The sequence below is a fragment of the Panthera uncia genome, chromosome A2 (assembly GCF_023721935.1).
Source record: "Panthera uncia isolate 11264 chromosome A2, Puncia_PCG_1.0, whole genome shotgun sequence".
In the NCBI taxonomy this organism is placed as follows: Eukaryota; Metazoa; Chordata; class Mammalia; order Carnivora; family Felidae; genus Panthera; species Panthera uncia.
In genome coordinates this window covers 56,855,790-56,907,085 of record NC_064816.1, presented here as the reverse complement: position 1 = coordinate 56,907,085, position 51,296 = coordinate 56,855,790, and the positions used below count along the sequence as shown (strand labels likewise).

The following is a 51,296-nucleotide window of genomic DNA, read 5'->3' as shown; positions in this document are numbered from 1 at the left end:
TATTTTTTTTAATTTACATCCAAATTAGTTAGCATCTAGTGCAACAGTGATTTCAGGAGTAGATTCCTTAGTGCCCCTTACCCATTTAGCCCATCCCTCCTCCCACATCCCCTCCAGTAACCCTCTGTTTGTTCTCCATATTTATGAGTCTCTTATGCTTTGTCCTCCTCCCTGTTTTTATATTATTTTTGTTTCCCTTCCCTTATGTTCATCTGTTTTGTCTCTTAAAGTTCTCATATGAGTGAAATCATATGATATTTGTCTTTCTTTAATTTCACTTAGCATAATACCCTCCAGTTCCATCCACATAGTTGCACACGGCAGGATTTCATTCTTTTTGATTGCCGACTGATACTCCATTGTGTATATATACCACATCTTCTTTATCCATTCAGCCGTCGATGGACATTTGGGCTCTTTCCATACTTTGGCTGTTGTTGATCGTGCTGCTATAAACATGGGGATGCATGTGTCCCTTCGAAACAGCACACCTGTATCCCTTGGATAAATGCCTAGTAGTGCCATTGCTGGGTCATAGCATAGTTCTATTTTTAGTTTTTTGAGGAACCTCCATACTGTTTTCCAGAGTGGCTGCACCAGCTTGCATTCCCAGCCTGCTTGGGATTCTTTCTCTCCTCTCTCTCTGCCCCTCCCCTGCTTGTGTGCACTCTCTGTCGCCCTCAAAATAAATAAATAAACATTTTTTTTTAAATTAAGGGGGAAGATTGAGAGGTATGGTGACGTATCGAATTCTCCCCTTTTGTGGTAACCATGCCTTGGTTGTATGTAGCCCTTTGGCCAGTTAGGGATGAAGGATATTTAGAGGCGGGTCGCCTGATGGGCTTTTTCTACCTTCCATTGTTCAAAGTGGCCTCTGCACACTCCATGGTTACCAAGGCTGTGGTCGGCTGCCCCAGCTCCGTGCGGAGCCCCGTGATGGCCCCACTCTGAATGTTAGTCATGCCTTCTTCCTGCTGGTGGAGGGCTGACGTACCGCCCCCCCGGGAAGTAGCCTGCTTCCTGGCCTGGCTTGGAATGGAGCCAAGAGGCTCGTGGCTAGAAGCCCCCTGAGCCGTGGCCCAAAGCTGGCCATTGAGCCCTGCCTGCCTCTCCTTAATAAGGGAAGGTGCTGGGGGTCCCTGGCTGGCTCAACCAGTAAAGCGCACAACTCCTGATCTCGGGGTTATGAGTTCAGGTCCCGCACTGAGGATGTAGCCTACTTTAAAAATAAAATAAGGGAAGACACGGGATGGGAAAAGGTCTTGGTCTTAACATGGAACACGGCCTTTGTTTCTCCCTAGGAACAGGGAAGGGGCACGCCGATACATGCACCAGAGCGCTCTCCATGGAGACTTGTTGACAGACCCTATGAGGATTTAGAAGTGAGCTTGCTGCATAGAACAGAAGCCCTCCTGGGATGGCTTTAACAGGTGAGGACTGTGGAGTCTGGATGAGGGCCAGTGGGGCTGGGACAGCAGCTCTACTGCCACCAGGAGCCCAGGGAACCTCTGCCTTTCCATGAACGTCCTCCATGCAGGGTTGCTGTGCCTCCAGGCGTCACAGTGGAGGTTCTCATGGGGGAGGAGGGGAGAGGGCCAAAAGCAATCCAGCCTCATCTGACCACTTTTATTCCGACTTTCTCAGGAGTCCTACCCTGTAGACTTCCACATCATCTCAGGGCCAATAGTCCCTCCTGATTGCAAAGCAGTCTTGAAAATCAACTATTTTTTCATATATATACTGTTGCCCAGACCAAATTGGGGTTTTGTTAGTAAGGGGAAAGGAGAACATGGCCCCTAGGGAGGAGACAAACAGTGCCGAGTGGCTGAAGACTCAGACCCCAGCTAGACTGGCCTCCTTGTTGCAAGCATAGAGGGGGAGGGGTGTCAGGTTTTCTTTGGCTCCTTAGACACCTGTCCCCCAATGTCCTTCTCAATTGTCTGTTTAGGGTGGGTGTTTGTCATGAGCTCCAGGGGCTGAGCTAAGGTTAGGAACTAATGAGAATGAAGTGCATAGCCAAAGCTGCCTTGCTTTGCACAGTGAGGTCATGGCCAGGGAGAGGTCTCCTGGCCTGGACAGCCAGCCAACGTGGTGGGGCTGCCCTCTGCCTGACTTCCTGTGTGGCCCTGGATGTTCCCAGGGAAGGGGGGAGGTCCCAATATCAGTCAATGGGGTGGGAAGTGTGGAAGAAGACAGGCAGGAAATTCACCCCTCCTCTTGCCTCTTTTTTATAACCCGGGGGAGAATAGAGCAGAACCATGGTCACCCCTTGACCGTGATGCAGGTGTTACCACTCTGTGTTAGCTTAGAAAACTGGGCTCTGAGAGCCCAAGGCCCCTGAGGTCCTGACAGGCAGGGTTAGGAGAAAGCTAAGGACTGCCTGCCACCCCCTCCCCATCCACCTCTTAATTTAGGAGAAATTTTTATTTTATAAAAGAAATGCACCCACAGGTTGGGGCTCCAGAAAGCAAGTTTGGCCTTCTCCGTTAAATAAGCATAAATTACATACATCAAAGTTTTATCAGACTCTTGGCATTTCATTTCTAAAGCCTAGTTAATTACAAAGGAAATGGGGAGTCTTGTCAAATCACTGTGTGCTACACCTGAAACTAATGTAAGATTGTGTGTCAACTAAGGGACGCCTGGCTGGCTCAGTCGGTTAAGCGCCCGACTTCGGCTCAGGTCACGATCTCACAGTCTGTGAGTTTGAGCCCCGCGTCGGGCTCTGTGCTGACCACTAAGAGCCTGGAGCCTGCTTCGGATTCTGTGTCTCCCTCTCTCTCTGACCCTCTCCTGCTCGTGCTCTCTCTCCCAAAAATAACACACACACACACACACACACACACACACAGATTGTGTGTCAACTCTCCTTCGATTAAACAAAAAGGGAAGGGGACATCTACAACCTACTGGTTGTAAGGCAGGGAAGCAGTACCCCCCCCCCCACCCCAACCCCATCTCCCAGACCCGGTCCCACAAGAGGTTGATGCCATGGTCTGCCCTGCATTGGAGGGAGGAGCCAGAGTCCTCTCCCCAGAGGGGCTTGTTCTGAGTAAGGCAAAGGGTTTGGCCTGGGTCCCATTGTGTGAACCAAATAAGAAAGTATCCTCCCCCCAGCATGCTCTCAGTGGCATCAGAGGGCAGTGCTCTCTTTGGGGGTCTTTCTCCTCCCTCTCTCCTACCCCCAACCCAGTACTACCTTGTGTCTTCCTCTTGGTCTCAGCTCAAGGGGCTAAGGGATCATGGGGAAAGCCACTCACACCCACAGCCTGCGGCACCCCAGAGGATGCGGACATCAGACAACTGGAGTCAAGGAGGCAAGGGGAGGGGGTCCTAAAAGTAGGGGAAACCTTAAAAAGAGCAGAGCCTACTTCAAAAGGAAGGCCTGGAAAAGCATGGCCACATAATCCCCTTTGCCTGGGCACTCTGCCTCTGAGCCTGGGTTATGGACCCAGCCATTACTGAGATCAGAGATCTGAGCGGGGGGTGGGGGGTGTGTAAGAACACAGCTTCAGGCCCAACAGGGCTCCTGCAGGACACATGGCCCCAAACGTGGCTCTCTGGAGCCACCAACTCCCCTCAGGAGTGACTGTGCTGCATTTTCCTGTGCCCCACGCTGTGTGAGACATCAGAAACACCCTCCTCTCTCCTTTTTTCCCCCCACAAAGTACCACTTACCTTTTAGGGCCAAGTCTTGCCTGCCCCTATCCCACTAGCCCGTGTCCTCCTTGCCCATGACACCTTACACGGCTTCTAGTTAATCCTTTATTTCCCTGTTTTCCTTCCCGGACCCTCCAAGCCCCAGGCCTGGCCGTGCTCCTTGGGTCCCACAGCTGGGGGCACTGAGGTGAAGAATGTACATCACAGACACCCAGACGGGCCAGCAGATGGAAGGACAGCTGTGTGGATGGATGGACAGGAGGCAGCATGATTCGTAAAACAGGACAAAGGAAATGCTGCCCCCTTGTCAGGAGAAGGACCGGCAGGGGCTTTGAAGGGACTTGTTGGTGCCCAGTATCCATGGCATGCACGCCCTCCAAAAGCTCCTGGAGTCCAGGCTCCTCTGTGGCAGGCTAGGGGATTTAGCCCTGGACAAGGGTGGTTGCCCCCTGCTCAGGGTTCCCAGCAGTCAGGGACAAATGGCCCCATCTCTCCTGGCTTGGCTGGCTCATCCGTAAAATGGGGGTGGTAGTGGCACATCCCCAGATGAGGGCTTGTGTGTGAAATTCCTACCCCAGGAGACAAAGGGGTGTGCTGAAAGGTGCAGTGTGGCTGTGAGGGTGAGGACAGGGACTAAGTGGGCGAGGGGACCGCAGCCGGCTCCTGGGCTCCCCTCACAGCCGCAGGGCCTGCTGGAGCATGTGCTCATCTGCCACCTCCTGTGGGAGTGTCACCATCAAGCCCTTGTTGTCCTGCATCGTCTGGCAGATGATCTCGTAGGCCTTTCGGTTCCCAGACCAGCAGCGCCGAGCCACCTGCAGCGTGGGGACAGATGGGGCGGCTGCTGGTGCCAGCACCGGGTCCCCGGCAAGGCATTCCGGACACACCGAGGGCGGGCTGCAGATCCTGACCGTCTCCCATTTGAGGGACCCTCTGTGCTATGTGTGATGCACCTGCCCTATCTGTACCTCTGGCTCAGCCACCTTCTCTCTTGGCTGGATGACTCACTTAGCTGCCTCTCCGATCTGAAACTGGCCATCCTTCGACCCAGCCTACTCCATGTCCAAAAAAGAGCTCGCCTTCACGCAGGGGCAGCAGGCCAGGTATCGGGGAATCACCCTCCACACCCTCCTCCCTCCACCCCATCTTCAGAGAATCTGCATGCATCTCAGCTCTGCCTTAAAGTCTCTCTCCAGTCTTCTTCCTTCTCTTCCCCCTCAGTCCTCAGGGCTCCCCCCGCCTCCCTGCTGTCATATTTGCCACCCCCCATCTTCATGCCCCCCTCACCTCCTCCATCCCTCCCCTCACTGCCTCACGGCCCTCAGGAGAAGTCCGCCGCCTCCTCTGGGAGCTCCCTGGGAGTCAGCCCCTCCAGGGATCCCCCCCCCCACTCTTACGCTCACTCTCTCACCCGACATCCACCCACTCACTCAGCACCCCTCCCCATCATCGCCTGACCTCCCATTTGGGCCCATCACCCCTTCTCGCCACGTGTGATGTGGTCACAGAGAGGGAGGGAGTCCCCGCAGGATCACACACACATGCACACACAGAGAAGACTGCATCTCTGCACACAGGTGATAGCAGGTGATCTCTGCCTTCAGAGATGTGGAAAGAAAATGCTTTAAAAGGAGGCCCTCAGCCCCAGAAGTTGGGGGTGCTCTCACTGGGAGGGAAGGACCGGGACTCCTTGTGCACACAGATGCTGAAGCTGGACTGGAGGAGTAAGGCCAGAGGCAGGGAGACACAAAGGGGACTCGGAAACAGCCCAGAAGGATACACAGAGGGACCCCGGTCGCTGGAGAGGAGAGACACTAATGTGCAGGTGTGGTGTGACTGTTTTCTGGGGAGGAAGGGAGCAGAACTCTCTCTCAGGTCTGCAGTCTGGGGAGGCAGAGCCCCCCATTGGAGACAAGGCCAGCGGAAAGGCCTGGGGTGTGACTTACCCCATTGGACACGTCCCAGCTGAGCATCATCCTGGCCTTCTGCTCAGCCTCCTGGGTCCCATCCAGCACGAGGCCAAATCCTCCATTGATCACTTCACCCCTGCAAGAGGCAAAGGGGTTTCCAGGTCACTCTCCAGGCCTGCCCCTGCTTGGAGCCAACAGAAGAACACGCACATTTGGGGACACTTTGGAAGCCTCGGCTCACAGAGGTAGTGTGTCAAGCACCTGCAGCCTGGAGCCCACGCCCTGTCCACAGCCTAGGGGACGCTGGGGTCGCTGGGCTCTGTGCTGCCCACCTGCACCTCTGGGCTTTACCCATCCCCCACACCCCCCTTCAGGATCCTCTCCTGTGTCACCTCCTGGAGGTGACCTCTTCCTCTGTGGTTCTAAGTGTATCTTATAAAGACACGCTTCCTTGAGGGTCTCTTGTGTTGCTCAATTCAACTGTCATTCTTCCCGATTTCCCTTTATGCTCTTTATTTTTCTTGCCTCTTCTTTCTGCTTGCTTACAGTGTATTTTGGGGTCCTGATAACTTGATCTGAAGGCTGAGTTCCTTTATTTCCCATATATCTTGTTTTCCAACGAACAGATTTCTCTGAGCACTGTTTGGACCCCCTCCTGTCACAGATCTGATACGTTCATGTGCTCATTATCGTGTCTTCCCAGTGACACGTGCCTCTTATTGAAGTACGTTAATGCTATCCGACTTTCCGCATGCTTGCCCTGAGGTTTTGTGCCATCGGCTGTGAGCACCCTCTCCTTCCTGTCACCCTGGATCTTCATCTTCACCCTCGGTGTCATTATCAAGGGCTGTGGCCTGTGCCGGACCTGACTGCCACTCCCGCTCAGTGAACATCACTACACCCCGCATTCCCCCATCAGTTACACACACAGGAAACGCCCTCCATCTCGTCAGCACTTGCCAGGACTTTACTGCCAAACACGAACCCCTGGGACCACGGCATCCAGCCTTTCAGTCTCCACTTCCAGCCAATTCGCTCTTGCTCCTTCCTGCACCCAAAAGGTGCATCTAGCTTCTCTAGTCTCAGATCCTTCAGGCCTTACCTGCTTCTCTGCCCAGTTTGGGCTCTCTGGACAATCGCTGCCAGTTCCCACCAAGAAGGCGAGATGCCCTCTACCCCAGGAGCCAGCCGTGCTCCCCTCCCCAGGAGTGGGAGCCAAGCACCCCCACCAGCGGGCAGCCGCCCCTGCCCTGCCCTCAGCCTGTGTCCCTGCAGCTGGACAGCCCCGTGCCTGCTGGCGGACTCCCTGCACATCTCCCACCAGCTCCTGCGCAGATTCAAGGTCATCGTCATTCACCTGCTGATGTTGGGTAACAGGGGAAAGCCGGTGCCAGCCAGAGTCACCAAGCGAGGACCTCAGTGTGTCCTTCGACCAGAGAAGTCTTTGGACAATCAGAAGTACATATGTCCAGTGCACGTTTAAGTATGAGATGTGCTCTAAGACATTGTTTAGTGAGGAAAAGTGTTGGTATTAGGATAAAGATAGTGGGTCAAAGGTATGCGTTTATTCCTCAAAGACGTGGACCCTCAGGGCTGAATCTTGCTGTGAGATCACAAGGTACATCTGAGGGTGACATGAAAACACGGATTGAGAAGTCTCAACACCCAACCGCGAAGCCCTGTCCCTTCAGCTCAGCTCCCAGAACTGGCTGCACCCTCCCTACAAGGACAGGTGACAAGAGCTGTGTTTACTGAGCAGACCAACCAGTCTAAAACCAGAGACTGAGCACTGACCTCTTCTGCTCTGCAGCCCATGGTCCAAAGGTCCATGAGCACACCCGGCCACGGGTGCCATCTCTGAACACAAGCAGACAGCAAGGACCACTGCACAGACAGCACAAGGACAGACTCCAAACAAGCAACCAGAAAGAGGGGCTCTGAGGAGACAGAGGGAGAGAAAGATGACACACAGCTGATGTGGATGAGGCTTGTCTTGGAAACGTAAGAGATCCAAAGCAGGGAGCAAATAGACAACATAAAAACTGAAAGCAAATAAAGAAATGGGGGGGGGGGGGGGGGGGGGGCTTATCACTTAAAAATGGATTTGTGTAGAAAAAGAAAAAATTAGCTGACAAGTTGGAAGTGATTTCCTCCTGGACCAGGAAAGGTTGAGGTTCAAATTTTTTTCCCTGCTGATTTTTGTAGTAAGCCTTGAAGGAGTATCCGACAGATTAAATTATGTGCGTGTGTGAGTATGATGAGAGTCCAAAGTGAATCTGAGGCACCTTCCCAAAAGAGCCCTCGAGGACTGCCAGGATGGGCGGGGGTGGGGGGGGGGTGGGTGTTGATGCCGGCCTCTGGCTAGCCTGCAGCCCTCTCTGCACAGCCTGGGGGCATAGCCAGAGAGGGTGGGAGCAACTTGGGAATTGGCAGGGAGCCTTTCCTCTCTTGGGAGCTCCCCACGCAGGGGGTCCTGCCTGGAGGCCCTCAAGTCATGGATGCTTTCTCCGGCCAGCTCTGCTCCGCCCCTTCTTGCCCTCTGTGGTTCAGTTGGCAAACAGCAGGTGGATTCTGGGAGGTGAAAGATCTGGGTTCGATCCTGGCTCCACCCCCAGCTCTGTGGCCTTGGGCACATTACTCAACTTCATTCTCTTCACCTCCAGCACCGAGTCAGCAAACCCAGTGCCAAGATGCCAGGCACCCCACAACCAGGCACTCTTCGTCCTGATTTTCTCTAGCTTGTGTATCGGAAAGAACAAGTACTCCGGTCACATTTTCCATTAATTAGAGCCACCTGACGGCTCCAGCTCGGAATTCTGGCCTCAAAGCCAGCCCACCGGAATGCTCTGGGAAGCTCCAGTGCTGAAGGACTTGGCTCGGGAGGGCAAGGCCAAGCTTAATCCGGCCAGCACGGGCTCAGAGATCAGTTCAGAGATTGCCCTCCCGGGAGCCGTCCTCTCCGAAGCAGCAGCGCCCCCTGCTGCCCGGGGGAGCCAGGAATCCAACTTGGCCTGATATCCCAGACCCAGCCAGGTGAGGCCAGATGAGCTGGGACAGGTCCAGCTCATTAACCTCCTGGTGCCTCAGTTTCCTCATCTGTAAAATGTATTTTCCTTCTAAGATTAGGTAAGAGACTAGATTCAAAGAGTTTATTTAGCAAATGCTTGCCACATCATCCATGTGTAATAAATTTTAGTTATTCATTATTCTTTGTGAATGACTATTCCTTGTGATATTGTGATTCATAATAAGAAATATACATTTATTTGGTCTTCGCTCCATTTCTGGCACAAAGTTCCTAAAAACACTTGGAATTTTGTAAGAAACAGAGCAGTAAACGTGTCTTTTGCTATGTTAATGAGGTGACTTTTGGACCACCTCTAAGGATGGGGGGGGGGAAGTGCTAGTTTCCAGGGGGATCCAACCATATCTTTAGGGGAATCAGAACTTTCAGTCCCATATCCCCAGACCTCCAGTGAAGGGAGAGGGGCTGGAATTTGAATGCTCATCAGGGATCAATGATCTTGTCAATCATGCCTAAATAATGAAGCCTCCATTAATACCTGAAAGGATGGGTTTGGAGAGGTTCTAGGTTGGGGAACCGGACTTCCACGTGCCACCATATCAGGCCCCAAATTCCGCAAGAACAGACACTCCTTTATTCGGGACCTCTCCCTATGGCTCTTGATTTGCACCCTTTGATATCCTTTGTAATACATAGATAATCTAGTGAGTATACCGGTTTCCTGAGTTCTGTGAGCTGCTCTAGCAAATTAGTGGAATCCAGGGAGGCTATTGTGGGAACCTTGGCTTGGTGGCCAGTCGGTCAGAAACACAGGCAACAACCTAGACCTGCACTTGGCAGTCTTGTGGGACTGAGCCCTAACCTGTGGGGTCTGCTGCTATCTCTGAGTAGATAATGTCAGAACTGAGTTGAATTGTGGGTGTTGGAGAATTGCCTGGTAGTGTGGGAAAAACCCCACATGTTGGAGTTGGGGGTGCAGAATTAGAGCATACCTACTCATGACGGAGCTACAACTGTCAGCCATTATAGGACCCTCCCATGGACCCCAGTCAGACTGCAAACAGGCCTGGCAGGGCAGAGCCATGAGCTGGGGACCCAGGAGAGCTCAGAACCCAGGTCTTCAGCCTCCCAGCCCAGCTGCCCTGAGAATGTCAGTGGAGGAGGCCCGGGACCAGATAGCGCTGAACATTCCTGAGAAAAACTGTGAAAGCGAAGGGAAAACTGACATGAAAGGGGCAGGTGTGGTTCCTACGGCCTTTGTGTCCCATGTGATAGGTGAGACCCCAAAAGGTAGAGTGGCTGGGGCACGCCCTCTGATTTCCAGCTCACGTGAAGAACACCTCACAGCCAAACCGTTAGCAGAGAGAGCTCAGGGGAGGCAGGGCCCAGGACCCTCGAGGGAATTCCCAAGACCTCTACACCAGCCGGCACCCACAGCACCCAGTTCTCCAAGAACCTTACCAGCCGACACCCCCGCCATTATGAAGAGCGACCCAGGTGGCACCTCGAAAGGCATCTCCCACGAAGTTCTGCACAGCCATGTCTGTGGAAACAGAGGCCGCCACCCATCATTCCCTGAATGAGGTGGGCCGGGGGAAGGCCAGGCCAGGCCAGGCTCCGCCCAGGGAGACAATGGGCTGAGTAGGGCCTGAAGGACAGACAGGGAAAGGGAACTAGAGACAGACTGTAGAAACAGCAATAATTTATGTTTGCAGAGCCGAGCAAAGCTGGAGTATTAACAAGTGCCCAAGTACCCACAGTTAGCCTTCTGGATAGTTATGCATTCTAGCACTGAATGCCACATAAAGTGCCCCAGAAGCAGAAAGAACACAAGGATTAAAGGCGTGGTGGTACTGATTTTAGCTCAGGCACACAGAGAGCCAAAGAGAGTCACTTCCGTCCTTAAAACAACAACAGAAAAATAAGGGTAGGGGAGAAACTACAAATTAATGACTGTCTTTGACCGCATCAGAGAACTGAGGTCCCAGGGCAGCTAGCTCATTACAATCTGAGACAGGCCCTTGCACAGAGAAACAGCACCCAGACTGGTCACTTTACATGTGTGTCTAACAAACTGCTAAATGACAAGCATGAGCTTGCCCCAAACCTTGAGGCCCCTGGGACACAGACATAAGGGGGTGTGTGTGTCCTAGCAGGCCCTTCCTCCAAAAATGCTGACTGGGTGCTCACAGAGAAGATAAGGGAGGACCCCGAGAATGCTCTTCTCCTTGTGCCAGGCTGTGAGATGTGAGAAATGCAGCTCTAGAAACTGGTAACGGCCCGGGAAACATTCTCCCCCAGGGCCTCCTGGGATGTCATGACCCTGCCACGTCTTGGCTCTAGCCCACTGAATCTGATTTCAGACTTCCGACCTTCAGCACCGTGAGAGAACACATCTGTGTTGCTTTAAGCCATTAAAGTTTGTGGTACTTTGTTACCGTGGCCATAAGATACTAACATCAACGATATTAATATCAGAGAATTTCAGAGCAAAGACTATTATTAGAGACACAGAGGAACATTACATGATGATAAAGAGTCTGTTCTCCAGGAAGACATCATAAGCTGAAATGAGTGTGCACCTAACAACATAGGTTTACAATACTTGAAGCAAAAATGGGTAAGACCTGAAAGGAGAAGTAGATAAATCCACAAACTCACTGCTCCCTTCTCAGTGATTTACAGAAAAATTAGGAAGAATATCAGTAAGGATCCAGATGACCAGAACGGCATTAGCAACCAACTGAACCTAGCTGGCATCTGTAGAACCCACCAAATAACAGCAGAACACATGTTCTTCTCAAGTGCACCAAAATAGACCATGTTCCGGGCCACAAAACAACACTTAACACATTTAAAAGAACAGAATGAATACAAACTAAGTTCTCAGACCATAATGGAATTAAACTAGTAACAGGGGCACCTGGGTGGCTCAGTGGGTTAAGCGTCTGACTCTTGACTTCAGCTCGGGTCGTGATCTCATAGTGGTTCGTAAGATTGAGCCCTGCATTGGGCTCCATGCTGAGAGCACGGAGCCTGCTTGGGATTCTCTCTCTCCCTCTCTCTCTCTCTACCCCTATTCTGTATGTGCACGTTCTCTCTCAAAAATAAATAAAATAAACTTAAAAAAAAAAAGACGTCAGTAACAGAAAGGTATCTGAAAAATCTCCTAAAACTTGGGAACTTAAAAGCATACTTCTAGTTTGGATCCAAGAGGAAGTCTTATAGGAAATTAACAAATATTATGAACTCAGTGAAAGTGAAAATATTTAAAAATTTGTAGGATGCAGTGAAAGCACTGTTTAGAGGGCCATTTATAGCATTAAATACTAGAATTCAAAAAGAAAAAAGGTTTCAAATCAGTAACCTCCTCATCTGCCTTATGAAGCTAGGGAACGAAGAGTGAGTTAAATCCAAAGCAAGCAGAAAGAAGGACACGCTAAAGATTGGAGCAGAAATCAGGAGTGCCTGGGTGGTTCAGTTAGTTGAGCATTGAACTCCTGATTTTGGCTCAGGTCATGATCACACTGTTGGGAGATCAGGTCATGAGATAGAGCCCTGCATCGGGCTCCACACTGAGTGTGGAGTCTGCTTGGGTTTCTCTCTCTCCCTCTTCCCCCGCTTGCACTCTCTCTCAAAATAAATAATAAATAAACATTAGCACAGAAATTAATGAATTGGGGATTAATTAATGAATTTGGAAGCAGAAAAACAATAGAAATGGGTGCCTGGGTAGCTCAATCGGTTGAGCATCCAACTTCGGCTCAGGTCATGATCCTGCAGTCTGTGAGTTTGAGCTCCATGTCAGGCTCTGTGCTGATAGCTCAGAGCCTGGAGCCTGCTTCAGATTCTGTCAGAGCCTGGAGCCTGCTTCAGATTCTGTGTCTCCCTCTCTCTCTGCCCCTTCCCTGCTTGTGCTCTGTTCCTCTGTCTCTCAAAAATAAACATGAAAGAAAAAAAGAAAGAAGAAAGAAAGAAAGAAAGAAAGAAAGAAAGAAAGAAAGAAAAGCAATAGAAAAAAATGAACGAAACTTAAAGCTTTTTATTGAGAAGATCAATAAAGTTGATAAATACCTTAACAGACTGATCAAGAAGAAAGAAAACACAGATCACCAACATCAGGAATGACAGAGGAGACATCACAACTGACCCCACAGACATTAAAAAGATAAGTAAAGGGATACAATTCTATACCTACAAATTTGATAACTTATATGAAACGTATCAATTCCTTGAAAAAAGTGTTACAGATTGGGTTCCTGAATGTCCACCTCCTTTCCTTGGGATCCCATCCATAATGGAGGGAGCACTCCAGTGCTGGGAATGAGCAAGCTATACCAGGCCTAGAACCCACCAGCCTCTGTGATGATTATAATTGTAGTGGGTACAGAAGCAGAATGGTAACAGCAGCTGCAGCAGATAACCAGTGAACACTGGCTGTGGGACACCTACTTAATGCTGCACAAGTATTAATTCATTTCCTTCTTCACAACAACCCTCTGAAGTAGGCACAATTGTTATTTCCATTTTACAGATGAGAATATTGAGGTTCAGAGACTTTAAGTCTTACTGAAGTTTGCCCAGCAAGTGACAGGGTCAGGTGCACACCCAAGTCTAGGGCATCCAACTGTCCCGTTTTGCCTGGCACTTACTCAATTTAAAAATGAAAAGTCCCAGGTCCCAGAAACCTCGCTGTGCTGGGCTGGGTGACCCTATGCCAATTCTCTCAGATGCCAGAACATTTTTTGCAACATTATAACTCGCTGAATGAATCAGTTGATTTCTAAACAAAGTCAAATCCAACATTAAAAAATTAAAAAAAATTTTTTTTGTCTTCCTCACCTGCACAGAAGGCAGAACCATCGTAAATATTGGAGGTCTCCCTAAAGGGACTGTCTGTGCCACTCACGTCATGGTGGTCTCGGCTCAGGACCACCGGTGCCTGCAGCAGGGAAAGATATGAGGTATCAGCTGACAGTGTTTACCACAGCTGCCTGGCAGAGGGCAGAAGTCAAAGGTCAGGCCACACCAGACACCCTTCAGATCCCTCCCCCTGGAAATAGACCTTCTTCAAGAAGAGGAAGCATAGGAGGCATTGTCTGTCTCCTACCTAACGTTCAGATTTCCTGGTCACTTCTTTGAGACATCCAGATGGCTAACAGACACATGAAAAGATGCTCAACATCACTCATCATCAGGGAAATACAAATAAAATCCATGATGAGATACCACCTCACACCTGTCAGAATGGCTAAAATTAACAACTCAGGAAACAACAGATGTTGGCAAGGATGTGAAGAAAGGGGAGCCGTCTTGCACTGTTGGTGGGAACGCAAACTAGTGCAGCCACTCTGGTGACACTATGGAGGTTCTTCAAAAAATCAAAAATAGAACTACCCTACAACCCAGCAATTGCACTAGTAGGCATTCACCCAAAAGATACAAAAATACAGATTCAAAGAGGTCCATAGACCCTGATGTTCATAGCAGCATTATCAACAATAGCCAAACTACAGAGAGCCTAAAGTCCATCAACTGATGAATGATGTGGTACATACATATAAAGGAATATTGCTTAGCCATCAAAAAGAATGAAATCTTGCCATTTGCAATGAGGAGGATGGAGCTGGAATGTATTATGCTAAGAGAAATAAGTCAGTCAGGGGCTCCTGGGTGGCTCAGTTGATTGGGCAACCAACTTTGGCTCAGGTCATGATCTCACAGCTCGTGAATTCCAGCCCTGCATCAGGCTCTGTGCTGACAGCTCAGAGCCTGGAGCCTGCTTCAGATTCTGTGTCTCCCTCTCTCTGTCCCTCCCCTGCTCACATACTGTCTATCTCTGTCTCTCTCAAAAATAAACATTAAAAAAATTTTTTAAAAAAGTCATTCCGCGAGAGACAAATATCATATGATTTCATTCATAGGTGGAATTTAAGAAACAAAGATGAATATATGGGAAAGCGGGGGGGGGGGAAGAAGAGAGGGAAACAAACCATAAGAGACTCTTAATGACATACAACAAACTGAGGGTTGATGGAGGGAGGTGGGTGGGGGATGGGCTAGATGGTTGATGGGTACTAAGGAGGGCATTTGTGTTGAGCACTGCATGTTGTATATAAGTGATGAACTACTGAATTCTACTCCTGCAATCAATATTGCACTGTATGTTAACTAAAATTTAAATTTAAAATAAGTTAAAAAAAAGAAGAAGAGGAAAAGCATAGATGTTTCAGATGTACCTTGCTAAAAGGGGAGCTCCCATTTCTCTGAATTAAGAGGCCCTCTTTTTCCCTTGAACCAGCCAGGCTTGCTGTCGCCTCTTTGTATGTGCCCTGAACTGCCAACCCCCCGGTATTCTAGCACCTCCCAGATATTCAGGTTTCAGTTCTACATCAGCAACTCAGAAGGCCTGTTCTGACCACCCATCAGACAGACCACTGCCCCCGACCCCCTCACCCCTACCTCATGTAGAGTCACCATTCTCCCTACTCCGTAACCCCTACCCCATCTAGAGGCATCACACACACACACCCCGTCACCCCCACCCCATCTAGAGTCACCGCTCCCCCCCCCACCCCATCACTCATAACCCATCACCCCCACCCCGTCACCCCCATTCATTTTCTTCTCATGTTCATCACCATCTGAAGTTCCCTCTGAATTTATGCTTTTATCCTGCGTTGTCAGTTTCCCTTCCCCAGTGAGTGGAGGAGGCCGGGACCCTGTCTACTTTGTTCTCTGCCACGTGGTCCCCAGTGCTTTAGAATAAGCCTGGGGTAGAGGAGGCCCTCAATCGAGCATGTGGAATGAATGAACGATTAAGACCTGGCTCTCTAGGCCGACCAGCCGACTGCAGCCTGGATGTGAGTGTTCCTGTGGAGCCCTCCTGGGGCAGCTGCCACAGCTGTCCTCATCTCCGTAAGCATGCTGAGCGGTGGCGCTGTGGCAGTGTTCCCGAGATGGTCTGGGAGCTGTCCTTGCTGCCACCGGAGCCACCCACCGGGACAGCCTTCACATTCATCCAACTTGATTTCCCTTTCACATCTGATCATTAGCACTGGCACTCCCAAACACAGGGATGCCAGCAAGAACCCTGCGGCACGCGCTTAGAAAATGAGCCCCCCAGAGGAGTGTGCCCAGAGCTCCATGTCCCCCAGGGTAGGCTGGCTGACGGGGAGGAAAATGAGGGAACACCAGGGAAATTTGTCATGGTTTATAAAAGGAGAATTCAAGGAAGATGTGGGAAGTGCTTGCATGGAAAGTGACTCTCTTAATCTTCCCACCCAGGCCTTGAGATTGACATAATTCTCCCCTCACAGAAGATGGCACCTGTGGCTCAGAGAGGGCATCTGACCGGCCAAGGTCACACAGCAGGGAACATGTCAGAGGCTGGGTTGCAGGACAGGCCTCATCACTTCAGGTCCCCAGTTATCTGCCTCCCACCTGACATAAACACAGAGCCGAGGGCCTCAGGGCAGTGCCAGCACCCAAGGGCAGGAGCCCAAGGGAAGCTTCCTGCCTGCAGCACAGAATGTGTCACCTTGATCTTCCCACGGGCGATGGCTTGGTTGAAGGCCACAGCGATGGCCACACGGCCTTTCTGGTCTGAGTACAGGATCCTCGCCTGGGAGCCCACCACCTGCAGAGAAAAGGGAGGGAAGAGGCACCTCAGGGACCTAGGGATACGCAGGGGATGGATGTGGGTGACAGGTCCCACCAGCAGCCAGATGGTCCCCTCTAGGGAGGTCACGGAGGACCCCGAGGTGTGTGGTACAAGGTAGACCCTCATGTCCAGCCCACCGGGCAGTCACACCAAACCCCTGCCTGTCCACGTGCAGTCTGGGACCCCAGCTGTCCCTCCGTGATCCACTGCCTCGAGGATCAACCCCAGGAGTGGGCTCTGAGACCCTGACCTGCCCATCTCAGGGATGCTACCTCTTATGAACATACCCTTGCTTGAGTCCTTCCAATGACAATAATACCACCACCCAATGCAATTGTGGCCTGTGCCCGGCACAACTACAAGCACTTTGCACACAGTCACTCATTGGTGAGTTAATGAGGAAGTTGCTATTGTTCTCACCCTAGGCTCCATGTTTCAGATGAGAAAACTGGGGCACAAGGGCCAAGAACCCTCTCACAACCGCCCCGGGCAGTCGGTGACATGGCTGAGAGCCCGCGGACTCATCCATCAGGATGCCGCACCTCTGGAGGGTAAGACAGGTTACTCCCATGAAACGGAAACTTCAGCAAGTAAAAAGGAGTCACTGGCACAGTGGTCCTCAACCAGGATGACATTAGGGAATGACTGGAGACACGGTTGAGTGCTGTCGGCACGGGCAGGGGTCCTGCTAAGCATCCTGAGACGGCCCCCCCATGACAAAGAGTTATCCAAGTCCCCAGGCACACAAGCAGATATTTGCACCCCCAAGTTCACAGCACTCACAATAGCTACAATGTGGAAGCAATCCAGGTGCCCACTGACGGACGAAGGGACAAGCAAGGTATATACATTCTATGCAGACGATGGAATATCATCCAGCCTTGAAAAGGAAGGAAACTCTGACACAGGCTACAACATGGATGAACCCTGAGGACATCACGTTCAGCGAAAGAGGCCGGTCACGAAAGGACAAATACTGTAGGATCCCACTTATACGAGGCCCATAGAGTGGCCAAACACACAGAGACAGAAGTAGGTGGGGGTCAGGGGCTGGGGGAGGGTGTTGGGGGAGCCGTTTTATTTGATGGGGACAGAGTTTCAGTTTGGGGAGTTGGAAAAGGTCTGGAGAGAGATGGTGGTGATGGGTACACTCAATGGAAGTGTACTTGAAGCCACCGAGTTGTACCTTCGAAATGGTTAATACAGTAACCACATGGAACTAGCCACACAAAAGTCTGAGGGAACAGTATTCTAGGCAGAGGGAACAGCAAGTGCAAAGGCCCAGAGGTAGAAAGAAGCTGGGCCTATCCCAGTAAAACAGGCCAGTCAGCTAAAGCGTAGGGGGCATTTTATGTCAAGGTGTAGTTTGCCACAATTGAAAAAAATGATTTGGCCCCAAACATCAGTAGTTCTGAGGCTGAGAAGCCCTGGATTCTCCAGGTGTTTCCCTTCCAGCCTGGCCACGCGTCCTGGAATGGGCTGGAAGGTTCTGGAGCCAGTGATGGAGCTATGCCACCCCTGACCGCGAGCCTGAAGCCAACGCTTCCGTCTGGACGGCCCCGCCAGCAAACGTGGCCCTTCCTTCCTCGTGACTTGCTAACCAAGGCCATACTGCCCTCACGCCGGCTGCCTCAAAGCCTTGTGGGAAAGACTATAGTATAAACCAGCACTGGAGAGATTTTCGGATGGCTTGGATCCAGAAAAAGCAAATTGGAGACAAACTGACATAGGACTGCCAACTCCGTCAAGAGTGAACCTTACGCGAAACTCAATTAAAATGTTTAAGAAGGATGGCCTTCTGCAATCGTCATCGTTCATGAGACAAAGAGCAACGTGAACTAAGTAGGGAGAACACAACCTCTGAAAACTCCAATTCAAACACAGAAGAGACAGTCCCGCTTATTCACGGCCCTTGTAGCGGCCTCCAGAGGGCCACTCCCCATGCCCCTGACCTCCCAACCTCCCGCCAGCCCCTTCCCACTCTGTCGGTGCCCCTCCCTCAAGGCTGGGGTCCTCCTCTTCTCCAGGCCCGCCTCTGGACTGGCCCTGCACAATACCACTCCCGCCCCATCCTCCCCGAGGCCCCAACCCTCCAGTTCAACAGCCGTCCGGTGGGTGTCTCAGACTCTGCGTGGTCACAGAGACCGCTGTTGGCACGGGGGTCTCTGTGGCTGAAACACGTGTGCAAGCCACTGGGCAAGGAGGAGGTGGCGCTTTGGGTGGGGGGTGTTGGGCCACAGAAGCCCAGGACATGGGGGCGGTGCTCAAGGGAGTCCCCCTTCTGGCCCTGGGACACCCAGGCCAAGGACACGCCAGTGCAGACGCGGCAGCTGCGTCTGACTATCGGGGTCTGTGGACAAAGCCACGTGAGTCAAAGGCTCGTTTCTTGCTCGTCTTCTGTACACCAAGGCCACTGCTGCCTCAGGGCCTGTGCATTGGCTGGTCCTCTGCCTCCCCCCACTGTCATATGGCTGCTCCCCCACCCCCTAGTCCCCCAGCATTTAGAGCTGAACTCACAACTCAGCTCCTCAGAGACACGTCTCTGACCCATCAGTATAAAGCAGTCCCCACTGGGCATCACCTTGAGTCACGTTCGCATGCCCGGGAGCACGCGCATACACCCTCTGCCCAGCCCGGGCCGGGAGTGCCTCCTGCAGACTGCCACCAGAGGACGTGTGCCAAGCACGTGCACCACCACAGCCCCCGTGTGCAGACCGTCAGCAGTGGCTCCACTGCCCAGACCAGCCGGGACAGTAGGCTCAGAGAGGCTGAGCCACTCGTCCCAGGTCACACAGCTGAGAAGCCAGGAGGCCCGACCTGAGAGAGCGGTTTGCAAATCAGCTGGGTGAGCAACGACCCGACCGGCCCTGGTCACTGCCCCCGGGCCCCAGGCCACCCTTTTAAGGTCCCACAGCCCGCCGGGTGAGGTGGCTGCTGCTGCCTCCTCTGAGGCCAAGGAGGCTGCCACCTAGGGAGTCCCACGGGGTGTGTTTGGCACCGTCCCAGGGCTCATGTCTGCCAGCCCGGGCATGGCCAGCAGTACCCCGCCTCGGGCAGGGCAGTCCAGTGGCCCACCCCTGCCTCCCGCCAGGCGGAGCCCTCACCAGCCGGTGCCTGGCGGCCTCCCGGATCCAGCGGATATTGTCCACATACTGCAGCTTCACAGCCGGGTTCACTGCAGGGAGAAAGAGTGGTGTCGCAGGCACCAGGAGCCCCCGTCCCGTGGGGCTCGGGCACAGGCCCTCCCTCTGGCAGCCGCTCATCACCATCCATCCATTCCCTCAACAAACATCTATTGAGTCCTCACTGTATGCGAGGCACTGGGCCAGGCACTGGGAACAGAGGAGGCTGTGGGCCATGGAGGAAAGAAATATGGTGAAGTGGTCACTAGGGTGACGGGTCAGGAGGGCCCCAGACCTCTCTGTGGAGGTAGCTGTCAAGCTGCAATCGAAATGCTAAGAAGGAACCCACCACACAAAAGGCTGAGGGAACAGTATTTGAGGCAGAGGGAACAGCAAAGGCAAAGGCGTAGAGGTAGGAAGAAGTTGAGTTCCTATCCCAGGAAAGCAGGCCGGTCAGCTAAAGTGTGGGGGGCATGCAGAGTCGGGTGGTAGCTGTGTTGCTCAGGAGCCTGCTTCCACTAGCTCATGAGAGCAGACGGTTAAATCCTCAGGGATGGTGTGACCCAGTGGTTGACACAGATACCATTAAAATTTCAATTAAATAAACTTACACTTTTTCAGAGAGAGTGCGTGCACATGCACACATAAGCAGGGGAGGGGCAGAGGGAAGGAAAGAGACTCTTTTTTGTTTATTTACTTATTGTGAAAGAGAGAGAATGCACGCGTGAGTGGGGAAGGGGCAGAGAGAGAGGGAGAGGATCCCACGTGGGCTCCGAGCTGTCAGCGTGGGGCCCAATACGGGGCTTGAACTCACAAACCGTGAGATCGTGACCTGAGCCGAAATCAAGAGGTGGTCGCTTAACCAACTGAGCCACTCTGGCGTCCCAGGAGAGAGAGAGAGAGAGAGAGAGAGAGAGAGAGAGAGAGAGAGAGAGAGAGAACCTTAAGCAGGCTTCACGCTCAGCCCAGGGCCTAACGCGGGGCCGGACCCCATGACCCTGGGATCATGACATGAGCAGAAACCAAGAATTAGACGCTTGGGGCACCTGGGTGGCTCAGTCGGTTGGGTGACTGACTTCAGCTCAGGTCATGATCTCACGGTTCGTGAGTAAGAGCCCCACGTCAGGCTCTGTGCTGACAGCTCAGAGCCTGGAGCCTGCTTCGGATCTGTCTGTCTCTCTCTTGGTCTCTACCCCTTCCCTGTTCACGTTCTTGCCTGCCTGCTGCAAACGCTGCCACTGCTGTGCATGGAGCTTCAATGGGAATCAGCCACTCTGAGAGTATTTACGCAGGGGCCATCTGCAGATGCCGCAGCTCAGGGCTTCTTCCCGGAGGACAGGTTTCTAAGAGAGGATCCCTTCCTTCCAAGGAGGCCTCCGCCTGCCCAGTTCCTCCCACCCTCCCCTTGTTCTCCAGCCCTGCACCCTGTATCCTGGACCCGTCCCAGCCCGCCCAGCCTGGATGTGGGCAGCAGGGGCGAATGGCCCTGGGGATCAAAAACAAGCAGCCAAAGGTTGAAGGACCTACGCAGCAAACCAGAGAGAAGGTGGCCCGGACCTGCAGAAAAGCTGCAGAGAAGTGCGGGTAGGAGTCCTGACAGCTGAGGAAGCTTCACAAAACCCCTGCCTTCTCTTCTCCACGTGAGAAGCAACGTCACATGCACTACACAGGAAACGACTGTGGTTAAACCAGGGGCGGGGGCAGAGACGCGGGGACGACCACCACCATCCACGTGGGAAGGCAGTGCAAACTCTCTGTCGCAGAGACCACAGACCCACGGACATGGGGAGAGCAGAGTGGGCACAGAGGACAGCTACGAAGAATCAGAAGCACCGCTGACAGGCACAAACTCCAAGTCCACGTGCTCTCGTGCCCCGGGGGCCAGGCCGAGCACAAGCAGGGAAGGGGGGGCTGCGTCAAGGGGGTGGGCTGCCCTGGAGCCTGTGGTGGGCCACCTGCCTGTGAACGTGTCCCATCCTGCAGCCTCACCTCCGTCAGCAATTGCTTCCTCCAGCACAGACGTGGCCAGCTGATCCGTGACCGCCAGGTCCTGGGGGTCCCCTGACGTGCATACCCAGCGGAAAGGCCCGAATCCCTGGGAGAATATGTCTCTGCGAGGACAAAATGCAGCCTGGCTGCACCCTCCATGGACCAAGGAGGGGGGGTCTATCTACAGTGCTCCAGAACTGAGAGGGGTGTGTTGGGGACGTGGTATGTGGGCCCGTGGAGTGAAGTCAGGGCTTCAGCATCCAGAACTGTTGCTGGACGCCCCTAAGCCGCTAACTGCACAGCAAGTTTCAGAGGCCAGCCCCCCAGGTCCCCTCCCCTGCTCAACCCCACCTTCTCCCCTCTGTGCCCCACCCCCACCCCGGGTCTCTGTCCCTCCTCTTAGACCGGCACCATCTCTTGCTGCAGAAGCCGGGACACAGGCAGAAATTCCTTTCTAGTGCAACTACTCTACAAAGACAACCTGAAAATCAGTGAACTAAAAGCAAGTAGTTGGGAGAAAGAGTTTAACTGTGGGGACTTGGCCAGGTTTGCCTTGGGTGAACTGACCTTCCTAGGTGGCCTCCAGGCAGAGGGATGGAGAGGCCTGGGCCCCGCCTGGCTCCTGCACTCACCCAGCCCCCTGGGCCCACCTTCCTCTCTGGACAGGCCCCCCACCCCCACCCCGCTGCCCCCTGCAGTGCTGGGTGCCTGGCAGTGCAACCCCCTGGGTCTCTGCCTCCTCACCCACGATGAATCCAAGAAGGAGACCATGGCCTTCCTCCTCTCCCTTCCTCTCTGGTCCCATCTTGTGCACAAATGGGCTGGCAAGCTTCCCATCCCTGTCCCTGTGTTGCTTAAGCCCAAATTCCTTCATGTGGCCTGGTGGCCTCCACCGTCAGCCCGATCTCTCTCTGGTTACCTCCTCCTTCTCCCTACTTGGGGACTTTTCCAACCTGAATGTCTAGCACCCAGATGCCGCAGGTGACCCCATCACTCACCCCATGATGTGCTGGACGTATGAGGGGTAGCGGAATTCTGTCTTGTTGGCGCCTTTCTTCTCCACGTCAGCTCCTGCGGGCACAGAACCCGCCCAGAATCACTTGGAGGGTCTGAGGGCTGGCGGGCCCCGCCCCGAGGTGAGGACTTATACCACTACCCAGATGGTGAGTTAAACAAAGTTTTGATAGGGAAGCCTCCTTGGGTCTCATTTTATGACAAAGAAGGGAGACAGCAAGTGCTGCCATTGGTGTGGGGCCGGGTAGGGGCATACACATGTTTGTGCCCACATTCCCGACATGACACGCCAGAACCTTCGAACTCCAGGAGGGGAGCTGGCACCAGAAAAAGGGCTGGGGGTGGGGGGGTGACTTTCCACTGTGTCTCTCTCTCTCTTTTTTTTTTTTTTTTTTTTACATTTATTTATTATCAAGAGACAGAGAGACAGAGCATGAGCAGGGGAGGGGCAGAGAGAGGGAGACACAGAATCCGAAGCAGGCTCCAGGCTCCGAGCTGTCAGCACAGAGCCCAACGCGGGGCTCGAACTCATGGGCTGTGAGATCATGATGTGAGTTGAAGTCGGATGCTTAACCAACTGGGCCACCCAGACGTCCTGGTACTTTGTGTTCTTAAGGCACATGGATAAACTGAAGCCCAGAGAAGCCAAGGACCTGGGAAGACCAGCTTCCAGAAGGTCCAGGCAGGGGCACAGTGAAACCTGCAGGCCGTGGCCCCCACCTCTCCAGGGCACCTGCCAGGCTACTCCTGGCTGGTGAGAAGGGAGTATTCCCAAGGGCCAAAATCTTGGCCCCTCCAAGCTTGGGAGGCTGGGGGCCCCTCATGTGACCTTCATTTTCTCTCACCTGCTCTCTGGGCCTCCAACAGGAAGGCATTGCCATAGTCCCAAAAGAAGAAGTTCTCTTTGGCCAGTCGGTTGATGGCTGAGACTTGCCTCCTCAGGCTGCAACAGGCCAGCAGTTAGTGATCAGCCCTACCCACCAGCAAGGCCCTGAAAGCAGGCCCTCTGTGTCTCACCGCTGTCACCCCCGGCCCCATCCGATGGAGCTCAGCCAGCTCTGCTTACTTCCATCCCATCTGAGAGATGAGGAGACAGTTCAGACAGATTCAAGGTCTTGCCTAAGGCTGCACAGCTGGCCCCTGGGGGACCAGGCAGAGGCCAGAGTCCCCAGTCTAAAAGCTCCTGCTGGCTGTGTGTGCCCCCTGGGCCCTGGGAACTCATCACCTTTCCTGGACCAGGCTCTTAAATGCAGCCGGGTCGGAGGCCATGAGGCTCTGCGCCTCTGCAAAGCCCAGCTGCACAGGGTAGTAACCGCCATTGAACGGGTTGTGGCAGGACGTCTGGTCTGACCCCAGGTCCACCAAGAGCTCCCCCGTCATGTCCAATTCGTGGACCAGCCGCTCCCTGGGAAAGACATGAGGCGATCAATGCCTGGGGCAGGGGAAGGAACCGTCTGGGGCCTGAGTTCGAGGCCCAGCCAGCAGGGGATTGCCCTTCTCTCTTGAAAGAACATCTGCTGGAAGGCGGCCTGCCATGAGCTCAGGCCAGGATCTGGGCCTCGGAAGCTGGGAGCAGAGACTCAGGCAGAGCACATTGGAAGCTTCGTGTCTGGGGAGCCTGGCCACCATCAGTACCTTGTCTGGAGGGGGAAGTTCACCCAGGGTCCCCAAGGCTGCCAAATCCCATCCCCCACTTACCAAAGATCTACTGCATTGCCATGGTAACCAAGGCTGAGCACCTCCTTCCTTTTCCTTGCTTCCCTAGAAGGGGACAAGAGCAGAGCAGATGGTCCATTGCACCTGCCCCACCAGTACCAAGCTGGCGAGAATGCAGAAGGTCACCGAAGGCACTGTGTGCCAGCATAGGGCCTGAGGCACAGGGACCTCCGAAGGGTGTCCACTGAGGACCCAGAACCGTAAGGGAAACAGAGACGTGAATGCTCCATCAGGGAAAACTGAGAACCGAGATGACAGCAGTGATGAGCCAACTCGAGGCAATTCACAGAATCAGGACCCTTGCCGTTAGGGCTCTGATTGGGATTGTTCTAGAACTCGTGCAAGGTGATCCTAAAATTGCACTAAAGATGATTCCAAACACTGTTTAGAAAATATAAATGGACAAAATTAAAAAACAAGAACCCCCACAAAAGCCTATTTGGAGGAGCAGAAGGTTTTCACACATGAAGCCCCACGGGTGGCAGAGGTGTCGGAAAGCAGCAACACGTGGGGCAGTGTGGCACCCACTCGAAGGCACCGTTTGACGGAACACCGTGCTTGGCAGAGAGATGCCAGTGGAGCCAACGCGCTCCTCTCTGCTGAGCGCGAGGAAATCGAAGCAAGAAGAGGGCCTACAGGCCCAGGGCTGCGAGGAGGCCTCTAAGCAAGTGGCGAGTGGAGAAGGAAGGACTGAATGGCGGCTGCAGGACCAGCATGGGGACTAGAGAACCCCCAGAAGCTCCCTCCGCGCCCGTCTGTGTCTTCCCCGGAAGTATGACCAGATGGGCTGCTTAGGGCACTTTGCTGAACTGACGGGAACTGATTTTGTGGTGAGTGTGTGAGTGTGCACGTGGATGAGTGCATGCACGTGTGTGCCAGCGTGTGCGTGCGTCCGGGATGCTAAGCAGCATTCACAGGCATAGGAGGCAGATCAGGCCAAACCCATCTGTGTCCCACCAGCAGTCTGGAATGTCTCCTGTATTTAATGGAAGCTCATCTGAGAGTTTTACACAGCGGTTGCCATGGGGCCAAACTAGCATTTTCAAGAGATCAGTGTCAAGCAGTATCCGATCCTAGTAATGGGAGTATTTCTCAGTTTGGTATGTACTTGGACATTTTCCTCCAAGCCCCCTTTGAAGCCCCCTGGGCGACTGATCGTGGCGGGGCTGGAGAGCCGCTGTGTGGTGCGTCCTCCCTGCACAGAGCTCAGCTCTCCAAAGTGTGTCGGTTGAGAGCAAGCTTCAAAAACGGCATCAGATCAGCAGCCCCCAGGGCTGTCCTTCCCCCGTTCCCGCAGTTTAGCCATCAAACCAGAGGGCAGTGTTGCCGACACCCCCCTCAAGCAACCAGACCACAAGTGGGGAGGGAGATCGGCTTACCCCGAACCTGGTGGAGTCACACCGAGGAACGGTTCCGTCTTTCAAAGTTTCATTTCCCCCCAACAGATGAGGCCAGCACCTAATACGTGCCAGGCTCCGGGCTGGGCGCTCAAGCCACAACAGTGAGAAATACAAGGCACAGCCTTCGCTCAGCCTGTGGCTGAGTATCAGGCATTTAACAGGCCCACGTACAGCAGCCCAGCCTCCGGACCCCTTCTTGTGGCCTCCCCAGGCCCAGGTCAGGCGCCGTACCTGAGTCTTTCAATGCAGTGGTCCAAGCTGTCGGTCACTTCCATCAGCCATCCTTGCTGGTGGCGTTTCGTGAGGGCGGCTTTATCCACCTGGGACCACGAGACACAGGGCCACCCAGTCAGTCACTGGGCATGTCAGGCTCCACCAGGAGGAGGCCATCCCCCGCGTAGATCACCCATGGCAGCACAGGTGCCACGAGCTGTTTTCCCGTAGTTACTCCCCCTCCTGCATTCCTTGTCAACAGAACCTGGATTTTCAGGGCGACACTGTGACCCCACTCCAAGCTAACTACAGCTACTCTTTCCACTGTCTCCAGCCTCCCTTTTAGGGAAGAACTTCCATTCGATCCAAAACTGACCAGTGAGGTAAAAGAACGAGTTTCTGAGGTATCATCTTCCTGCTAAAATCGAGTCAGTCACAGGTGGCACCTTCCCCCTTCCTCCTTTCTGCCTTCAATGTAGATGCGATGGCTGGGGTGGGGGCAGCCATTTTGAACGCATGAGGGAAACCCAAGAGAATCTAGCGATGTTGGCCCTGACATCGCGGAGCCGCTGAAACAATGCCAGCACTGCGGGCTGCGTGAGAGAAACAAAACCTTATTTGTGCAAGCGGCTGTAGTTTGATTTTACTATTGGCACCCAGGTGGGCTCCTAAGAAATATAAGAGTGTATGACGCAGGCTTAGTACCAACTGAGTATAAATCACAAAGGTGGGTGCCTCTCTATTTTTAGGATTGCTTATTTGCCATCTGGGAATTTTATTACAAATATGTACTGCTCTCTCTGTGGCAAACACTTTTAAAAAATACATGCTGTATTTAAAACATTTTTTTAATGTTTTTATTTATTTTTGAGAGAGAGAGACAGAGCACAAGCAGGGGAGGGGCAGAGAGAGAGAGGGAAACACAGAATCCAAAAGCAGGCTCCAGCCTCTAAGCTGTCAGTGATATGGGGCTCAAATCCACAAACTGTAAGATCATGACCTGAGCCAGTTGGACACTTAACCGACTGAGCCACCCAGGTGCCCCATATTGTTTTTAAGTTTATTTATTTATTTTGAGAGAGAGAGTGTGCGTGCAGGAAGGACAGAGAGAGGGAAAGAGAGAGAGAGAATCCCAAGCAGGCTCCCTGTGGTCAGCACAGAACCCAATGTGGGGCTCAAACTCATGAAGTGTGAGATCATGACCTGAGCCGAAACCAAGGGTCAGATGGTTAACCAACTGAGCCACCCAGGTGCCCCTGTGACAAACATGTTTTGAAGATACAGGGGGAAGTAGGTGAGGATGAGGGTTGAGGATGAGACGAGGGGAAGTCAAAGCTTTTTAAAAACATAGGCTATTTTTCTGCAGATTCCAGGGGATGAGCTAACGTTAGTTGCTGTAACTTATTTTCTATATAGGGGCCAAGGGCACCCCCCCCCCCGGAAATGTGCCACCTTGGCATATTGATTATTTTAAATAAAAGTTGCTTAAGGGACCCCGTGTACAAGGACACTCAGGCCCTCCTCTGTCCCCTTGGAAGCAGGAAATATATCTCCCATGAGAAAGGTACCCCCGACCAACCAAGGTTTGTCTTAAAGCCCCTCGCCTCCTCTCCCTGGCTCCCTTCCTCTCCTTGGCTCTACCGAAGAAAGTTGTAAGAACCACTGGCCAAAGGCTGTGTGCACACACCTCTACTGATGTCTGTCGCCCTCACCTGACTGTGGCCTGTCAGAGCTGGGGGAGGCTATGTTCATCTCCAGGGATAAGGGGAGCGGTGCCCACAGAAGGTCAGTTTCCCGGGGCGGGCGGGATCAGCAGGCATTGACCATGGGGGAAGATGGGCACTTTGAAGGCAGGAGGCATAGGCTGCCATGGGAACCCACCCTGGGAGGCTTGGAGGGCTGGTGGGGGGGTGCAGGAGAAGAGAGGGCTGTGAGTGGGGGTGGCTCTAGACTGAGGGAGGACACAGGTGGGCAGAGTGCCTGCTGGGCTCACCTCTGCTATCACGCCGATGCACCCCACGATGACCGCAGCTTTGGCCTGAGCGCCACTCATTCCGCCCAGCCCAGAGGTGACAAAGACCTTCCCAGCCAGGTCCTTGACCCCCAGGTACCGTCGCCCGGCATTCAACACGGTGAGCTGCAGGGAGAAGAGGAGGAGTTCACTCTCCACTCCGGCACGTCCGCCTCCCACCCCCGGCAGCCAGGCGTGGCCCCTGTTTCTCACCACTGTGCCATGGACGATGCCTTGGGGACCGATGTAGCAGTAGCTGCCTGCTGTCATCTGGCCGTACCTGACCACAGAGAAGGCAAGCTCAGGGCTGAGCTCGGTGCTAGGCACAGTTTAAAAGGCACATGCTTTAAAATTCATTTTCGATTACCCCAAAATGCATTCCTACATTTTCCCTTTAAAAAAAAGAAACCATTATAGAGAAAGCTACAGTCCCCCAATTCTGGTCCCCTCTGGCCTCCGGGACCTTTTATACACAGATTTTGATCTGTTAAACACTGTAATATAAGTGGCAAAATCACTGTGGGGGCCATTTGGCCGTAACGACGGAGGCGGAAGGTGATCGGGCACCTTCACTTTCTGCGCTCACGCCCATGTGAAGACAGGCCCGCCACTGTTCGCGGCAACTTTGTTTGCGGTGGCCAAGCCCTGGAAGAGCTGGAGCTCCCAGCACGGAAGAGAGAGAAACAAACGGCTGCGTAAGAACACAGCAGAACGCTTCACAGCAAAGAAACAGACCAAAGTCTTCCTGTGCCACGTGGCTCAGTGAAGAAGCCAGATGTGAAAGAACCCGTTCTGTGGGATTCTGTTGGTATGACATTCAATGACCTCCAATGGGGGGGTCTACCTGCTGGAAGGAGGGCACGGAGCTGCGGGAGGCAGGGGTGACACCTTCAGAAAAGGGTGCTCACAGAGCGGCACGCTTCATTCAGGTTTGTGGGCTATGCCATCACCGAATGGCATTGGGGTCACTGTTTGCAGGTGGGGTTATTGTCGTCATTAGTATTCGTATTATTTACATCAACAGCCTCATCTTGTAGGTATTGGTATTGCTTGTGCAGCTGGGCCCCTCACCTTCAGGGGCCTTTCCACATCAGCACACACGGGTCCTGCTGATGGCTACTCATGGTTCCACGCTGTGTGTATCAGAAACCACAGAATGTTCCCCTGCCCCCTCTGATCTCGTTACGCGAACCACACTGCAGTGAGTGACCTCCTGTCTGCCTCGCTGGCCCGGGGAAGAAACCAGGAAGGGGTAGGGCTCAGTCATCAGGTGCAAGTATGTAAAATATTACTAGACATTGTCAAATTCCAAAGTGACTGTCACCAGCAATGCATAAGGGTGCCTGTGTCTATCCCTTGATAATTATCAAACACTTGAATATTTTTGGCAGTGCATTTTTCTGGTTTTTTTTTTTTTCTGTTGCCTTAATTTTACTCTTCCCTGGAGACCCCTGAGGTAAGAGATGCTCCAAGGTTTACTGCCGCTTGCTTTTGTCCTTGGTCCATTTCAACTCCCTGTCTCTTTTCTATTGGGTTCCTGTCACCCAGCAACTCTCCCCAGCCCCCTTCTCTTCTAGATCCTATTCTTGCAGGTGTGAGTCTGAATGCCAAGTCTATCCTATAATTTAGATAAGGTACTGAACCACGTGGAACCTCTTCATCTTCTTCCAAAAAAGGGGGAGGCATTATCCTTACCGTGGAAGGTTGTATGACTATTATACAATATAAAAAATGGTTCTAATATAATAGCCATCCAGCCAGGGAGATGAGTGAAACCATCAGAACCCCCCACAAGGCTGCATGGACCCCCTAATCTCTGCCTCGGGGACCCATATCCACTCAAGCAGAGGGCCCACGTCTCCCTTTGTACCACATACTAAGGGTGTCCTCTTGATTGTTTCGTGAATTCTCACGGAACTCTTTGAGGCAGGAGCTATGAACAGACAGGACCCAAGTTCCGAGGTTATACAGGGATACACTGCAGAGCTGTGAGCTGACTTCAAATCCTTCTAATTCAGTCCTTTGTGCTCAAGTTACCCACTACATGCTGCTCCCAAAATAACTCTAGGAGGTAAAATTGTGGGATCAAGTTTCCTGCACTTGGAACTTTGACCCCAGTCACTAGGTATAGTCCTCCCGGCCACCCCCAGCCTTGCTAGACCTGCCCACAATCTGCGACCACCTGTTTTCCCACATCTACCCTGGTGCTGACTGTTATCTGTAACTTCATTGTGTCAGCCTGACAGCTTGGCTAAGTTAAAGGTTTAAACCCTTCCCGCCTGTGTGGGTGATTTGCAGCCATTTTAGTCAATTGCCCACAGCACCCGGGTCAATCCTCAGGTGCAGCAGACCAGGTCTGACTCTGCAGTTCTACTCTCTTTAAACCTCCACCCTGAATCTATAAAACAGAAGCATGCCACCTTGTCCAATGTCACACTTAGGAGGCAGCAGGTCCAGGATGCAGACCCTGTCCCTCTGACCCTGCGGCTGCTTCCACTGGTGAAGAAGAGGCCATCAGGCCTCGCAGTAAATAGTAGTAACAGTAGCTACTTAGGACCAACCAAAAAAGTAATCGGGTTTCTGAACCTCGGTTCCTTCCTCCACAAATTGGGCCAATAAGGGCGCCTAGGTCAGAGGCTTGTACAGAGAGCCAAACACCATGGTATCTATAAAGCTCACCAGGACACCTGACACCTGGTAGTGACGATTATGATGATAACATTGTAAAATCTTAGCCTGAGGCTTAATTGGCTCCCAATACTACAGACCTGATCACCCCTTGTCCCTGGCAAGAGTCCTTGACCCCTTGAACTCAGGACTCACTCCTGAACTCAGGAAATGCCTAGACACTCCTGCCTGTCAATTTCTTTTAGAAACTAACTAAGGAAAGGCTGAAACAGGAAAAGGAACATTTGAGAACAATATAAGCCCTGCCACAGATGAATCATAAAGTGCCTGACAGTTACCTCAGCTTCATTATAATATTAAAATCACCTTCTGAATATTCATCTTGAGCCCTCAGAAAAGAAGCCTGCTTAGCTGTTGAGAGAGTGGCTTTGGACACGATTCCCCATGACCTCCTTATTCTGATGATTAAAGTGACCTTGTGAAGCACCTCCACCTGGTGTGGTCTTTGTGTATAGCTCCTGGGTAGAGCAGACCCACTTTGGGCCAGGTAGCAAAGAGCAACACACCCAGAGATCCGTAAAAATGTACAGATCAGGACATTCGCTGTAGCATTCTTTATAAGCCCAAAGAACCTGAAACAACCCAAATCAGGTGGCAGGGGGGTTAAATAAATCATGGTACAATTGAACACTGCAGGTAAAACAAGAGTTCATTAGACCCACGTTTCCCGAAATGGAACAGTCTCCAGCTATACTGTCCAGGGTGGAAAGGCTGGTGCAGATGGCATCCATAATGGTCTACCTGACTCTGTATGTGCATGAGAAATTTTTAAAGACACAATGTGAAATGGGGAGTCTAGGGTGGGAAAGGGGTTTCCTTTTCGCCATACCTCTTTTTAAAATAACGTTCCGGGGGTGGGGGGAATGTTTGCAATTCAGAGCACGCATTGCATTAATTTTATGACAAATGAAATGGTTGTGCTCTGCATTTTGGGGTTTGGGTTGCACAGGTGCACACATTTGTTACACTCATCAAATGGTGCACTGGGATATGCGCCTTTCATGTAAATTTCACTTCCGAAGAAAAAAGCCCTGTAAACAAATACTGAATTCCTGGCTTGTATCTGCTGCTTACTTTGAGGCTGTCAAAAACCAAGTTGGACAGATGGATGCATGGAGAGAAACAAGACTTACATTGTAACTCCCATAGCAAAGAGCTTCTCATACTCTGTCCGGGAGGAGTAGTTGGGAATGACCTGGAAAAGAGGAATGGGAGCCAAAGGCTGGGGACTGGGTGGGGGGGGGGGGACAGAGCCCTCTGAAACAATGGGGAGGCAGGTGTTGGGGGCACCTGGCTCTCCTGCTGCCCCCAGGCAGGCACTGTGCCCGGCTGCCCCAGGACCCACCATCCCGTTGGTGATGACCAGCCTGGGGGCCCCGGGGCTGCTTGGGAAGAGCCCCAGAGGGTGTCCGCTATACATGACCAGGGTCTGCTCCTCTGTCATCTGTGACAGGTAGGACATCGTCAGCCAGAACTGCAGGGGAGAGCAAAGCACGGAAGGCTCTGTAAGTGGAGGGCCAACACTGAGCCCCAAGTCACCACCCAGGCCCAGAGAGCTCCCACAGCCCCAGCAGTCCTGCCAGTGCCCTGTCCCTTCAGGCCCTCATTACTCTCCAGTGGCTCCTGGTGCCTCGAATAATGCCACACATGCCCTGAGGGCCTTTAGTACCCCCAGAATGCCCAGTGTCAGCATCTCAGGCATCAGAGAGGCAGAGACCTGAGTCCCGAGCCTTAGATTGTTAGATCCTACCAGGCCAGAAGATGTGGGGAGGGGAAAGGCCATACAGTCCAGCGTACCTGAGCCCAGTTGCTGAACACCTGCCCATTTCCTCCATAGGTCACGAGCTCCTGGGGAAACTGGAGAAGACATGGTGGCATCTGAGATGGGGGTCTGGGAAGGGAGGGCCCCCACCTCTGTGCTGTGCCCAATGGCTGATGGCCCTTGAAGAAGGAGTGTTAAGGGCAGGGGGAGAAGGCAGAAAGGGCGAGGCCCAGACACAGTGGCCTCTGCAAGAACACTGGCCCCCCCATGACCTTGTAAGAGCTCAGCGTGAGGTGAGAGTCAGAGCTGGATCTGGGATCGCTTTGGGAAGTTAGCCCAGGGTCAATGTCAGGGGTCTGTCTGTGACCAGGTTCTGGGGTCAAGGCCAGGGCTGAGGAAGCTCTCACCTCTGGGTAGAATATTCAAATTCTAGGATCATATTGCCCTCAAGTATAATACTCAGAGACTCACCCCCGCAAAGGTTATCCTTTATCAGATATGGGTATCTGATGTACAGACTGGCTCTCAAGGACCCCCACGACAGATGCATGTGGCCAGACTTGCATCATCCACACAACAGTGTGGCTATTGAGCACTGGAACCATGGCTCATTTGACATGCCCTAAGTGTAAAATTCACCCCCAATTTCAAAGACTTAGTAGGGAAAAAGGTTGTAAAATGTCTCAGTGATTTTTATGTTCCATGTTAAAATGATAACATTTCTGATACATTGGGATGGACAAAATACAGGAGTATATCTGTTCGTTATTATTTGTTTGCTTTTTCATGTGGCTTTTAGAAAGTTTTGTTTTTTGTTTTTTTTTTTAAGAAAGTTTAAAATGCCATGTGTGTCCATCATACCAACGTTGATATCTGGAGGTTCATGCTGTACTCTAGTCACAGACGATGTAGCCACCGGGGGGAGCCGGGAGAAGGGTCTATGGTCCCCCTCTGCACTATCTTTACAACTTCCTACAAATCGATCGTTGTTTCTAAATAAAAAGCTTAAAAGCATTACATGTATGTCTTGAGTTACATTTCTATTGGGCAGTGCTGGCCCCTGCCTCAGTTTCCCCCGGCTGTTACCTGGGCTACGGCAGGGTCCAGGTTGTTCATGATCATGTGCATGATGGCTGCAGCGGCCCTCGTCCGGCAGGGGTACTGCTCGATTGGGTAGGCCCTGCAAGGGGAGTCCAACCACCAGGTGTGACGAGGGGAGGGCACCAGGCTTCCGGCCTGCTGAAGCCTAGGCCCTCCCTGGCCATAGCACAGCATCCGGCCACAGAGGTGTGCACAGCAAGACTTGGTATCCGGCCACAGAGGTGTGCACAGCCTGGGAGCTGCCAGCAGAAGGCGGTTCCAGACCACCTAGGCCGGCCCACTCTGGTGCTCACGTTGTGTTTAACACCCCTGCCCTTCCAAGGATGGCAAGTTAGGCCCCTACCACCCGCGGGCCACCCCTCCCTCCCCCTTGGCGGGCTCCAACTGGGAGAAGATGGACTTCAAAATAAAGCTGAAGTCTGCTTTCCAGAAGCATCTCCTCCGGGTGGAGTTTATTATCCATCCCTTCTTTCCTTCATGTCACCAGTGCTCCTGGCATCAATTCTAGAGCAGATGCCAGGCCAACAGGCCCCAACAGGAATGAAGGGACGTGGTGCCTACTTGATGGGGAGAATGACATCTCCTGGGGGTGGTTCCAGACAGGTCTGGACCTCTGGCACATTCAAGAACAAAGGTGCTTGGAGCGAGAGTCCTGGGCAGGGGCAGCAGCATCTGGGAACTGTGAGAAGGGCAGATCCTTCTGGCCCCCCTGCTCCCAAACTGCTGAATCCACAGTGTGGGGGGAGGCCCAGCCATCTACATTTTCACAAGGCCTCCAGTGCCATGCACAGTTCAGCCAGAACCTAAGCTATCTCCTTACTTCCTGGCAGGACAAGACATGAGGTTTAGAAAGGGATTTTGTACACAATTTGGCTCCAGAATTGCACAGGATTGACTACCCAGGATGGTAGGCCAAAGAGACCTCTCTGGAAAGGATTCCCTTATCGTCTGGCCAGGCTGGGGGGCCTGCAGCCAGCTCCAGGCTACAGACCCCCACAGGTGACAACACAGCCATCATGCCCTCTCCGTGTGAGGGGCATTGACTCAGCACGCCACAACTCAGCACGCCTCCTGGTGTGGACAGCCTGCACTTCCCCCTGCTGACCCCTGAATCGGCCCCTCCCTGGGAGCTTCTGGGCCCCCTTTGGAGCTGCACCTACCAGCGCTCACCTCATTTTAATGTCGGGGCAGAACCGGTACATGTAGATATGCCCGTACAGTCGCAGCTCCTGGGCAAACTCAGGGGCCAGCAGCTCCTGGACGTCCGGGGGGAAGTAGCGCAGGGCATTCCTCAGTGCGAGCTGGGGAGTTGGGGGAAGAGGGGTGAGGGGCAGCAGGGGGGCAGAGGATCTCCAGGCCAAGGATCACGAGGCTTCCATGATGCGCCATCCTCCTTCCCTACTCAGAAATCCATGGCCCCATCCAGAGACCACCTAGTTCTCACTCCAGGCCCATCTACAAGGTCACCTTTTGCAAGAAGCCTTCCCAGATTGCTCTCCCCCTTCACATAGGCAGACGTCTAGGCCCTCCCTCGTCTTGCTCACTGGAAACCAGACTGCCCTGAGGCTTGCAGCTACACTGGGAGATGCAGACTCAAGGGCAGGAAAGAGATGTCCCAGGAGCTCACAGGCACCTTGTGCAAATGCAGAGAAGCAACCCTCCACCAGCGCCCACCTTGGCAAGCCGCATTAGACAGCGCACCCTGCACATTTTCCCCCAAATTCAGGCAGGCCTGGGGCAGGCCAGGAGAAAGAAGAAACCTTCATAGGGCTTCTCAGGCAGCCCAACTCCCAAGCCCCCCAATACTCCTCCACACATCCCTGATGTTCCTGGTCCTGCCGCAGGGCCTTGACACTTACCTCTCTGCCACCCTGCCTTCTCTTGGAGGGTCTCTCTCTTTACTCAGGCCTCGATCCAGGTGCCCCCCTCCACAGAGGCCTGCCTTGACCTCCCCCTCTTGACTCCTAGCCTCTCTCCCCACCTCCGTTTCCTTCCCAAGCTTTTCACTGCTGGGTGTTCTACTGGTTGTTTGTTTCACTGCTTACAATCTGTCTTACTAAGCACAAGGAGGGCCAGAGTTCTAGCAGACCCCTTCATAGCTCCCTTCCTTCCAACACCCGGACTGGAGCCCGGAGGCAGCAAAGCTGGGGAGGCGACCAAGGGTATCTGGGTGGAGGTTGAGGCCATTTATGCAACCAGCTGACCCTGGGGAGCAAACTGTTTTGGGGGTGGGGAGCTGAGGAGCTGAGAGTGGTGAATTTATTCCCTCATTCATTCAGTGCATGCCTACTGAGGGGGAGAGGTGGTCTGATAACCTGAAGACAGGTGGGCTTTGGACACGGGGAGGCAGGAGGTGATGGGAGAAGGCCAAGGCCCAGGACTGGGGACACCAGCTTTGGGCAGGGGCAGAAGTGCCCCCAGGGAGATGGTGCTGGAAGTCCAGCCAGGAGCACGGATTCCTGCCGGCCAAGGGCAGAGGGCTAGGAGGAGGGCGGCTTGTCCGAGGCACCCAGCAGTCCAACACTGTGTGGGCTAAGACACATCCCAGGACTGAGTGACAAGGATGTCACTGGGGCCTCAGCAGCGGGGCAGGGTGGGAGGAGAGAAAGGAGAGGGGTAATCCGGGAAGGAGCAGATAGCAAGAGAGGCGATGAAGAAAACCCCAGCTCAGGGTGTTACAGAAACTTGGGAAGGTCTGCAGACCCACTCCCTCATTTAATTTTCATGTGGAACAAAAGCCCATCATCCCTTCTCCCTTAGAAAAAAAGCTGATGAGAAATATGAGTTTCTCCCTCAAGAAGAGTGGCCAGGAATACCCTGCAGCAGGAGGGTGTTGAAGTCCAGCTGACGCAGGGGTTGCCCACAGGGTCTGGTGTGGCCTCTGCTCTGCGTTCCTCACCAGTTCCCAGGTGCCGCGCTGCTGGCCCGGGGACCCCACTTTGGGAGCCGCTACAGGACAGCCAGGAGGATAAATGATCCACAGCAACCTGCAGCAGCCGGGTTGGCTCTCCTGACCCGCTGTTGAGTGAAAGAAGCCCACACCTAAGGGACATACTGCCAGCTCTGTTGAGAGGCTGTTCAGGGGCAGGTGTGGCCGTGCCACGTGTTAGAGGTCAGGCCAGCAGTTCTCCTTCAAGGCTGGGGTCTGTTCCCCGCTCCCCGCACCTGTGACAGACACATCTGTGCACGCGTGGTTTCCGTGGCTTTCTGTGCATGTTGTACCTCAACACAAAGACTGTTGTTGTTTTCTAGCTGGTGTATAGCTTCTAACAAGAGCTTGCAAGTGAAACTGAACATTTAAAGAAAAGTTTTGAAAGCAATATATCACACACACACAATCTACACAATATATATTACACGCATACACACACAATCTACACAAGACTTGACCTTACTACCCAACTCCTAATATATTCTATCCTGTTCTAGCTTGTTTTATTTTGCTTTCTGATGAATGCTACTTGCAACCCCCTAACCAGATTTCACAACCCGCTAAGAGGTGGCAAGCAGTGGTCAGAAAAAAACTGTCTTCACTGTTTCCCCAGCAGGGCTGGCTTCACTACTGGGCCTAAACCTGGTGTTCTTACTAAGGACCTGGATTTGACCTTGTCAAATGCTTTTGCAACCTTGTTCAGCTAATCACATAACTCAAAAAATACAACAGAGGTTCCTGTCAAAATCAATGGTTCTTAAATTGTGTCAGTTGATAGAAATGACTAGGCCATTTTGCTTGCTTTTCTTGCTTTCCTTCCTTCCTTCCTTCCTTCCTTCCTTCCTTCCTTTTTCTTTTCTCCTTTCTCTCTTTTTTTTGAAGTTTTTATTTACTTAAGTAATCTCTCTACCCAACATGGGGCTCCAACTCACCACCTGGAGATCAAGAGTCACACACTCCTCTGACTGAGCCAGCCAGGTGCCCTTTGGCCATTTTTCAAAATGTCTTTAAAGGCCGTAAGAAATTCAGTCTGTTCTGAAGGAAGAATGCATGTGTGCCATAAACGTAACGGGGATTCTGGCAAGGTCCATAGCCTAAATGCAGCACAGAAGCTCTGTGTGCTGTATTTCCCCTTGTATAAGATTTCCATTTTGTGACCATTGAATTTTTCTTTATCCCTGAAATTCACTAATTTAGTCTAGACCTGTCTTTTTTTTCTTTATTATTTTTTTTCTTTTTTAATTTTTTTAATTTTATTTTTTAATTTTTATTTACTCTATCCCAGAGTGCAAGTGGGAGACAGGGGCAGAGGGGGGAAAGGGAGGGAATCTTTTTTTTTGAATGATTATTTATTTTGAGAAAGAGTACATGTGCATGAGAGCAGGAGAGGAGCAGAGGGGGCGGAGAGAGAGAATCTCAAGCGGGCTCCATGCTGTCAGCACAGACCCCCACACAGGGCTTGATCCCATGAGCCCTGAGATCATAACCTGAGCTAAAATCAAGAGTTAGACACTTAACCAACTGAGCCACCCAGGCACCCCAGTCTAGACATGTCTTAATGTCAACTATTCTATATCAAGTTCTCATTTTTTTTCTGGGATAAACGATATCCTTCTATCTACAATTTCATGTTTTTACTTAGTTCAGGAACATTGTCTTCTATTATATTTTCGCTCAATAACTTTATCCCCTGTGTCTAGAGTTACCTAACAGTCAGGCAGTAAATCCTTCTTCAGTGAAAAAATCTACAAAGTAGCAGCTCTGTTTGCTGACCTGGGTCACTCTTCTGAGTCTCTGGTTGGGAGTTCTCACAAACTTCATGTTTGCCCAAGGTCCGCCAGAGGTCTGAGGCAGGCCTATGGGGGGCCCGGGGGCCCCCACAGAACCTCGGAACCTCAGCAGAGGAGGCTCAGCGAGGAAAGGGTGGGTGCAGTGACGAGGTTGGAAGCCCCCATGATAAGCATGGGGACAGCAGCCAGAGTTGAGTCTACCCTTGGCCCTGCCTCCCACTACCCGTGTGAACTTGGGCCGGTCACCCCTGCCTCAGTTTCCTCATCTCTTGGCATGGCCTACTCAGCTGGGTAGTTGGAAGGATTCGATGAGCAAATGTACATTGTGTAGCATACAGCACCTTTACTCACCCACTCTTTTGAAGATCCCTAAACCAGAACCTAAGGAGTATTTCTTGCTTCCTCCCCTGCCCTGGCTTTGTAGCTTCCTTGTTTGCAGGGCTTGAGTTTATTGTAAGATGCCACAGCACCCACAGGGAGCAAAAGTAGGCACCCTACTTGGCAACTCACACCCTGGGTGGTCAACTGGCATGCTAATCACAGGATGTTCCCACAAACACTTCACCTCTGCATATCTCAATCTACACCAGAGGGTCTGCTATTCCATATCTCAATCTACACCAGAGGGACTGCTATGCAGCATATAGAATGTCAGACATGGATTTTCACTGGTCAAATTATGGCCCATTAATCATATAATGCATGTTCCAAGTGGGCTCTTATTGGTGAAATCAGCTGTATTCAAGACACGTAAATTGGAAAGAATATTCCAGACCACCCCCATTGCCTTAATAGGCCTAAAAATCTAACAAGCTCAGTTAGGGCCAAAGGATTGATTCATAAAATGTTTCAGGGTCAGTCAGCAGGTTGGAGAAGTCTGGGTGCTTGACAGTGTGGTGGGCAGAATAACGACCCCCAAACACATCTGCATCCTATTCCCCAGAACCTGTGAATTTGTTTAATAACAAGGCAAGAGAGACTGCAGATGTGATTAAGGTAAGGGTCTGGTGTGGAAGATTATCCTGCATCATCCAGGTCAGCCCTATGTATCCGCCAGAGTCCTCGTAAGAGGGAGGCAGGAGGGTCTGAGTCAGAGAGAGAGACCTGAATTTGCTATGCATCTGGCTTTGAAGACAGAGGACGAGGCCACAAACCAAAAACTGCAGGCAGCCTCTAGAAGCTAGAAAAGGCAAGGAAAGAGATTCACACCTCCTCAACCCCCAGAGCCTCCAGAGGGAATGCAGCCTCACTGCATATATTTTTTAACTTGACCCTTGTACAATGCATTTATTGCTGCTGAAAATATATTACACGTACGCATAAACTAGGCTGATCTGATATGTAATATTTGCGTCCAAAGAAATGAGAATCACGAGACTCAGTAAGACAGCAACTGAGCAAGCATGATTTCCATATCCTTGCATTTGCGCTAATGTTTCTTGCTCGTTGCCCAAGGAAACCCATTTCAGCTTTCTGACACCCACCGTTGTAAGACAATAAATTTGTGCTGTTTTAAAGCCACTCCGTGTGTGGAGATTTATTACAGCAGCCCTGGGGAAATAATGGACAGGGACAGGATCCTGTCTTGGGGACAGTGTTACTACTGCCCTGAGCAAACCTTTTCCACGTTGGTGGCTGATCAGCTAAAAGGATACCAGCCTGCGACTTTGTTTATAGGTCACGGAATGGGTGTGTGTGTGTGTGTGAGAGAGAGAGAGAGAGAGAGAGAGAGAGAGAGAGAGAGAGGGAGTTTGGCTCAGGCCTTACTTCCATTCTAACCTGGCAGTGTGCTGGTGGGGCAAAACCCACCTACCTGAAAGTCGTTGGCTGTCACTACATCTACCAAAAATGACGGCCATGACTGATTTGGTGCAGCCTTGTTTGAATCACCCCTGTCCTTGCACTCACTCTTGCTCAGGCTTCATTAGGTCTGCTCTGGCCTGAACTGGAGCCAACCAGACCAACTAGGAGGGTCCAAACTGAGGCTCAGACTCTTCCTAGCTGGGGATGGGGTGGCCTCTGCATAGGCTGCTGCTACAGTGACCCAGCTCTTCCTACCTCAGTCTACACCAGAAGGTTGGCTACATCACACGTGCACGCTTCACCTCTCTGACCTTCGGTCTCTTCTTCTGTAAAAAGAGCACACTGATAGCACAGGGCTGTCTTGGGGACTCACTGAATCAACACGCTCGGCACAAGGTCTGGCACACAGAGGTGCCGTATGAGTGACAACTGTCAAAACGATCATGTCCCACACTCATAGCCCTCCATGCTGCCAGCTCTTTCTTCTACTTGGGTCTCTGCCCACCCTGCCCTTCTAGATAATCTGTCGAAAGCTTTTATACTCTCTTTATAACTATATATATGTATATATAGTTAATGAGCAGGTTTATGCTCCTACTCAGACACCCTCAGGGTCTCCCCATGACTCAATCAATAAAGTCAACACTGTTTTTGGCTTTCAGGGTCCTCTATAACTTGGCTGGGCCTGACTCTCCAAGCTCCACAGCCAGCTCGAGCCTACACAGGGCCTCCTCCACCCCTGGTATACTTTGGCCAGGCCCATCTCTGCATTGTCACTCCCTGTCTCCCCTTGTCTACAAATGGCCTTCCTTCTTGGACTGAGTCCAAGAACCTTGCCTATGTTGTCAAGACTGCCTCCTCCAAGAAGCCCTCCTAGGTTTCTCCTGCCTACTGAACTCTTGTAGGATTTGGTGGGGGCGCTTAACAACATACCAATTTATTCAGCAACCCAGTACCAGTGTCACTGAAGATCCAGAAATGAACCCCACAGAGCCCCACTCTTAAGGAGTTCAAGATAGTGTGTTATTAGTGATGGGGACACAGACACACTGGGGTGGTCTCCAGGTCTGGTATCTGATGTCCGGAACAGTCCTTGTGGGTGGGGCAGGGTTTGGGGAACAGGTCACTGAGAGTAACTGCGTACAGGGTCGGGGTAGCTGAAGACATTTCGGGTACAGCAACCGCTCCTGTTAGATGATGGAAATTCCTGCACTGTAGAAGTCGTCTTGTGTTTGTGCTGAAAACGCATTGCCTAAAATGTGACAGCCAGACTGCCTATGTTTAAACAGAGAAATCTACTGAAAGAAGAGCAGAGAGTGAAGTACACCAAATAATGGAATACTACCCACCAGTTAAAAGGACGGGTAACTCTAAACTCGCCAGTAATGAACGTCCAAAAAAACTGATGTGTATAGATTGCAACCACTTACATGCTTAAGAAGGACACACATGCATATCGTATGTACATAAAACACATGTGGAAGGATATGCAAAAAAAAAAAAAAAAAAAATGGCCGGGGCGCCTGGGTGGCTCAGTCGGTTAAGTGTCCGACTTCAGCTCAGGTCATGATCTTACCCTTCGTGAGTTCGAGCTCCGCGTCAGGCTCTGTGCTGACAGCTCGGAGCCCAGAGCCTGCTTCGGATTCTGTGTCTCCCTCTCTCTCTCTCTCTCTCTCTCTCTCCCTCTCTGCCCCTCCCCCACTCACGCTCTGTCTCTCAAAAATAAACATAATTTTTTGTCAATGGCCTATCAGAAGTAGGGAACTTACACTTTTATAAGACTTGAGTTCCTCATCTTATACAATTACCTGGAAAGTTTATGTCAAAAATCAAAGAGACACATTTAAATTTAAACAAAAAGAATAGAAAGCAAGCTGAAGGAAAAGCAGAAAGCGAGCTGCTGGCGGCTTTGGAGGTTGCTGGGTTCGGACTGCCTGGGAGAAATCGCTTGTGTTTCTCCTCTGAGGCGAGTGTTCGCACACAGGACGCTTCTGTGACTGGTTTGGGGGGGTCCCCCCCCAGACCAATTCTCCACACCAGCTGGGTGGCCCGAGCGTCATTCTGTTCTGACATCATCTGCCTGAGTCAGCTGAGACCCCAAAGGTTAAGGGCTCAGTCCCACAAGACTGCCCCTCCCACCTCAGATGCCATCACACACCCCCAGGCTTTCACCTGTACGGGGGACCAACCCGCTAAGTACCGGGGTTCCCACCACTTCCCTCCTTGGGTTCAGTAATTTGCTGAGCAGCTCGCAGAACTCAGAGAAACGTGTCTACTGGTTTATTATACAATACAGCATATGATCAAGGGTCCGGATGAACAACCAGATGAAGGTACACAAGGCAAGATGTGGGGTGGGCCCAGCACCTCAATGTGTCCTGCAACCCAGCTCTCGGAACCCTGCAGTTATGGGATTTTTATAGAGGTTTCAGCACATAAGCATGATGGATGATTAACTCAATTTCCAGCCGTTCTCTCCTCTCTAGGGAATGGGGGGGGGGGGGGGGCGAAAGTTCCAAGCTTCTTATCTTGGAACAGTCTTTCTGGTGACCAGCCCCTATCTAGAGTGGCTTCCTTAGAACAAAAGAATTTCCCTATCACCCAGGAAATTCCAAGGAATTTAGGAGCTCTTTGTCAGGAGCTGGGGTCGAAGGAAGGGAGGGTCAGGGCAGAGGTCAACATCCGTCCTTCTTACTATCTCACCAACCTAAGGCTGGCTGACCCTGGCACCCTGAGGGAAGATGTAGCGGCTTTCAACAGCCCCAACTCCCGGACCTGCAAGCAAACTGCGACCTACACAGGGCAAGGCTGAGGTGGCCCAGCTCCTCAGCTCCTGAGTGCCCCCCTCCCAGCACAGGACACCATCACGCAGCCATAAAGGTGTCACCTGAGATGGGCAGGTGACAGGGCCCTCCATGCCCTCACGGTCAAAGATTGAGCCCTTGGCGCCCAACAGGGAGGTGACCCAGGGGGAGGAAGCTTGAATGACTATTTTGACGTAGTTAAGCTGGGCCAGATAAGCACCATGGAAGAGGAGGCGGAGCCAGGCCCCCAGGGCCCAGGCCCCCCACTGCCCCTGCACCGGAGCTGTCCAGTCCCACCCCAGCGCCCCCCAGCGCCCTCCAGCGGCCTGGCCCCACACTTCCCCTGTGCCTGCACTGTCCAGTGGTGCCCCAGCTCCGCCCAGCGCCCCCCCAGGGCCCCCCTCGCAACACCCCTTACCCCCAGCACCCTTCCCCCACCCTTCTGCCCTAGCTCTGCCGGGTCCGCCCCAGCATCCCCCAGCGCCCCATCCGCGCTTTGTGAGCTGCCTCCGCAGAAAGTTTAGGGGGCAGCCACTGAAGAGCGGCAGTCTTCACTTAGGGTGGGGTTGTGTGATTCCTTTTTTAATGTTGGTGCCTATTTGTATTTTTTTACTTTCCCCTGCACTGTTCCTGAATTTCTCAAGTAATTCTGAGTAAAGAAAAAGGAGGATACTTTATATCATTGTGCCACCTTCTTTATTTCCTCTGGTCTCCTCCACTGCTCCGTGGTGTCATTTTCATCCCCAGTTTACAAGGGAGACAAGTGCGCTCCTGGACGGTCGGAGCTGCCCGGGGTGCAGGCTCGAGCGCCCCCAGTCCTGGGCTGGCTCCAGGCTCTCCAGGCTGTGGGTGATGGTCAGGGACACCTCGGCAATGCTTTCAGCAGCACCATCCCGCCCCCGCTGGGGTTCTAGCCTTGCTGGCTGCACACTCACTGCAAGACTGGGGGGAGGGACACAGAAGCGAAAACAAGAGCTGACCTGCTACGTTGTAGAACTTAAAAGTCATGTGCGTGTCAGGGGTGGAAGGGTACACTTTGGGGGCGCTTGGATGGCCCAGTTGGTTGAGCAACCAACCTCTGCTTAGATCATGATCTCACAGTTTGGTGAGTTCAAGCCCGGCATCCGGCTCTGTGCTGACAGTTCCGAGCCTGGAGCCTGCTTGGGATTCTGTGTCTTCCTCTCTCTCTGCTCCCCTCTCCACTCACACTCTGTCTCTCACTCTCTCCAAAATACACTAAGAACATTTTAAGAAGTAAAAAAGAAAGAAGGCTACACTTTGTTTACACCAGCCTCACTCCTCTGACTGGAAGCAGCCACAACTCCACTGCCTCCTGGCTGGGGGACCTTGAACTTCAGGATCCCCATCTGCAAATGGGTACCCTAATCTTGCACCCAAGGATGAACGTTGGGGAGAGAATGAACTACAGTAGGCGTGACGAGTGCAGAGCAAACACATTGGATCCCCCTGTCCCACCGACACCCCCTCTGGGCGCTCTTGGACACCCCCTGTGGGCTCTCCTGGACACCCGCTCGGGGAGGCTTGGCGGTGAGGGGTGGGAGGCTGAGTTGAGAAGCTGCAGCTCCTGCGGAGAAGCAGGAACAGAAAATGCCCACCCGGACCACCTCAAGGACACCCAGAGGGCAAAGGGCCCAGCAGGAATGGCGCCCAACTTCTTACCTGCTCCTCCGCAGGGCTAAGGCCAGGGGTCCTGACGGGTGCGTGGGGCACCCCAGCCCAGCGTCCCCGGTTTTCCGGGAGGGGCCGCAGTGGCAGGCCGGAGCATAGCACCTGGAGGCTGGACATGTTTGGCGGAGACTGAGACGGAGGCCAGCTCTGTGGGGAGGCCAGGGAGAGACTGGGCAGTCATGGCCCAACTGGGCGGGGACCTCCTGCTCCAGGCCACCTCCTCCAGCCCCTCATTGGGCCCAGGGCCTGCAGAGGGAGCCATGTGTGGGTCATTGGGTCATTGGCCCCTCGCCTGGCTGCTTGCAGTGTTGACCCGAGGTGGGGCTGGTGTTCTGGGTAGAGGCAGGCTTCACGCAGGGGAGATTGCTACGTATTGGTTTGTTTGTCCTGTTAGCGAAGTGTTGGCCTTGAGGGGCTGTGTTTCCCAGGACGCGGCTTTGGAGGGCTGCTGGGGCTCTAATGCGGGGGTTCGCTTCAGCAGCCTTACACCAGGCAGGCGATGCTGGGATTTGTGTCTTGGTGACGGGGAGCATGTGATACTGAGGCTGGCGCAGAACGCGGGGTCTGTGCAGAAAGCAGGCAGTGCGCCTTGTACCCCTCCTCCCTGCCACTCGTGCAGGGGGCACGGCAGAAGCCCACCCAGCAGCAGCTGTACCCTCCTCAACTCTCACATGCTGCTTCATCCCCTTCCCAGAGCTCTCTGTAAAGGGCCCACATGGAGATGCCTCTCATCCTCGATTCCATTAACAACTTAGCAAGGAAGTGCTCCTTATTAGCCTTATGCTACAGATGGGGAAACTGAGGCCCAGGTGGCACTCACACAGCCAGGAGGCGATGGCAATAGAATCCTGGTGGTCCTAGGAAAGCAACCCATCTGGGTGTGAACCCAGCTCAGCTCCTGACTAGCCCTGTGGCCTTGGGCCCTGTCCCAATCTACGCAAGTGGGTGGTAATTAATCACTGGGCTGTAGGAGGCACGAATGGGTTGTGTAAGCACCCAGTGCAGTACCTGCGTGGGGCAAGGTGAAAGGAACAACAAACATCTTCCTAGTGCTCACGCTTCTGAACACATCACATGACCCAGTTCCCTTTGTCCCCTCATCGGTCCTGTGGAGTTCACTGTCCCATTTTACGGGTGTGAAAACTGAGGTCGAGAGAGGTGGTGGGAACTGGGTTAGTCACACGGTGAGTCACCGGAGGTGCTAGGATCTGAGCCCTCAGAACCCAGAGCTCTGGCTCTAGCCTCCCTCCCAGTCACTCTTGCAGGCCCCCTGCCACAGTGACGGTGCTGTTCCTGGGGTCCACGGCATCTCGCTCCTCCGAAAGAAGAGCGAGGAGAAACTCGCTCAGCTTTGCTTTTTGTCATTTATCCATTCACTTGATCTTTCAAACATGATTGAGCACCTTCCTAGTCAGGCACTATTCTAGGCCCCGGGAATGAACATCCTCGCTGCAGACACTGCCCCCTACCCAGCTGTGCCTGCAGTGTGTCTAGGCATGTGTGGCCTTGGCTGCCAATGGCAGGCACCTGCATCTCTCTGTTCCAGGGCTGCTGCTGGTGAACCAGCACCTGCTCTCCCCCTTCAGAGGCAGGCTGGGAGGCCTGGGGAGCTGACGGCCCTGTCACCACCTGTCCCAGGAGTAGCCCTCAGCCAGCAACAGATGGAGGGAGGATGGTGGATAAATGCCCCAGGTCCCTTGCACCTCAGCAGGGTGGAGGAGGGAGGCAGGTGGTAACTCAGGGGAGTGCTCTATACGATCTGCAGAGTGCCCAGCAGGACTGTGCTGAGTTGCCCCCATGGGGTATGGTGCCCCAGCTGGTTGCTTTCCTTGCCCGTCCCACTCCCCGCCCCCCTCCCTGCCACCTGAACAAGACAGTACCTCAACAAAGTAGCTGTGCACAAACCTCCTCTTAGGTTTTGTTTCCCGGGGAGACCTCATCTTCTGGTGGGTCAAGATAAGCCAGAACTCAGTTTTTGTAGAATCCTCTGATTTTTAAAGGTTACCATCAATTAAGAAATGGTTTTAGGGGCTCCTGGGCATCTCAGTCAGTTAAGCGTCCAACTTCGGCTCAGGTCATGATCTCGAGGTTCGCGAGTTTGAGCCCCACATTGGGCTCTGTGCTGACAGCTCGGAACCTGGAGTCTCCTTCAGATTCTGTGTCTCCCTCTCTCTCTCTGCCTCTCCCCTGCTAGCACTCTAGCTCTCTCTCTCTCTCTCTCTCTCTCTCAAAAATAAATAAACATTAAAAAAATTTTTAATGGTTTTAAACATTGTACTGGACAAGATGGATGCACTGTATCAATGTCAGTATCCTGGTTGTGATATTGCAGTGTTGCAAGATGTTACCAGTGGGAGAACCTGGCACATGGGATCTATTGTTTCTTACAGTAGAGAAACCTACAAGAATCCCCAAATACAGAGCTTAAGTTTTTAAAAAAATCATGCAAGCTGGTTAAAAGAATGAGGATCTCAACAGATGTTACACATGGCCAACTGGTAGGTTCGAACCCTGGCTACACTACTCACTCACTAGCTGTGCGTCCTTGGATAAGGTACTTAGGCTTTCTGTGCTGCAGTTTCCTCATTTGTAAAATGAAAGCACTAATGGTACCTACCTCATGGGATGTGTCTGAGGGTGATTAGATGAGAACATACGTGAAGGTTTTAGTGCTTGTTACAGAATAAGCATGGATAAGATATTGTTATTTTTCTAATTGTTGCCTGTATCTTTTGATACAAGGAACGGGTCAACGTATGTAGTACAGAAAGTATATACTACTTTGTAGTACAAAGAGTATATGCGCACATGTGCATGAACTGTCTCTGAAAGAAATACAAAGAACTGCGGAGGGAAGGAGACTTTTCACTATAAAACTCTTCCACGCTTTCAAATTGTCAGTGTACCAAATGCCACTGAATTGTACACTTTAAAATGATTAATTTTAGAGGCACCTGGGTGGCACAGTTGGTTGAGTGTCTGACTCTTGATCTTGGCCCAGGTCATGATCTCACAGTCCGTGAATTGGAGCTCTGCATCTGGCTCTGCGCTAATGGCTTGGAGCCTGCTTGGGATTCTGTCTCTCCTTCTCCCTGCCTGTCCCCCACTTGTGTGCACTCTCTCTCTCTCTAAATGAATAGACTGAAACACTTTTATAAATGATTAATTTTATGTTACATAAATTTCACCTCAGTTAAAACAAAACTCTGGTGTTTTTGTTTTTTGTTCAGGGCGGGATGGGGCAGAGGGAGAGGAGAGAGAGAATCTTAAGCAGGTTTCACGCCCAGCTCGGAGTCCAATGTAGGACTTGATCTCATGACCTGAGCCAATATCAAGAGTTAGATGTTTAAGTGACTGAGCCACCCAGGCACCCCACTCTGGTGTCTTTGAATTTTGTTCCATGGATAAACCAAAAAAATAAAAAAATTAAACTAATAAGGAGTAAAGAAAGGCAGGCAGGCGCTGTAAGCCAAACCCAGTTTTGCTCAGTATGTGCCGGTCCCTGGCCCTCAGCCCTTGGGCTCATGGTGCTTGATGTGGTGGTCTCTCTCCAGCCATCAAGTGCCTGCCTCCGTTTCCCCTCCACTTGCCCCACTGGCTGCTTCTGTCCTAGCCAGCCTCTCCTCCCAGCAACTCTTGGCCACCAGCACCACACAGCTCAGCCCTGCCTGCCTGGCACCCCCAATCCAGACCACACTGGGCCTCAATCTCTGCCGTATCACCAGTATATCCAGCTGGCCTTCCCGAGCCAGGCAGGACTTCTGTCTCTTGGACCACAAGCCTGGTCCCAGCTTCCCCTCCTTCTCCATCCATTCTGCCACCCTGGACATCTTCTGCTGAACCATCCTGACCCCTGAGCCCTCCACCATGAAAATATATCTGGACCCTGAGACCACCCTAGCCTGGGTCATGCCCACCCTCTCCCCCCAAGATAGCACCAGCCTCTCTCCTGGTCCTCCACCTCCTCCCAGCCACCTGCAGTCAGCTAGCAACACGGCTGCAGACTATGCCTAGAATAACCCAAATGTGGGCCAGTTTGTTCTGGGCATGTGGATCCTCTGTCTGCCTCTGATTTCTCCATCCACTCTTGTCTACCCCAGAGCCTCCTGGCTGCTCCTTGCTCACACATGCCCACGGTGGTTTAAAAAAAACTTTTTTTTAATGTTTATTTATTATTAAGAGACAGAGCAAGACAGAGCAGGAGCATGGGAGGGGCAGAGAGAGGAGGAGACACAGAATCTGAAGGAGGCTTCAGGCTCCGAGATGTCAGCACAGAGCCTGACGTGGGGCTTGAACCCACCAGCTGCGAGACCATGACCTGAGCCGAAGTCGGACGCTCAACCGACTGAGCCATCCAGGCGCCCCATGGTGGTTTTAAAACACGCCAGCAAATCCTTGCTTGGGTGCTTCTTCCAGTGATGCCGGGGTGTGGCCCTGCTCTTGAGTCTGGGCCAAACTTAGTGCTTATGGGGTAACTAACAGAAGGTAGCCTGAGACTCTGTGGAGCAGCCCAAGTACCCGGGACCCCAGGCTGGGGCGTGCCATGTGGAGGTGCTGAGGTCAACCAATCAGCTGAGCTCTGGTGCATGAGGGAGCCATCGGGGATGGCCGACCCCAGCCAGCCTCCATCTGATGCAGTAGCATGAGACGAATCACCCAACTGAGCCCCTTCCCCAAATTTTGACCCACAAAACTGTGAGCAAAAGTTTAAATGATTGTTTTAAGCTGCTAAATTTTAGTGCAATTTGTTAGTTAATAGCTACCTAGGAACATTACATCAGGGAGTCAGCAAAGTCTGGTCCTCTGCCCAGGAATCTCCTCTAGGCTCCTCACCTGACTCGCATCTCTGCTGAAGTCAGACACCCTCCCCGAGGCCTGTCCCTACCACCCTCGTTATGTGCAGTATACATACTTCCCATCCTTTATCCTGGTGTATTTTCTTTTCTTTTTAAAATTTTTTAATCTTTATTTATTTTTGAGAGAGAGACAGCGTGTGACCAGGGTAGGAGCAGAGAGAGAGGGAGACACAGAATCCGAAGCAGGCTCCAGGCCCTGAGCTGTCAGCACAGAGCCTGACGTGGGGCTCAAACCCCTGGACTGTGAGATCATGACCTGAGCTGAAATCAGACGCCCAACCGATTGAGCCACCCAGGCGCCCCATATCCTGGTGTATTTTCTCTGTTGTACCATTATGCCACCTGACGTGATCTTATATATTTATTCCTGCTTTCTATGATGTAAATTCTATGAGGGCAAAGAGCCTATCTGCCATGTTCTCTCCACTGGAGCCCCCGCACAGTGGGCAATTCAGTATCTGTTGAATGAATGAATGAATGTGAGCCCCTTTGAGAAAACAGAGGCTGCAGAAGCCGTCTTCTTACTGAAGCCCCGGGCCTCTGGCAGGGCATACTCAACCCTCCATCCCAAGACCCAACACTGAGATCCCACCATGGGCCTCGAGGAATCCGGTCTCCAAGAATTTTCTAACAGGGATGGGCTGAGATGTTGTTCTCAACTTTGGCCACCAGGTGGCAACACAGGAGACGGAGACTCTTGCCCTAAGGACGCAGAGGCTGGGGCATGGGGGAGGGTCAGGAATGCATGTGTAGGTGAGATTTGGGACCCCCTGGCTTGTGGATGACTGTTAATCCCTGGGTCCTGGACGCAGAGCAGCAGCAGCCCTGCCTGAGGGCCAGATTGGGGCTGAGCTGGATGCTTCTCAAGGCTCTCAGTCCACGTCACCTGGTAAGCCATAATAAGGAGTTTCTGGTTTTATCTGTGAGTTGGGTTTCCCACTTCTCTGCCATTTGAGACCTATCATCACCATTTGGAGCCATATCTTCAAGCAAGCAGAACTATTATTTGCTTAATAGTTTTCCTTAAATAGACCTTTGAAACTTGGATAAATGTAATAAGAAGGAATTTTTATATTACCACTGGTACAGAAACCAGTCACTTGCCAGAAACAGGCAGGAACTATAAAAATAATCACTAACATCTAGGACTTAGACGGCACTCCCTGATCCATTGCACAGGGAACTGGGGCACAGAGAGAGGTCAGGCAAATTTCCTGATCTCACACAGGGGCAAGTGGCACCTGCTGGGTTTGGAATCAGATTTTTCAAGAGCAGCTATAAAACTGTGGTTGAGGGGCGCCTGGGTGGCTCAGTCGGTTAAGCGGCCAACTTCGGCTCAGGTCATGATTTCTCGATCCGTGAGTTCGAGCCCCGTGTTAGGCTCTGTGCTGACAGCTCGGAGCCTGGAGCCTGTTTCAGATTTTGTGTCTCCCTCTCTCTGACCCTCCCCCAGTCATGCTCTGTGTCTCTCTGTCTCAAAAATAAATAAACGTTAAAAAAAAAAAATTAAAACTGTGGTTGACCGCAGCACCCTTTCCCACACACTCACACCGCCAAGTGTTGTCTCAGGTGCACACCCGCACACAGCATCAGCTGCTCCCCGGGTTCCCTCATAGCCTGACTTGTGGGAAGCAGGGAGCGGGGGTCAGGCCTGGTCTCCCCCCGCCCAGGACTAGCTGGATGTTTATCTTCTATCTTTCGATGGCCTGACTTTACTCTCCTTCCCTCACACACAGGAGGGAGGCCTCAGCAAGTTGAGCGCTCACTTGGAGTGTGGATCAGTGGCCGGTGACCAGGTAAGGCAAAGAGCCCCGCTGGCCAGAAGGGCGTGAACTGAGAACCCCCACCTCTCCTCCCAGAGTCTGGCCAGGAACGACCTACAATGAGGCAGAGTTCGGGCAGGACCTGGAGACACCTGTGGAAACAAGGCTACAGGGTGGCCTTGGGGGGATTAGAGGGCAGTCTTAGGCCTGACTCTCAGAGATGGAAGATCCTGGGGTAGTCGTCTGTAGAGGTCTGCTTCCCCATACCAGCCCCCCTCCCTCATGTAAGGCAGCAAAAACCCCCCAAGAGGGCACAGTGCTCCCCCGACCCGCCGACACGCCACTTTGCTGACGCTTCTTGGCCTTGGGTGGAGGATGGTACCCC

General features: G+C 52.4%; 1 protein-coding gene across 1 annotated transcript; it reads right to left on the bottom strand.

Moving 5' to 3' along the window:
* Window positions 1–3,867: 3,867 nt before the first annotated feature.
* Window positions 3,868–44,461, bottom strand: UROC1 (urocanate hydratase 1). Its single transcript, XM_049641135.1, has 20 exons — window positions 44,284–44,461; window positions 34,445–34,575; window positions 33,260–33,353; window positions 32,209–32,268; window positions 31,757–31,885; window positions 31,545–31,606; window positions 27,937–28,003; window positions 27,706–27,849; window positions 25,731–25,819; window positions 24,082–24,144; window positions 23,609–23,788; window positions 23,229–23,326; window positions 22,368–22,440; window positions 21,370–21,491; window positions 19,363–19,433; window positions 16,136–16,234; window positions 13,438–13,537; window positions 10,057–10,138; window positions 5,607–5,706; window positions 3,868–4,475 (listed from the first exon to the last, which is right to left on the bottom strand). Exons 1-20 carry the CDS (start codon window positions 44,407–44,409, stop codon window positions 4,335–4,337), a joined length of 2,031 nt encoding a protein of 676 aa, XP_049497092.1. The 5' UTR covers window positions 44,410–44,461; the 3' UTR covers window positions 3,868–4,334.
* Window positions 44,462–51,296: the final 6,835 nt, after the last annotated feature.

Bases quoted from the DNA above. Each gene is read 5' to 3' on its own strand.
- UROC1 (XM_049641135.1), bottom strand. From the start codon at position 44,409: ATGTCCAGCCTCCAGGTGCTATGCTCCGGCCTGCCACTGCGGCCCCTC. The intron at 22,441-23,228 runs GTGAGAGAAAAT...CTGTGCCCGCAG, and splicing joins GTTGGAGGCCCAGAGAGCAG to GAGCTGACGTGGAGAAGAAA. The intron at 19,434-21,369 runs GTGAGGCTGCAG...TTCTCCCTGCAG, and splicing joins GGAAGCAATTGCTGACGGAG to TGAACCCGGCTGTGAAGCTG.